Raw genomic sequence first — 72089 nt, 5'->3', positions numbered from 1 at the left:
AATTTTCACATAATCTAATTAACTAGAAATTAAAGAGTAATTTATCAAATTAATTATGTGTAACGGCCCGACCGATCGTTTTGAGCTTCTGCACTTCGCTCGCCAGTTCTCGGGTAGGACTTTCCCCCTGTGGTGTATTATGACTTATGTAAATCATTGGTGTTGGGTTTCATGTTAATCAGAATGAATTTGGAAGAACAGTCTCAGTTGAAAGCTGAAAATTTGAAAGGCTTGACCAAGATTTGATTTGTGTGTATTTGATCTCAGATTGGAATTTTATGGTTTGGTTAGCTCCGTTAGGTAATTTGGGACTTAAGAGCGTGATCGGAATGCATTATGGAAGTCCGTGGAAGGTTTAGGCTTGAATTGGCGAAATTGAGATTTCGGCGTTTTCCGATTGATAGGCGAGATTTTGATATAGGGGTCAGAATAGAATTCCGAGAGTTGCAGTAGCTTCGTTGTGTCATTTGGACTGTGTGTACAAAATTTCAGGTCATTCGCACGAGATTTGATAGGCTTTTTGATCGAAAGCATAATTTAAGAGTTCTTGGAGTTCTTAGGCTTGAATCCTATGTTAAATTGGTGATTTGATGTTGTTATGAGTGTTCTGAAGTTTTGAACAAGTTTGGACAATGTCATGGGATGTGTTGGTACAATTGGTTTGAAGTTCCGGGAGTTCAAGGTAGGTTCTGGGATGTTTTAGGCCGAAAATAATAGCTGTAGCAGGTCCAGAAGGGTTGCAGGCCTCGGAACCCACCCGTGCGGTCCGCACAAAAAGAAGTGAGGCCATGGTATGTGCTGCGTTGACTGCACAAAATGAAGTGTGGCCGCGGTAGGTGCTGTGCGGACCGCACAAAATGCAGTGAGGCCGCGATGGGGGACATTTCATTGGTCCTACTTCGGAAGCTCATATCTTTTGATCTACAAGGAACTTTGAGATGATTCAAAAACGAAATTTGTAGCCCTTTGTGTCTTGTGTTTGGAAAGTTAAAGATAACTCAATTTGGATATTTATAGCAAATGTTATGGCCAAAATACTAAATCCTGTCACTATAGAGGAAAGCATGTGCGGCCGCGGTCTTTTTTGTGCGGACCGCACTGGTTTTGTGCGGACCACGGTCGATTTTGTGTGGTCCGTGGAGGTGTAAATCTGTGGGGTACTCTATAAATACGAGGTTTTGGGTTTTATTTGATATTTTGACCTAGAGAGCTCGGAGTTTGGTGATTTTTCGAAGTTTTTTCAAGAAATTCATCGGGGTAAGTGATTCTAACTCAGATTTGGCTAGAGTACATGAATCTATCACTAAATTCATCATTTAACTTGTGATTTGGGATGGAATTTGGGAAGAAAATTGTGAAATCTTTCAAAAATGTAAAATGATGAATTGAAGAACCAAATGCTATCGGAATTGGATAATTTCCGTATGGTTAGACTCGTGGGGGTATAAGGATTCTAGTTTTGTGAATTTTGTCAAATTCTGAGATGTGGGTTCGGGGGTCGGGTTTGACTAATTTCTAAAATTTTGTGGTAATTCGATTGTTTTCGCTTGGGCTTTGTTCCCTTAGCATATTGTGACGTATTCGTTCTGATTTTGGATAGATTCAACGCGCGTGGAGGCCAATTCGAGAGGCAAAGGCGTCACGAGCTAGAGAATTAGCCGGTTCGAGGTGAGTAATGATTGTAAATGATGCTCTGATGGTTTGAAATCCCGAATTGCACATTGTAGTGCTATATTGAGGTGAGGCACACGCTTGTTGATGAGCGTGGGGTCGTGCATTATTGGGGATTGTGACTTGGTCTGTCTCGATTGATGATTTTACCGCATATTTGACTGAAACTTATTTGTTACCATCATAATTTGGGTTGATTGCCATATTTGGGCTTCGTGCCAACTATTTGAACCCTTCGGGGGTTTTTATTACTATTTCCTCACTGCTTTGACTTATTAATTGAACTCAGTCATGTTATTTTCCACTGTTTTATCACTCACCCATTTTTACTCTGTTTTGAGACTTAAATGATATTGTAAATGATATTTTGGGCTGAGAAATACTGGTTTACTAATGCCCGAGGGGCTTCTGAGCATTTTTTACTGAGTAAGGCCGAGGGCCTAGTTGTGAGTAAACGCTGATACTAATTGAGGCTGAGGGCCTGAGATATGTATGCCACGAGGTGGCTTGTTGATATTGTTTATGAGGCCGAGGACCTGAGATATATACGCCACGAGGTGGCTTGACTGATATGAGGCCGAGGACCTAGATTTGATGCCACGAGATGGCTTGATATTGCGCTTGGGTCGTAAGGGGCCCCTCCGGAGTCTGTACACCCCCAGTGAGCGCAGGTACCTATTGTGATGTGAGAGATAGCCCGAGGGGCTGATATTGTTCTATGTGATAGCTAGAGGGGTTCGTATTGTTCTATGTGATTGTCCGAAGGGCTGGTACCATTCTATGTGATTGCCCGAGGGGCTGGTACCGTTCTATGTGATTGCCCGAGGGGCTGGTATTGTTCTGAGATATTGCCCGAGGGGCGGAGTTGTTGACATTGTGCCCGAGAGGAGAACCTTTATTTGTTTATCTTTCATATTTACTTGTCATTTTACCTATTAAAGTATGGTATTTGTGCCCGAGGGGCAAATTTTTGTGCTTCTCTGCACTAACTATTTTGCATTCATTTGCGTAACCATTGAAAAAGCCATTTTCAAAGAAGTTTAAACTGAACTAAGATATTTTAAGAGATTTTTTACAGCTTCACTGCTTTCTTACTGGTTTTGGACTGCTTCTATATAGCATCTTGATATGTTTTACGTGACTTCTTGCCTTTAATCTTTATTTATTATTATTAGTCACTGAGTCGGAGTACTCACATTACTCCCTGCACCTTGTGTGCATATTCAGGTATGTTTTGGTTGATCGGAGGCAGAGTCATCAAAGTTTAGCAAGGTAGTTGTCGGTGTTTGCAGCACTGTTTTTCTCTCTCTTCATTTCACTAGACTGTATTTGTACACTCCAGGCTTTCAGTTGTATTTATACCCTAGTAGATGCTCGTGACTTGTGACGCCCCGGTTAGGGCTGTGTTGGGTTGTATAGCCGCTACTTATTATCATTAAATCATGTTTAGACTATTTTTATATTGTTTAACTATTTTAAAAAGTGAATTGGGTTTAATTGGTTGGCCTTGTCTTCACGAGAGGCGCCATCACGACGGGATTCGGGGTTAGGGTCATGACATTATGGAACCTATATAACGTATGCATTAAAAAATCTTAAAAATAGTTAATATGTTTGTAATTACAAAATGTTAATACTGTTTGATTAATTTTAAAACTAATGCTTGGTTAATTTGTGAAAAAATAGATATTTATTACTAAAAACACTTTGAAAACATTTATTGTAAATTATTAAAATATAAATAAATTAATTTAAAAGGGGAGGGTCAAAATTAGTCATCAACAGTCGAGTTTTTATATTCTCCCACACTTAAATATATGTTCGTCCTTGAGTGTGCCAAGAGTCTTTTCAAAGCCATCAATTCACTGTATAAATCAATCAAACAAATACACATAGGTGATCTCATATCACCACAATCAATATAAACCCGAAAACACAACCTAACTGAAAATCTTAACTTCAATCTTAGTCCACAAACATTAGAACCTAATTCTCAAACATCAGAAATTCATCATAAGATCTGATTCTCACATCTATACACTGTCTAAGTTTGAACAAGCTGAATCAAGACATAATGTTAGCTCAATATGTAATCACATGGTATACCATTTAACTCAAATACTCATAGCAATAACTTCTAACCACAATAGCTTCCCAATAACAAATCTGGTACCGGTAACAAACCTCCTATCAAATAAAACCTTGTTCTGAACCTTCGCATACTGCCAATGATGAAAGAAACACATAGATACTCATAATCACTCATCATATCAACAAGTCGTGGGGTTCCCTCACCTGCCAAGAACCATAACCAAATTCTAAGTTGACAAGTGACATCACCTAATCTCCAAATATGCCTTAATCATTTTTGACAGTACTTATTCCAGGGCCAATAACCTCATCTCATCCACTACAAGTTACTCGACCGACATGCCACACCAATACCACCTAGAGATGCATACTATACAATCTGTGCACCAAACAAAAAATAAATCGAATGTAGCCATCACACAAAGGAGAACCAAAAAATACAAAATCAATACAAAGGATCATGTCCTAGCATAACTTTGCTGCGATGCGTGACCCAATCCAAACATCGGTCCACATGGAATACTTCAAGCCATGATGCTCACAATCAACAACCATATGTATAAATAACAAACACGCGAAATACATTGCCATAACTATGGAAAAATGGATAGCATAATATACCATTAATAGTAAAGACCATAACTAGAGCGCAATCAATCATTCAGCACCCACGAACCATCTCGCTTGAATTCAGCTACAAGGTCCAAACAAAATCATATTATGTGTGCAAATAGTCAATGTAATGAACCGAATGATCGTTTTACTTTATAGATATTTGTTTCCCTATTTAAGACTTCCTATATGTTCTTGTAGTATTTTATTACTTTCGGGGATGATTGGTTTGGTTTTGGAAGCATTCGGGTTGAATTCGGAACACTTAGTTCAATAATTGTGGCCTAAAGTAGCCAAGTTTGACTTGAGTCAATATTTAAAGTAAACAATCTCGGAATCGGAATTTTATAGTTAAAATAGGTTCTTATGATAATTTTGGACTTAGGCGTGTGTTCAGATCGAGTTTCGAGTGATCCGGGAGCATTTTAGCGCGTAGTGTTGAAAGTTGGCGCCTTAAAGGTTTTAGAGTTTCTTAAATTTTGATTGAAGTAGACTTTGGTGTTATCGATGTACGTTTGGAATTTCGAGCATGGAATAGGTTTTTATGGTAATTTGTGATATGTGCATAAAATTTGGCGTTATTCCGAGTGGTCTAAGTATGATTTGTCACATTCGAGGCTAGTTTAAGAAGCTTGAAGTTCAGATGTTAATTAATTTAGTTTTAGGGTATGATTCTTGGTTTCAATATTTCTTGACATGTTTCGAGACTTCAAGTAGGTCCGTATTATGTTTATGAACTTGTTGGTGCAATTAGACAGGGTCCCAGGTGGTTCGGGTGTGTTTCGGACCACCCGGAGTTAAGTCCAAGTTGTAGAAATTGCTGATGTTGGTTTTATTCTTTGCAAACACAGAAGGTTCCTCACGTTTGCGATGAAGGATTTGGGGGTTGGTTCATATTGTTCTTTTCGTTCACAAAGTATGGGTCACATTCGTGAAGGTTGGGGACCGGTGGACTTCGCGTTCGGATGGGAATCCCGCGTTCACGTAGAAGGGACTAGGTTTGGGGGCCAGAAGGCCTTTGCCCTTTGCGTTCATGAAGGGCTGGTTATAATCGGGTAGTGTTGGATGGGCTCGACTTCGAAATCGCGAGGTGCTGATTACATTCATGAAGAAGTCCTTTGAGACGAGGAGCAGTTTTGCCTTCGCGATCGCGAGGCTTCTTTCGTGGTCGCAGGAAGGGTTCATTGGACAGAAACTCTTAAAAATCGGGATTTAGGTTATTTCCTTCATTTCTCACATTTCTTGGCCGATTCTAGAGTTCCTTGGAGAGTAATTTTCACCTAGCAATTAAATGTAAGTGATTTCTATGTAATGTGAGTTTAATATATAGACTTTGAGTAGATTTTAACATAGAAATTGTGGAAACTATGGGGTTATGTTGAAAAATATAGGGTTTGGTAAAAATGGGATTTGACCATGTAAATGATTATGAAATTGAGTAGAAATTCTATATTTGAGATCATAAGTTCATGAGTAACATTATTCTACCAAAGTTTTCGGAATCCGGGCTCGAGGGTTACTTTTAGGAACTTTCCGATTTGGGTTGGGTAAGTACTCTAATAGATAAATTATGAACTCTTGGGTATGTGTTGATTAGTTTGTAAGACCTTTGGCTAGTTTTAGATTGCTCGACGTCGATTTGGGCAATTAGTGATGTTGAAGGGCCGAGTAGTGGACTTGGAAACGAGATAAGTCTCTCGCCTAATCTTGTAAGAGGGAATTTATCCCCGTAAGTGCTTAAATTGTTATGTGCTACTAATTTTGGGTGTCACGTATGCACAAGGTGATGAGAGTCTGTACGTAACTAAAAACATGTTTATGTTCGGGTAAATTTAGGACTTTATCATGCGATATTTGTACTATTTGACCTCAATTTCTTAGTTTAATTACTTGAATTCATAATTGAAATTGGTTTGAGATTTTGTTAGACCGAGCTTCATTATCTTGAGTTTTGGAGGAATACTTGATTATTGATGGAAATTATGCCTTCTTTGAGCACCATTCTTGTGTTGTCGTCGCTGGCCGTAGTTCATAGAGTTTTCCCTATTATTTGAGATGTATCTATCGTTCGCGCTGGTCAACCCTCAGAAGTGTACAAAATTATTCTGGATTGGATCGTACAACCTTGGCATAACTCATGCTTAATATTCCTAGGAGTCTGATTATACTTGATATTTTTCTTTCATGACTTGAGAATTGATAATTACTTGATGGCTCTTATTTGTTGAAATTGGCATGTGATAATTGGAGATTTTAAATTGATATTTTGTTAAACGATAAATATATTTTTATTTTCTCATTCCATTGTTACTGTGTGTTTTCATGACTATTTAGAGTTCTTGCACTTTATTTATTGACCACTAGTAAGTGTTGATGTCGATACCTCGTCACTACTTCTTCACGATTAGACTAGATACTTACTGGGTACATATTGTTTTACGTACTCATGCTACACTTCTACACAAATTTTGAAGGTACTAAGGCATGTACATCTGGTTTCCGTTCGGGCGCGCATCCACATTATTTGGAGACCTAGCAGTGAGTTGCTTCCCATGCTCTGATCTACAGCACCCGGAGTCACCTTCTTATTGTATTTACTATTTCTATCTATTTCAGACAGTAGTTATAGAGATTTGTATATTCTACTAAATTTCTCATGCACTTGTGACACTAGCCTTTGGGAATCTCTAGTAGATATTTATGATTTTTGTCTATTAACATAGCCATTTCACTCTTATGTTTTACTTATGCTTTATATCACTATGATTTTCTATACTTAGTCTCTTTATTAATAATATCCATTATTTTAAATGTAATAAAAATGGATAATTAAATACAAAGATCATTATTGTCTTGCCTAACGGCGACGTTGGGGCCCATCATGGCCTATAGTGGAAATTGGATCGTGACAGCTTGATATCAGAGCACTAGGTTCACATAGGTCTGACAAGTCATGAGTAGGCCTAGTAGAGTCTTACGGATTGGTGCAGAGGCATCCGTACTTATCTTTGAGAACCTATATGGTGTTAGCAAACTTCCCTTTCTTCATCTTCCATCGTGCAATGATGTTGTGCTAAGTATCTTTCTCTTATTCTCTCACAGATGGTGAGAATGTGCGTCGCGACTGTACCTGGTGGAAGAGGGGTTTCTCCCCCCATTATTAGAGGTCGAGGCAGAGACCGAGGGAGGGCCACAGCTCCTTCTAGAGGATGGGGGCATCCTAGAGTTTTTCTTGTCGTACCACCAGTGGATCTAGTGAAGGATCCTGTTATTGAGGAGCAGGATGAGGCACCTGTAGCTAAGCCGGCCCTGATAGATTTTATGACTGCACCAGGATTTTAGGAGGCCATGGGTTGTATGCACTGGTTCATGGATTCAATGACTCAGGCATGGCTATTTCCAGCAGACCCAACCACATCTTAGGCAGTAGGGGGAACACGGATCCCTACCGCTCAAGCTCTAGGGCATGCTGCTATAGTATATTAGACCCCAGGCGAACTACTTGTGGGCGGGCCTCAGCCAGTCACAGTGGTTTTACTAGAGCCTAAACCAGTTGTGACTGTTGAGTAGGAGAAGCGATTAGACGGGTGGACCAGGCTACATCCTCCTGTCTTTGGTGGTGAGAGACACAAGGAACCAAAGGACCTTATTGATCGTTGCAGTAACAGCCTATATAACATGGGAGTATTAGAGTCCAACGGGGTAGATTTCACCACATTTCAGTTGGAGGGCAAGGCTTGTAGATAATGGAAGTCATATCTCTATAACAGGCCAGCAGGTTCACCTCCCTTGACCTGGGACCAGTTCACACGTCTCTTTTTAGAGAGGTATATTCCACCCTCTTAGAGGGAAGAGTTACGGGGTCAGTTTAAGCGGCTCCAATAGGGTCAGATGTATGTGACCAATTATGAGGCGAGATTCTCTAAGTTGTCTCGCCACGCACTTATGATACATCCCACAGATATAGGGAGAGTGCATAGGTTTATTGCGAGCTTGCATTACAGTATCCAGGTTATTATGGCCCGAGACAATGAGATGGGGACTTCTTATAAGCAAGTTGTGGAGATAGCTCGGAGGATCGAGGGAATCCGCCAGCAAAGCCAATAGCATAAATCGAAGGACAAATAGCCTTAATATTTGGGAGGATTCAGTGGTGCTCCGTCTAGGGGAAGAGGTCAGTTCATGAGGGGCCAGTCTAGCAAGCCCATGTATTCCGCACCACCGCATTCTCGTTGTACTCCAGCGCGGCTCTACTTCAGCACCACTCCAGAAAGCACCTACCATCTACCAGTTATTCAGGGTTCTTCCAGTGGGTATCCAGGTCACCAAGGTCAGTCATCTTCTGCACTGAGAGGTTTCTATGAGTGTGGGGAGCTTTGTAATATAAGGAGGTTTTGCCCCAAGCTTCGAGGCAAGGTAGTAGAGCAGGGTCATCAACCCATTACACTACACCAATTACCGCACCGCATGTTCGGCCGGGAAGAGGTAGAGGGTAGGTGGGTAGGGGTTGCCCTAGAGGTAGAGTCCAGCCAGGTGGCACTCCAACTAGATTCTATGCCTTTCCAGCTAGACTAGATGCAGCAGCCTCAGACACTGTGATCACATGTATTATTTCTGTCTGCAGTCGGGATGCTTCAGTACTATTCAACCTAGGGTCTATTATTCTTATGTGTCTTCTTTATTTTCTCCATATCTGGATGTCTCTTATGATCCCTTGGATGTTCTTGTATATGTGTCCACGATAGTGGATGATTCTATATTGCAGATCGGGTTTACCGATTCGGTGTAGTGACTTTCTGTGGATATGAAACTAGAGCGGATCTTCTGTTTCTTGATATGACTGACTTTGCAGTCATCTTGGGCATGGACTGGTTGTCTCCGTAGCATGTCGTTTTTGATTGCCATGTCAAGACTGTTACCTTGGCGATTCCAGAGTTTCCTAGATTGGAGTGGAGGGGTTCATCTATCAGTACATCTAGTCGGGTTATTGCCTTCTTGAAGGCTAAACATATGGTCGAGAATGGTTGTTTGGCCTATCTGGCTTATGTTTGGGATACTACCATGTAGACTCCCATGATTTATTCAGTGCCTGTGGTGCGGGAGGTCTCCGATGTCTTTCCTTCTGATCTGCCAGGCATGCCACCAAATTGTGATATCTATTTCATTATTAATTTGGCACCAGGCACCCAACCAATATCTATTCCACTGTATCGCATGGCTCCGAAGGAATTGAAGGAACAACTTGAGGAGTTGCTTGCGAAGGGGTTCATTAGGCTGAGTGTGTCACCTTGCGGTGAACCGGTATTGTTTGTGAAGAAGAAGGATGGGAGTATGCAGATGTGTGTTGATTACTGCCAGTTGCATAAAGTTACCATTAAGAATAAGTACCTATTGCCATGCATTGATGATTTGTTTGATCAGTTGTATGGTGCTAGAGTGTTCTCTAAGATCGACCTGAGGACAGGGTATCATCAGTTGAGGATTCGTGCTTCGGATGTTCCGAAGGTGGCTTTTTGGACTAGATATGTGCACTATGAGTTTTTAGTGATGTCCTTCATCTTGAATAATGCCCTAATGGCATTTATGTATTTGATGAATCAGGTGTTCAGGCCATATCTTGACTCATTTGTCATTGTCTTCATTGATGACATATTGATCTACTCACATAGTATGGAGGAGCACGAGCAGCATTTGAGGATTGTGCTTTACGGGAATAAAAGTAATATGCTAAGTTCTCCAAGTGTGAGTTCTATTTAGATTCTGTGGCTTTCTTGGGGCATGTTGTATCAGATGAGGGTATCAAGGTGGATCCTAGGAAGATCGAGGTAGTTCATAGTTGGCCTCATCCTACCACAGCGATCGAGATAAGTAGTTTCTTGGGGTTAGCAGGTTATTATTGTCGGTTTGTGGAGGACTTCTCATTTATTGCAGCTCATTTGACTAGATTGACCTAGACGGGTGCTCCGTTCAAATGGTCCGATGATTTCAAGGCAAGCTTCAGAAGCTCAAGACCGTATTGACTACTTCACTAATGTTAGTGTTGCCCTACGGATCAAGGATGTATACTGTGTATTGCAACTCTTCACGCATTAGTTTGGATTATGTATTAATGAAGGAAGAGAGAGTTATTGCATATGCTTCACGTCAGTTGAAGCCCCACTAGAAGAATTACCATGTGAATGATTTGGAGTTGGCTGCGATAGTTCATGCTTTCATATCTGCAGGCATTATCTTTATGAGACGTCATGTGAGGTCTATACTGATCACCCTAGTTTGTAGCATTTGTTTAAGTAGATTGATCTTAATTTGAGGCAGTGCATGTGACTTGAGTTACTGAAGGATTATGATGTTACTATCCTCTATCATCCAGGAAAGGCGAATGTGGTTTTGGATGCCTTGACTAGAAAGGTTGAGCGTATGGGTAGTTTGGCATTCATTTCAGTAGAGGAGAGACCATTGGCTTTGGACATTCAATCCTTAGCTAACAAACTTGTGAGGTTGGATATTTCAGAGCCAGTCGAGTTCTTGCATGTGTTGTAGCTCAGTTTTCTTTATTCAAGCGGATCAAGGCTCGTCAGTACGATGATCTGCACTTGTTGGTGCTTAGAGATACGGTGCTACGGGGTGGTGGTTACTATCAGGGATGATAGTGTTTTGCAACTCTAGGATCGCCTATGTGTTCCTAATATTGATGGCCTGAGGGAGATGATTCTAGAGGAAGTTCACAATTCAGAGTATTCTATTTATCCAGATGCTACGAAGATGTATCATGACCTGAGGCAGCATTACTGGTAGCGGTGAATGAAAAAAGACATCGTAGAGTATGTGGCAAGATGTCTAAATTTCTAGCAGGTTAAGTATGAGCACCGGCAGCCAGTTGGCCTACTTCAGCATATGGTTATACCGGAGTGGAAGTGGGAATGCATCACTACAGACTTCGTAGGTAGGTTACCGTGGACGTTGAGGAAATTTGATGTCACTTGAGTTATTGTCGACATACTGACCAAGTCTGTACACTTTATTCCCGTAGTGACTACATACTCTTTAAAAAGGTTGGCCTAGATTTATATTCAAGAGATTCTCGGGTTGCATGGTGTGCCTATTTCCATCATTTCAAATAGAGGCCCTCAGTTCACTTCACATTTTTTTAGGGTAGTTGGATTGGGTTGGGTACCCGGTTAGAACTCAGTACGGCCTTTCATCTGTAGACCGACGAGTAGACGGAGCAGATAGTTCAGATCCTAGAGGATATGCTCAAAAAATGTGTGATTAACTTCGGAGGGTAGTGGGATCGATTCTTACCTTTGGCCGAGTTTGCTTATAACAACAGTTATCAGTCCAGTATCGAGATTCCTCCATTTGAGGCTTTATATGGTTGGAGATATGTCTTTCCCCCATCGGTTGGTTTGAGTTTGGCGAGGCTAGGTTATATGGTACTGATTTGGTAAAGGATACCTTGGATAAGGTAAAGTTGATTCAACAGCAACTTCACACAACTTAGTCCAGGTAAAAGAGTTACGCGAATCAGAAAGTGCGTGATTTATCATTTATGGTGGGCAAGAAGGTTCTCTTAAGAGTCTCACCGATGAAGGGTATCATGAGTTTTGGAAAGAAGGGCAAGTTGAGTCAGAGGTTCATTGGTCTATTTGAGGTGTTGGAGCAAATTGGAGAGGTTTCTTACATGCTTGCTTTGCCTCCCAGTCTATCAGGAGTTCATCCAGTTTTCCACGTATCTATGCTACGGAAGTACTATGCCAACAGGTCATATGTGTTAGATTACAGTATAGTTCAGCTAGATGAGAGCTTGGTTTATGAAGATGAGCCAGTTGCTACTGTAGATAGGCAGGTCCGCCAGTTGAGGTCTAAGAATATTTCAGTGGTAAAGGTCTAGTGAAGTGTTCAACCAATCGAGGAGGCGACTTGGGAGAATGAGGAGGACATGCGGAGTAGATATCCACACTTAATCAGCACTCTAGCTATGATTTTAGACTCGTTCGAGGATGAACATTTGTTTTAGAGGTGGAAAATTTAATGAACCGATTGGTTAGTTTGCTTTCTAGATCCCTGTTTCCCTATTTAAGACTTCCCATATATGATTTTACTATTTTATGACTTGCAGGGATGATTAGTTTGGTTTTGGAAGAGTTCGGTTGAATTCGAAACACTTGGTTCACAATAGTGGCCTAAGGTGGCCAAGTTTGATTTGAGTCAACATTTTGAGTAAACAGTCTCGAAACTAGGATTTGATGGTTGTAATAGGTTTATATGATAACTTTGGACTTGGGCGTGTATTTGGATCGAGTTTCGGATGATCCGAGAGCGTTTCGGCACTTTATGATGAAAGTTGGCAACTTGAAGGTTTTAGAGTTTCATAAATTTAGTTTGAAGTAGACTTTGGTATTATCAAAGTCTGTTTCTAATTTCGAGCCGAAGAATAGGTTTTTATGGGACCTTTGGGTAAAATTTGGCGTCATTCCAAATTTTTGAAGTATGATTCATCACGTTCGGAGCTAGTTAAGAAGTTTGAATTTCAATATTGATTAATTTGGTTTTAGGTGCGATTCTCCATTTCGATATTGTTTTATGTGTTTAGAGACTTTGAGTAGGCCCGTATTATATTTACGAACTTTTTGGTGCAGTTGGACGGGGTCCCAGGTGTGTTTCGGACCACCTGGAGTAAAGTCCAAATTGCAGAAATTGCTAGTTCTGGTTTTCGTCTTTGCGAACGCGAAAGGTTCCTCGTGTTCAATGATGAAGGATTTGGGGGATGGGTCATCTTCTTCTTTGCGTTCACAAATTATGGGTCGAGTTCGCGAAGACTGGGGACCAGTATCCTTTGCGTTTGGGATAGTCGTCCCGCGTTCGCGTAGAAGGGACTTAGTCTTGGGGCCAGAATGCCTTTGCCATTCGCGTTTGCGAAGGGCTGGTCGCATTCGCGTAGTGTTGGCTGGGCTAGACTTCGCGATCGCAAGGTGCTGACTGCTTTCATGAAGAAGGCCTTTGAGGCGAGGAGCATTTTTGCCTTCGTGATCGCGAAAAAGGTTCACTGGGCAAAAACTCTTTAAAACGAGATTTAGCTTTCCTACATTTCTCACATTTCTCGGCTGATTCTAGAGCTCCTTGGAGAGGGATTTTCACCTAGCAATTGAAGGTAAGTGGTTTCTATATAATGTGAGTTTAATACATAGATTACAGGTAGATTTTGACATAAAAATTGTGAAAATTATGCAGTTATGTTGAAAAATCTAGAATTTGGTAAAAATGGGATCTTATAGTTAAATTATGAACTTTTTGATTTGGGTTGGGTAATTACTCTAATAGTTAAATTATGAACTTTTGGGTATGGATTGATTAGTTTGTACGACCTTTTGCTAGTTTTAGATGGCTCGGCAAAGATTTAGGGCAATTAGTAAGGTTGAAGGGCTGAGTAGTGGACTTGGAAGCAAGGTAAGTCTCTTGCCTAATCTTGTAAGAGGGATTTTATTCCCATAGGTTCTTAAATTGTTATGTTCTACTAATTGTGGGTGTAATGTATGTATGAGGTGATGAGAGTTTGTATGTAACTAAAAGCATGTTTATGTCCGAAAAGACTTAGGACTTTATCATGCAATATTTGTACTATTTGAACTCAATTTATTAGTTTAATTTCTTGAATTTATAATTGGAATTGGATTTTGAATTTTATGAGAGCGAGCTTCATTATCTTGAGTTTTGGCGGAATACTTAGTATTGGTGGAAATTATGCCTTGTTTGAGCATCATTCTTGTGTTGTAGACGTTGACTGTAGTTCATAAAGTTTTCCCTATTCGTAAGAATCGGGCCGAATGCCTCGGCGGTATATTTGTGATACATCTATGGTTTGTGCTGGTCGACCTCGGAAGTGTACACGATTATTCTGGATCGGGCTGTACAAACTCAGCATAACTCATGCGTAATATCGCTCGGAGTCCGATTATACTTGATATTTCCTTTATGACTTGAGAATTGATAATTACGTGATGGCTATTATTTGTTGAAATTGGCGTGTGATAATTGGAGATTTTAAATTAATATTTTATTAAAGGATCATTTATTTACTGTTTCTCATTCCATTGTTACTATGGTATTTCATGCCTATTTATAATTCATGCACTTTATTTATTGACCACTAGTAAGTGTCGATGTCGACCCATCGTCACTACTTCTTCGAGATTAGACTAGATACTTACTAGGTACACATTATTTTACGTACTCGTGCTACACTTCTACACAAATTGTGCAGGTACTGAGGCAGGTACATCTGGTTTCCGTTCGGGCGTGCATCCAGATTATTCGGAGACCTAGTGGTGAGTTGCTTCCTATGCTCCGATCTACAGCACCCGGAGTCTGCTTCTTATTGTATTTACTATTTCTATCTAATTTATTTCAGACAGTAGTTATAGAGATTTTGTATATTCAACTAGATTGCTCGTGCACTTGTAACACCAGATTTTGAAAATTTCTAGTAGATATTTATGATTTTTGTCTATTAATATCACCATTTCACTCTTATGTTTTACTTATGCTTTGTATCACCATAGTTTTCTATACTTAGTCTCTTTATTAATAAAATTCATAATTTTAAAAATAATAAAAGTGGATAATTAAATGGAAAGATCACCGCTGGGTTGCCTAAGAGCAACATTGGGCTCCATCACAGCCTATAGTGAGAATTGGGTCGTTACAGTCAATAGTCTCACAACTCATCGTAGCATAGAAGAGCAACACCCGGAACATATCAGAACACAAATAAGATCAACTCTGACTGATGACACACCCTTCAACAATAGTTGTGCTCAGTAAACGAATCCGACCCAATGTAAAATACGCATCCCCATTTGGCCTACCAATGGCCTCTATATCAATTCTGATCCTCCCGAAATAGGTATATAATCTCTTAAAAGTCCACAATACACTATACATATCATATACCCTCAGCCTTCAACCTCTTAGCACACATTCACTGTCTGCAACCAAGGAACAATCTGCCTCTAAAAACTCTTCTAGTCTTCAAATCCCTAGAATACAAGAATCTCTAAGTCTAATCCCAAATTCACCACTTAAATAACTGACACATCCCTCATAAACCATCCTCTCATGAGAAATACTTCCATAATTCTTCTATGCCACATAGAAAACTCTGAATATCAGCAATCGATCAACTAGGAAATTACAATAATAATAGTTAGGTATCCACAAGTCAAAACACAGCGTGCCTTCTGAAATGTGCACCCTTCTTAGGTGATACTAGATTGTGCTAGCATTCTTCTAAATATCTAAAATCATCCATGCTGTCTAGAACTCATTACCTTCCTTTTGAATGGAATCGTAACCTTGTACATACAAACCTCATTCACATACGTCGCTCCACATATATCATGCCATCATATGAAACACAATAATCCCATTATCAACCCTAAATCACAAGCAGGATACACATTTCGTCAGTCAGAAATCTTCCACTTAACCCCCATCCAAGAGAAAATCACAACACACAACAAACTCCATATGCTTGTAGAAAACATCCATCATCGAAACACATTAGCATATAACCAAGTCATCAGAATTGAATCCCTCTAACTCAACCAAGTTACGCAGATTGCCATGTCTAAGAGAATTGCCATAACATATCTACAAAGCCTCGCCATACCAAAAGAACCAATCATTTCTATTACCATGCTGACTCAAGCAACTACCAAGCTGACCAATTTCTTTGAGCCTCTGACGACTTGCCTTCAAGATAACACTTCTCCATGCCAGTAACACTACGGTCCCCAATCAAAGATCACCCCAAGATATCCTAGCATGAAACCATGTCATTTTGAAGCCTATAAACCACTGTATTCCCACTTAAGAACACAGTAGTACCGCAACCAAAATGAACACTTTAAAGAAACCTTTCGCAAATCTGAAGTTTTTTTTTAAGCTCTTCGATACTGAAGTATAGAATGCACAATGATACACAAGTACCACCAGTCTCAACACCACCCAATGCAAATCTCAGATCTTTGCCATATAAAAAAATTGGGGAAAATCCTCAAATACCACATATAAATCTATAACTTACTAGAACCTTCTTGAGAGTCATCCACTCTACTTGTATCTCCAATACATCGCCAAACGACTTGTGCCCTATTAGCACACAAACACCTAAACGAGTAACCCCCTACCTTAATGCTCCTAGATGAATCCTTTTTCTTAGCACACTACACCCACCACAATGGCAAACCCAAAATCGCTCCAAGATTTTCGTATATCCATAAAGTGTAAAACATCATACATCCAAAAAATTCCTTACTCGAGCCATCCCGAAATCAACCTCTTCAAGTCATAACCGATCCACAAGTATGCTTTAGACCAAAACTATAATAGCACATGACCATGCAATCTGATCATCAATAGCAGACTCCCCTACTCAGCCCGAAGCCATAGTACACATCATCTGGTTACCACATCATTCTTCCTTTATAACTTCCATGGTCTCGCATTGTAATTCATCTGAATCCTTCATAAACTCATGTAGAACTAGTCATATAATACCTCAAAGCTTATGCTAAGTGCATATCCATCCCCATGACAGTCATGCAACCTTCCTCACGTGATCCGAACTCAAATTGCATAATATTCACACCCCACATGTAGAAAGGAAATCCCTTTATAGAAACATCTTATGGATCACACAATCTCAAGACATCCCATAAGAGATCACCCACATGCCTAGCCTCAAACTAGCATTTCTCTATGCCCTAACATGGTCACAACCACTTTGCAATTGCTAAATTCTCACAAGTATGAACCCATCGACAAGACATAAGAATCTACTTCATTCCACCATTAAACAACTAAGAAAGATCCTTAACATACTTATAACTCAAGATGGCACAATATATCAATACAGAAATCAAGCATCCGTAGTCCTTTGTGCCCTATGCAAATTCTTTTCACTCACATCCAAAGCATCTAAGCATACTTCTCAATTATGTAATACTCGTCATATAGCTATCCAACCACTCACTGAGCCATTAATCACACTCATAGGGACACTACCAGACATATAAGTCCAGAGGCAGATAATCACACAATCGAAACCATCAAACCCAAGCTGCGGTCTGAACCTGGTCTCAAGTCCTCCAGACTGGCATATTCCCATAACACAATGAACACCTCGCGCACCTTATCCATGACATCACGGGATGTTGATGCACACTGATACCGAGTGCTCAAAATAACATATGAGAGGATGGAAAGAAATCAAAGATACACGCTTCAAGTTGGATCAAAGCCACACGACAAGAAAGAAAGATGGGAAGTTTTCCTAAATGCTCTGTATCCTCTCAAAAACATATATGGACGTCATCATATCGATATGTAAGATTCTACTTGACACTTTCTCATAACTTGTAGAACCTATAAACCTAGAGATCTGATACCAACTTGTCACGACCTAAAATCTAACTAGTCATGATGGCACCTAACCCAATACACTAGGTAAGCCAACTAACAGGCAATATAATTCAAATGAGAATAATAAGAAATCAATAATGAATTAACTAAAAAAATTATACAATAACCCAAGGACTGGTAGTACAAGTCATGAGCCGCTAAGACTTTGATTTACAAAGCTTGTGTGAAATAAATAAAACATCTATTTAACATATACATAAATAGATTTCAAATATAAAGCTACCAAGAACAAGTGGTAGCGATATCCGGAAAGCAGGTACATCCTCAATGCCAGCTCTCGCTAGACACAACAGTGCATCAGCTCCAAGATCTTCACACTAGGTGCAGAAGTGTTGTACGAGTACAACCGACCCCATATACTCAATACTAATAATCAATACAATACATGATATAATAATATCAGTAAAAGTAAATAACTCAAAGGTATCATATTCAGCTCGATCACAAATACAGAAAATTAGACATGCTTCACAAGTATAACAGTTAAGCCCAAATCTTTCATTGAAATCACCAAAATATGAGTTTATTAGAGAAATGTTATTTATCCCAAACCTTCAACAATAGATAAGACACTTCATTAACAAGTTAAAATAAGAAAAATACATCTCTATGCCTACATGTTAAGTATACATGTCAAGTCAATAACACCATGATATCATCTAGCATGAGGAGAATACATTTGTATGCCTACATGTCAAGTCAAGAACATTACAGTGAAATCATCAAGTACACTCACTCTCAGCACACTCAAGGTGCCTAGCTCAAATGCCCATTACCATCACACAGTTACTCAGTATTGTACATATGCCTGACTCAAATACCCCTCAGCAAAGCACACACACACACACACACACACACACATATATATATATATATATATATATATATATATATATATATATATATATATATATCATTGTGCCTCCGCTCAGTGTAATATCAGACTTTGGAAGGGCAGATAATGGCCCAAGCGCTAATCAATATCACATAGCCCAATCATGGGGCCCAGTGCACGCGTCGCCCCTAATCAGTATTACTTAGCCCAATATGGTTCTGGCGTATGCATCACCTCACAATTAATAATTAATATACCCTATGGCGTGCAACCCGATCTAACATAACTCACAACATGGCTCTATGGCCCATATCGATCATCAACCGCTCAAGTATCTATATGCCAACATCTCTAGAAACATAATCCAATTATACAACACATAATATCATAATGTGCCACATTTTCAACTCTAACTCGTGTAACGTACAAGGACACCAATGACGTATGTGATAGCATATCAAGAATGCACTGAGACAGAAAGTTGACATGCAAATGTAACTATCATGACTGAACAGTATGACTACGGCTAAGGCAAATAGCTCAACATGGCAAAATAGTCATATCATGTCTCAAACAATAAAGCAGATAGTCTAGACATGATTTCGAGCATGAATAATAACTCGCATAGTCATATAAATGGAGGAAACATGATGTCAAAGAAGCATGATGGCAAAACAAAACATATGATATCTTAAGAACTACCTAGATCATGAATACCCCGATGCATGCATACACGCCCGTCACCTAGCGTGTGCGTCACCCCCAACACATCTTAAATATTATAGTTTTTAGGGATAAATACCCTCAATTCCAAGTTCAGATATGTTACTTACTGAAAGTAAATGTATCAAACTAGAGTCTAACTCTTTGTAGAATAATAAAGTTAGTTAGGAGTCGTATAGGTTCTAGCTTTACAAAGTTGTGTATATTTAGGAAAAGGTTTATGTGTTATACTACTGCAAATAGGAGTCCAAATAATCCGGTCGTGTATTATTATTTATACCAAGACATAAACCATGTAAACCATAACAGAAAAACCTCAGAAACAAAGCTTATTCTTGTTCTTTGTTTTCCTGGTTTGCTTATTTCTTCATGGTATCAGAGCTTGGTTCTAACCAAAATTAATCCTGACGTCTATCTTTATGTTGCTATGGCTGCTGGAACGTCTGCTAGCCTTTCTTTATCTCCTGCCTCCCTTCATAAACTCATAGCCATATGTCCCATAAAATTGAAAGCCCCTAACTATTTAGTTTAGAAAACCCAAATAACTCAGTTAATACAAACACTGAAAGTTAGAGATATTATCAGCAAAGTCACCTCCTATTGTCCAGGCAAACGAAAAAGGGTAAAAAATCCCTAATCCAAAATTCCTTGAATGGGAAGAAAACGATGTTTTTGTTAGAAGTTGGCTCACGAGAACAATGACCGAGGAGTCAATTTTCCTCACCATTGTCTGTACCTCGGCCAAACAAATTTGGCAAAGTCTTGAGGATAATTACCTACAAGCTAGCAAGGATAAAGAGTTCCAATTGAAGCAACAACTCCAAAGTATCAAGATGGGTTCAAAGACGGTGGATGATTATGTAAAAGAATTCAAGGGAATTTGTGATAGTCTTAATGCTATACACAAACCTTTGAATGAGGATAATAAAGTTATATACTTTGCAAAGGGTCTGGGAAATAAATACAAGACTCTGAGGACTGTAATGTTGGGTAAACCTCCATATCCAATATTCACACAATTTGTTAATGCCCTAAGAGGTTTCTAGATGAGAGAAGAAGATGGTAAAAAAGATATTGTAGATCAAGCAATGGCTTTTCAAGTTCAAAAAATACGGGGATCTTTTGGTAGAGGCAGAGGAAATTCATATAGAAGAAGAGGACAAGCTAGAGGAAGAGGAGGCTTTGGTCCTAGATTCAACAATTACTCAAATCCCAAACAACTTGGTGGTGCAAGAAATAATCAGAAGGGACACCAATCACAATTAAATCCATGTCAGATCTGTGGAAGAAATAATCATACTGTTATTTCATGTTTATATAGGTGGGATTATTCATATCAAGCTCAACAAGAAACGCCACAAGCTCTTTAACATCAACTATCAATGAGCAAACAGATAATAACCTCTACATGGACTCTGGAGCAAGTCATCATATGGTACAGTCAACAGGTAATCTGAATAATTCTGTTCTATTCCATGGCTCAAACTCGGTTATGATAGGTGATGGAAAATGACTCAAAATTACACATGTTGGGAATAAAGAAATTAATAAAAATCTACAATTAAAGAACGTTCTAGTTGTACCTAAGTTAAAGAAAAACCTACTATCTGTGAGCAAACTTGCAAGCGATAATGAATGTTTATTGGAATTTGCTAACTATGATTGTTGTTAAGGACAAGAAAACACGGAGTTTACTGGCAAAGGAGAGTAGAAGAGGAGATTTATATGTCTTAGATCCAAAAGATGCCGATGGAAAGGTGCATCAAGCTTTGGCAGCCATATGTTTAAGTAAAGCATCAGATCAAGTTTGGCATCAAAGGCTCGGGCATCCTAACTCTAGGACCATGCAATTTTTATACTCAAATAGATTAGTTAGAATTAGTAGTTGGAATATGAGTTTTTCATTTTGTGTTGCATGTCAAATCGGAAAAAGTTGTAAACAACCTTTTGGGAGTTCCAATAAAATTGAGACTGATCCTCTTATCAAAATTCATTGTGATCTATGGGGTCACTCGCCATTTACTTCACCACAAGGCATGAAATATTATGTGATTTTTTGTAGATGAACATAAAAAATATACTTGGCTATATCCATTGAGAAAGAAATCAGATTTTTTCACTACTTTTGTTAATTTTCAAAGGCTAGTGGAAAATCAGTTTAATAAGAAAATTAAAATATATCAATGTGATGGAGGTGGAGAGTTCAGTAGTCAAGTCTTTATTGATCATCTTGCCCAATTTGGAATTCAAAGGCAAATTTCATGCCCACATACACCTGAGCAAAATGGCGTCGCGGAAAGAAAGCATAGACATTTAGTTGAAACTGGATTAACATTGCTTTTCAATGCTAGTGTACCGCTCTACTTGTGGGTTGAAGCCTTCATGACTGCCGTATATCTTATCAATAGATTACCTACACCGGTTTTAAGGATGCAGGCTCCCCTTCAGAAAATTGTATGGAAAAAGACCAGATTATAGTACTCTAAAAAATTTTGGTTGTAGATGTTTTCCACATCTAAAAGGATACAATGACAATAAGTTTCAACCGAAGACCTTTCCTTGTATATTTATCAGATATAGTCCCTTGCACAAGGGATATAGATGCTATCATCCTCAAACAAAGAAAGTTTATATATCCAGAGATGTTATTTTTGATGAGCAATGTTTACCTTTTGTTCCTAGTATTGTACAGGATGCTTCAGGTACAAATTTTTCAATGTCAACATATAAAAAATTCATTGATCCAAAGGAGGTTACAACTGAAGAGTACACAGATGCAACTCATGCACAAACAGATCAATTTTCTCTTCCTAACATGGACGTTAAGTTTGAAGTGCAGCAGCAACAAGAACATGTCAACAGTTTGTTACCAAACGCACCAGTTCATAGCTCGACATCACCCAGTTCTCCCATCAGCAACCAACGATCACTCTCCTCATATGAGCAGTCATCCTCTTCAGTACAAATTACATCCTCAATAGTACCCTGTAGCTCGTGCAAATCAGACATCCCCGGTATCGATTTGTACATCGATTTCACTAGATATCACGATGATTCAGTGGCTGCAACTTCACAGGACAATACTCATAACATGATAACTAGGAATAAATCCAAAGGTATGTCACAACCACCAGAGTTTCTAACCTTAATGGCTAACACCTCAAGTGATATGAGTGAACCCAGGAACATCAAGGAGGCTCTCTCTCAACCTCACTAATTTAAGGCAATGGAAGACGAAATGCAGGCTCTTCATCAGAATGGAACCTGGAAACTTTGCCTCGCAATCTGTACATGAATGTAGTTGGCTCAAGGTGGGTGTTTAAAACCAAGTTAAAGGCAGACGGATGGATTGACAGGTTTAAAGCTCGTTTAGTCGCAAAGGGGTACAATCAAATTGAAGGTCTAGATTTTGAAGATACATTCAGCCCTGTGGTTAAAGAAACTGACTGTTTTAACATTAGCAACAGTTCGGAAGTGGCTGCTTCGACAACTTGATGTGAATAAAGGTTTCCTCCATGGACGACTCAAAGAAACGGTGTATATGGAATAACCACCGGGTTTCAAGGATCATACTGATCCTAACCATGTTTGTTTGCTACAATGCGCTATTTATGGATTAAAACAAGCTCCAAAGGCTTGGTTTCAACGATTTAGTGAAGCTCTTCTTCATTTGGGGTTTAAAGGAAGTCATGCCGACTCCTCCCTCTTTGTTCTTCGCAACAACACTGGTATAGTGATTCTACTACTATATGTTGATGATATAGTTGTTACAGGAGATAATCCTAACCTCCTAAACTCACTTGTTTCCCAGCTAAGTAATCACTTTGCTTTAAAAGATATGGGAGCTCTCCATTTCTTCCTAGGGATTGAAGTAATTCCATACACAGTGGTCTTTATCTAACTCAAACAAAATATGCAAAAGAAGTAATTCAAAAGACCATGATGGTGTGTGCTCGATCCCTTCATACACCACTCTCACAGAAGAATGATTTCCATTCAGCTGCAGGCTCATCACCGGTTGATCCATATGATTATAGGAGTACTGTTGGAGCTTTATAGTACTTGACATTGACGAGGCCAGATCTCACTCATGCGGTTAATCAGGTTTGTCTATTCATGCAAGCGCCAACAACAATCCATTGGCAAGGAGTGAAGAGAATACTTTATTATCTAGCTGGGACAATTAATTATGGACTGCGTATTGCATCCAGATCCACACTGAAAGTCGTTGGCTTTTCCGACGCGGTTTGGGCAGGATGTGCTCTTACTCGTAGATCAACAATTGGATTATGTGTTTTCTTGGGCTCAAATTGTATCTCCTCGGCGTCGAAGAAGCAGCACACAGTAGCGAGATCTAGCGCCGAAGCTGAGTATCGCGCATCACATCTCTTGCTGCTGAAGTCACATGGATAGTCCATCTTTTGCGTCACATTGGAGTTTTCTAAGACTCTCCTCCAATTCTATACTCTGACAATATCAGTGCATTGCATTTAACTTGCAATCCAATTCTTCATGCTCGAACAAAGCATGTTGAGTTAGATTACCATTTCGTTTGAGAGAAGGTTGCCCAAGGTGCCATGGTCACTCGATATGTTCCGTCTTTGCATCAAGTAGCTGACATTTTCACAAAGCTTTAACTAAGCGAAAATATCAGTTTCTTCGTAGCAAGCTTGGAGTTGTGTCAATCCCAACCTCCAGCTTGGGGGGGGGGGGGGAGGGATAAAAGTAAGTGTATCAAACTAGAGTCCAACTCTTTGTAGAATAATGAAGTTAGTTAGGAGTCGTACAGGTTTTAGCTTTACAAAGTTGTGTGTGTTTAGGAAAAGGTTTATGTATTATACTATTGCAAATAGGAGTCCAAATAATTCGGTCGTGTATTATTATTTATACCAAGACATCAACCGTGTAAACCATAACAGGAAAACCTCAGAAACAAAGCTCATTCTTGTTCTCTGTTTCCCTGGTTTGCTTATTTCTTCACTTACCTCGAACAAGCCAAGACAATACTGAACAAGCCAAAATAATACTCTAGAAACCCCATCTCGCATGAATCGACCTCCGAACGGCTCAAAACAAGCCAAAAGCAACTCAAAAATTATCAAATAATGCCATAGAAAACAAGCTCAATCGATAAAAGTCGAATCTTTAATCAAATACTCAAAGTCAACCCGGGCTTGCACCTTAAAACCCGATAAAACTCACAAATTCCAACAACCTATTCGAATGTGATTCCAACCATACTAATTTAATTGAAATCCGAATCCGAATCGATGTTCAAATCTCAAATATTTACTTTAGAAAAGTTTCAACAAAAACCCCCAATTTCTCTTTAAGATGCATCAAATTAAATGCCAAAATCAAAGATGAAATCATGTAAAATAGTCAAATCCGTGTAAGAAATACTTACTCTAGTCCATGTGTGAAAATCCTCTCCAAAATCGCCCAAATCCAAGCTCCCAAACTCTAACTGCGATCGCGGCATATCCCTTGCGATCGCTTAGAAGAAAAAATCGCTCTGCCCAAAATACAAAACACATTCACAACACAGGCCATGCGAGCGCGATGACCACATGAACAGAACTACGTGAACACGCCCAACTCCACACGAACACGAAGATAATTCGCCTTGCACCCACGCTGCCTCGCAATCGTGAACTCTCTTCTGCCACTGTGATAGTCAAACCACTCAAGCTCCGCGAATGCGATCTTCTAATCGTGAATGCGTAGAGTAAAAGTACTCAGCTCCAACTTTACTCATCACGGTCGCGGTCTCCCTCTCGTGATCGCAAAGAAGGAAAAATGACACCAGTAATTTAGAGCAAACCAACAATCAAACGTGAAGGAAGAATGGTCTGATACCACCCCAAAACTCACCCGAGCCCCTTGGGGCCTCGTCCAAACATACCAACAAGTACCAAAATGTAACACAAACCTACTCGAGCCCTCAAATCACCCAAAAAGATATCAAAACCTCGAAGCGCATTTTAAATCAAGATTAATAAACTATTTCAAATTTCCAAATTCCAAACTTATGCTGAACATGTCTAAACAACTTGGAACCACCTCAAATTTTGAACACATGTTTAAAATGACATAACGAACCTATTCCAACTTCCTGAACCAAAATCTGAACCTAATAAAATCAAAGTCAACTCACGGTCAAACTTGTGAACTTTCCAAACCTTCAAATTGTCAACTTTTGCCTATTAGCACCAAAACCTTCTAGAAATATCCAAATGCAAATCCAGGCATAAGCCCAAGTCCAAAATCACCATGAGGACCAAACAAAACCATAAAATCTGATTCGAGGTTAAATACACAACAGTCAAACTCGTTAAACTCTTCCAACTTAAAGCTTTTTATTTAAGAATCATTCTTCCAAATCAATTCTGAACAACTCGAAAACCAAAACCGACCATACACGCAAGTCATAATACACTATATGAAGCTACTCGTGACCTCGAACTACCAAAATAAATGTGAATACTCAAAATAACTGGTCAGGTTGTTACATTCTCCCCCATTTAAACATACATTTGTCCTCGAACAAGCCAAGAGTCGTTCCAAAGCCATCAACTCACTGTATAAATCCACCATACACATACCCATTTGTGATACCACGTCATCACTATCCATATAAGCCCGACAATACAACCGAATTGAAAATCCTTACTTCAACCTTAGTACACAAACCTTAGAACCCAATCTCTAACATCCAAAATTTATCATAAGACCCGATTCTCACATCTATACACTATCTAAGTCTGAACAAGCTGAATCAAGCCATAACCATATCCCTAGATGCAATCACGTGGTATACCACCTAACTTAGATACTTAGAGCAATAACTTCCGCCCATAATCGTTGCTTAATAATAAATCTGGTACCGATAACAAACCCCCTATCAAATAAAACCATATTCTGAACCTTTGTACACTGCCAACGATGAAAGAAACACGTAGATACTTATAACCACTCATCATATCAACAAGTCATGGGGCTCCCTCGCCTGCCAAGAACTATAACCAAATTCTAAGATAACTAGTGACATTACCTCATCTCCAAACATACCTTAATCAATTTCGATAGTACTCATTCTAGGTTCAATAATCTCATCTCATCCAGTACATGTTGCTCAAAAGAGATGCCACACCAATACCACCTAAAGCCACATACTATGCAATCCGTGAACCAAACAAGCAATAACTCGAATGTACCTAGTGATGAAAAGAGGATCAAATGAGAGAACCATCCTGCAAGCTAGACAGATATCACCATAAAGCACAATGCTATGAACCCATCACACAAATGAGAACAAAAATACACGAAATCAACACAAAGGATCATATCCCAACATAACTCTACTGCGATGTGTGACCCAATCCAAATACCGGTCCACATGGAATACTTCAAGCCATGATGCTCATAATCAAAAATCATATGCATATCAACAACAAACAAGGTGCTGAAAAATTAAACATCGCGAACGTGATGCATGCCTCGCAAACGTGAAGTTTTGCCTGTCGTGCCCTATGCGAATGCGAGGGTCTCTTCATGAACGCAAAGGCCAATGGTCTTCCCCTTCCCCAGCTTGCCTTACCCTATGCAAACGAAGACCATCTAACACGAACGCGAAGACCAGTGGCTTAGAGCTTCACGATCGCGAGCTCCTTAACGCGAAGAACAAATTTCTCAAACCCAATTTCCTTCATCATGAACACAAGGACTTCTCCGCATTCATGAAGAAGGAAACCAAAACAGCAAAAATCAGAATTTTGGATTCAACTCTGGGGTGGTCCGAAACTCACTCGAGCCACCTGGGACCTCGTCTAGCTGCAACAACAAGTCCATAAATATAATACAGACCTGCTTAAACCCTTGAAATGCATAAAACAATATCAAAACTAAGAATCGCACCCTAAAACCAAATTTATCAACCTATGAACTTCAAACTTCTTCAACTAACTCTAAACACGTCGAATCATACTCAAACAACTCGGATTGACACCAAAATTTTTATACAAGTCATAATTACCATACCGACCTATTCTCAGGCTCGAAAGCCCAAACGAATCTCGATAACACTATAGTCTACTCCGAATCAAAATTAAAGAAATAGAAAACCTTCAATGTTCCAACTTTCAATATTAAGTGCCAAAACACTCCCGGATCACCAAAAAATTGATTGGAACACATGCCCAAGTCCAAAATCATCATAAGAACCTGTTAAAACCATCAAATCCTAGTTCTGAGGTCGTTTACTCAAAATATTGAATCAAGTCAATCTTGGCCATCTTGGGCCACTATTAAGGAACTAAGTATTCCGATTTCAACTCGAACCCTTCCAAACCTAAACCAACCATTTTCGTAAGTCATAAAATAGTAAAAGTACATATGGGGAGTTTTATTTAGGGGAACGGGGACCTAAAAAGCTAAACAATTGGTCGGTTCATTACAGGGTACATCCGGTATTTCATGTTTCCATGCTTCGGAAGTACTATGAGGACAGATCACATGTTGTGGACTTCAGCACGGTGCAGCTTTATGAAAATGTTACCTATGAGGAAGAGTCGATGGCTATTCTAGACCGACAAGTTCGTAAGTTAAGATCCAAGAGTTTTCTTTCTTTGAAAGTGCAATGGAGGGGTCATCTGATCGAGAAGGCTATGTGGGAGTCCGAGTCTGATATGCGAAATAGTTACCCCCACATTTTTAGTCCAGATACTTTTCTATGTCCGTTCGAGGATGAACGTTTTTTTTAAAGGTGGAGAATGTGACGTCCCGATAGGTCATTTTGAGTACTAGCATTTATTTCCGTGTTTCGAGACCTCTCTTAGCTCCATTTGATGTTTCTTGATTTGCGTGCATGATCCGTGTTGTTTTTTCATAAAGTTTTTACATAAACATTTGAAGAAAAAGTGATTTTTGGCTTAAAATAGAACTTGAGCTAACCACGGTTAACATTCTTGGTTTGTATGGTATTTTTGGAATTGTACGCACTTTTGATTGGGGTCTAGGGTGACTCCAAGATGAAAATCATGAGTTTTGATGATCTATTCTTGTGATTTGATGTTATTTTAACGATTTGAGGAAGCGATCAAGTTTGTAGGATGTTGTCACACCCTTTTTTTAACCACACTTCACTAACCTTCTTAAATTAATAAAAAGATTTGTAAAGCTTGAAAAGGGCTTTCCAATTAGAACGTGACAAAAATTGTGTTCAAAAGAAAATAACTCAGAGTCGCCACTGACATTTGATTTCGGTGTGTCAGGTCACCGTTTTTTTTTAAAAATAATTTTTTCCTCTTAAAACACTTTGGACTCTAAAACTAAGTCTGCACCAGAGATTCGGGTAAGGGGGTTCATTTGACTTGGGGAGAAGGTGTTAGGCACTCCCCAAGTCCCGTAACTAGTACGGTTGCATACTTGATCTAGTTGGCTTTTAAAATATTTAAGTTGAGGTAAAATTATGGAAAAAGCAAAATAAACACACACGAGGCTCAAGGTCGTCCCCACCAAATAAAAAGAAAAATAAAAATAAAAATAAAAGTACTACGAGTTCTACTATCGACCTCCAAGTACAAATACTTCGGGGCATACCCCGGAATAAAATATATACAATTCCTTCAGGGCATTCTCCGGATAAATTTAATTAAGGGAATGGCCTCTCGCCTCGAAACCAACAAAAATTCTAAGGCTTGCCTACCCAAATGTGGTCGGCCTAAGCATACTCCTACCGATCAAAGTAACAAAGCAAAAGTAAAGAACAAAAATAATCCAAAGCTCAAATTACTATTAAAAAAAATCCAATCGGCTATTTAGATCAAATTTTGAAGCCCAATATTATTTGTTCTATTAATCCAATCCCGCGGCGTCTCGAACAATTCAGTTTTCTTTATTTATCAATAAAACAAATTCAGAACCTATCTAACTACAATCTCAATCCAGCAACATCATCAAGAGAACAATTCAATGTCAAATCATGAAAATGCAGCAAACATGAGCAGTTAAACCCAAATAACTAGGAAAAAGTAACGCAGGCATGATATAGTCCATAAAAGTATAAAGCAAATCTTCACAAGTAATTAAAACAATAACATTAAGGGGAAAGAAGAGATGGACCTTCAACAGCCTTTAACGATTCTCTGTTCGGAAATACAAGCAAAAGCCAATGCGAGGACTCGAGCAAAATCGGAATAAGCCAACAGGAATCCGCAGACCAACTCGAACAAACTGGGAACCTTGACTCCTCGAATGCGCACCACATCTCAAGCATAACCCATTTTCATTTCATTTGCTTATCCAAATCTAATTTTTGAAAAAAAAAAAAACTAACGCAGTTTTTGTGTGATTATTTTTTATCTGAATGGCTAAAGATCTGTTGGATTTCAATGGAGAAAAATGAAGTTTAGCTATGATGGAAAGCTCATTTCTAAACTCAGGTGATGCGGCGCAAGGAATTTTCTCGTCTTTCCTCTGGCTCTCTCGTCCTCTCTGTCACTTTATGTGCGTTATCCTTCAGATCTGTGTCCTCCACTCTCTTTTCTCTCACTGCTTTTTTTCGTTGTTTCTGTTTTTTTCCCTCTTTTTAGAGGAAGGTCCCCCAATTGAATTAGTGGCTTGGGGAAGGAGCCAGACCCCAAAACGTGTGGGCCCCATTATTTTTGTGTATAAAAAAAGTCCTTGAAATTAACGTGGGGTCTAATTGGCAAGGGTAGTGTGTTGTGCATTTATCTGATATGTGTGTATTTGTCATGGAGTGCATATGAAAATTGTTGGATTTGTGAGATGAAACTATAAAGGACGGTGAGGTGTCAAGATTTTATTGGTTAAATGAGGACATGAAACATGTGGGAAATTTAAAAGAAATGGCAAGTGAGTATAGGAGTGAAAAGGGGTTACGGACAGTTTAAATTTTCTCTTCTCCTTTTTGGCATGTGCATTTTCGTTCTTTTCCTTCTTTCTTCTTCTTTTTGATTTTTTGATTTTTTTTTTTTGAATTTCCTTTAGCTAAATCAAAAGTAAGTACATAAAAATACTACTCCTAAATGAAAAAAGAAATATTAAGGAAAACAAAATAGCTATATTCTTAAGGTAGTATAAAATCTATCAATCTACTTTTAAAAACTTAATTTAAGACTTACACTACATCAAATAGACACAAATAAAAATACATATATTTTGAATTTTTCTTTTTATATTTTGCAAAAGAAAAATATGATTCTTTTTTTTTAGTTTTATGAAAAGTAAGAAAAACTAAAAGTTACTTGTCAAAATAACAATTAGCTAGCGTAAAGGAAAATAATTTTGTAATTTTTATTTTAAAGATAAACTAAAGCAAAAAAGTAAAAAATAATAATCAAAATAGCAATACTAAACTTAAAATAAATATCTAAATACTAAAATCAGTAAAATTTCGGGGAGGGTCAAAAATTACATGTCTACAGCTGCCCTCTTTGACTGGAAACGCGAAAAGTTTTCAGACAAAGAACGACTAGATAAGTTTTTTGACCCGACCCTTATTTACAAGAGAATAGAACTAAAAGAAAGGAGAATGTGACTGAGCCCTGGTATCTGAGCTGCCTACATATCCTTGGCTATAAAGGAATCAGGCCACGTGTAGTTAAAAATGAGAAGGATGATGGAGTACCGAGGTGGAGAGTCGAGTGAAGTGCCGTCGAGGTTCCAGCCCGCGGTTCCTGCCATTACATCAAAATAAAAGAAAAATTACAGCGAAGTGAAAGAAAAATACAAGATCCTATCTACTCTTTGTATTGAATCTTCCTTGAGTCTCTATTTGATCTTCAATATGCAACTGAAAAATGGACCATGTTCTTCAGGTGGGCTCCTGATGCTTCTTGAATTTGCGACTTGATGTAGCTCTGAAATGAATTCCCTTGTTATCCAGGTGGGTGCCTAATTACTAAAACTTGAATTGTATTCCCTCGTTGTCCAGGTGGGCGCCTGATTACCAACAACTTAAATTGTATTCCCTCGTTATCCAGGTGGGCGCCTAATTACCGACAACTTGAATTGTATTCCCTCATTATCCAGGTGGGCGCCTGATTACCATAAACTTGAATTGTATTCCCTCGTTATCCAGGTGGGCGCCTGATATTGCAACAAAACAGACAAAACAAAAGCAATTTTTCTGCCCCAATTTGGGATCTGGGCATATTTGTGAGTGTTGATCGGATCATGTTACCTATAGAGCTCTAAGAATTCAAAAGCTAAATCTCATTATCCAGGAGGGCCCTGAAAACTTCGAATTAAACCTCCTCTAAAACTTAAAACTAAATCCCATTATCCAAGAGGGTCCTGAAAGCTTTAAAAACTAAGTTCATTATCCAAGAGGGTCCTGAAAAATTTAAAAACTAAATCCCATTATCCATGAGGGTCCTGAAGATTTAAAATTAAATCCCATTATCCATGAGGGTCCTGAGAACTTTTTAAAATTAAATCCCATTATCCAGGAGGGTCCTGAAAGCTTTCGAATTAAATCCTATTATCCAGGAGGGTCCTGAGAATTTAAAAACTAAATCCCATTGTCCAGGAGGGTCATGAAGATTTAAAATTAAATCCCATTATCCAGGAGGGTCCTGAAGATTTAAAATTAAATCCCATTATCCATGAGGGTCCTGAGAACTTTTTAAAATTAAATCCCATTATCCAAGAGGGTCCTGAAAGCTTTCGAATTAAATCTCATTATCCAGGAGGGTCCTGAGAATTTAAAAACTAAATCCCATTGTCCAGGAGGGTCCTGAAGATTTAAAATTAAATCTAATTATCCAGGAGGGTCCTGAGAACTTTTTAAAATTAAATCTCATTATCCAGGAGGGTCCTGAAAGCTTTCGAATTAAATCACATTATCCAGGAGAGACCTGAGAATTTAAAAACAAAATCTCATTGTCCATGAGGGTCCTGAAAGTTTAAAAACTAAATCCCATTGTCCAAGAGGGTCCTGAAAATTTAAAAACTAAATCTCATTATCCAGGAGGGTCCTGAGAACTTTTTAAAATTAAATCCCATTATCCAGGAGGGTCCTGAAAGCTTTCGAATTAAATCCCATTATTCAGGAGGGTCCTGAGAATTTAAAAACAAAATCCCTTTGTCCAGGAGAGTCCTGAAAATTTAAAAACTAAATCCCATTGTACAGGAGGGTCCTGAAAATTTAAAAACTAAATCCCATTATCAAGGAGGGTCCTGAAAGCTTAAAAACTAAATCCCATTATCCAGGAGGGTCCTGAAAATTTAAAAATTAAATCCCATTATCCAGGAGGGTCCTGAAAATTTAAAAATTAAATCCCATTATTGAGGAGGGTCCCGAAAGCTTTCGAATTAAATCCCATTATCCAGGAGGGTCCTGAGAATTTAAAAACTAAATCCCATTGTCCATGAGGGTCCTGAAGATTTAAAATTAAATTCCATTATCCAGGAGGGTCCTGAGAACTTTTTAAAATTAAATTCCATTATCCAGAAGGGTCCTGAAAGCTTTCAAATTAAATCCCATTATCCAGGAGGGTCTTGAGAATTTAAAAACTAAATCTCATTGTCTAGGAGAGTCCAGAAAATTTAAAAACTAAATCCCATTGTCCAGGAGGGTCCTGAAAATTTAAAAACTAAATCCCATTATCTAGGAGGGTCCTGAAAGCTTAAAAACTAAATCCCATTATCCAGGATGGTCCTGAAAATTAAAAACTAAATCCTATTATCCAGAAGGGTCCTGAAAATTTAAAAACTAAATCCCATTATCCAAGAGGGTCCTGAGAACTTTTTAAAATTAAATCCCATTATCCAGGAGGGTCCTGAAAATTTAAAAATTAAATCCCATTATCCAGGAGGGTCCTGAAAATTTAAAAACTAAATCCCATTATCCAGGAGGGTCCTGAAAGATTTAAATTAAATCCCATTATCCAGGAGGGTCCTGAAAATTTAAATTAAATTCCATTATCCAGGAGGGTCCTGAAAATTTAAAAATTAAATCCCATTATCCATGTGGGTCCTGAGAACTTTTTAAAATTAATTCCCATTATCCAGGAGGGTCCTGCGAATTTAAAAACTAAATCCCATTATCCAGGAGGGTCCTGAAGATTTAAAATTAAATCCCATTATCCATGAGGGTCCTGAGAACTGAGAATGAACTTACCTGAGCCATGCTCTCATCTTGGAGAAATCTGAACAGAATTTCTTGCTCCACGAACCATGCCTTTTTTCATGGGAGGTTCCTGTGGATTAACAAATTTTCTTGCCCCTGTTTGAGACAAATAATATCTTGTTAGTTTGAAAATGTGGTGGTTAGTTTGTGGCATCCTTGCTGAGTGTCTGCTTTCGCCACTGGCATGCTTCATTCTGATTAGCTGCTTTGGGCTAGCAAGAAGTTGTTTGACCTTTTGATTGTAACTGGACCACAAAACCTCTACATGACCTGAATCTCTCACACTCACTTGTTGCATTGTGTTTTCATTTTGAAAGTTGTTGAACCCTTGTATTTTCTCAAAATTCAAAATTCACTTGATTGCTTGAACCTCAGTTATCACCATACTGCTTACTCTAAATCAAGTCAATTGTGATTAGCCTAGCCGGACTCCGCTTTGTGCAATTTAGAAGCTGGTAGTAGGCTTTGAAATCCTTTCCTGCTTGTTCAACAAGGGCTGACTCAAAAGAGACCCATAAAGATAGACTCAAAGAGTAAAGTAAAATAATTTTTGACAAAAGGAACAAAGGAAATTTTTTAGCACAGATGACTATATGAAGAAGAATGAGAAAAGAAGACTTATCTGAGGGAAGCAGCCTGCTTCAATGATCATGACATGCATTTCGGATCGATCAGCCTAATCCATCCAACCAATCATATTTTCAATTCATGTCCCGTCTTCATACTTCAAAACCGGGCTTTCACCGATCCAAATTCCCTGTAAAGTCATGAGCCTCATTCGACTTGTAGTGCCCCAAAGGGTTTTCACCAACAAGCCTCTTTTATTTGTTCATCTCTCAACTCACCATCGCCTTATGGTGCCCGCCAGGGTTTTTACCAATAAGACTCTCTCATTTTAAATTTTCTCTCAGCTCACCATCGCCTTACGGTGCCCGTGAGGGTTTTCACCAATAAGACTCTCTCATTTTAAATTTTCTTTCTTGCGCCCGTGAACAAAGTGTTCCCCATGATGTAAATCATACATCTATCTCGCTTGACCTGGCATCCTCAAAGATTGATCGGAAGGTCTTTCTTTGGACCGTAATATAGGCTTTTGGACAGGGTTAAAAAGAAAGGGTGGCATGAAGGCTCAAACTAATTTAAGATGAAAAAGGGTTAAAATTACAACTTTTGGAATCAAATCTTTTCGGAAACCCAAACTTCTGTCCCAGTTTCTTTGAGTCTGGGGAATTTTTATTTTTATTTTGATGGGACCGAACCGTGAGGCTGCCTACGTATCCTTAAAAGGAATCAGGTCGAACGTAGTTCAAAAGGATGTTGTTTGTTTTTGTTGCTTTTCTTTTATTTTCTTCTTTCTTCTTTCTTTCTTTTTCTTTTTTCCTTTTCTCTTTCTTTCTTTCTTTCTTTCTTTTTCTTTCTTTTTTTTTTCTTTTTCTTTTTCTTTCTTTTTCATTCTTCTTATTTTCATTCATTCATTCATTTTTTCGCTCTCTAACTCTGTTACTGATTCCGAAAGAGGGGTATGAAGGAAAATAAATAAAGCTCAAAAGGGGTAACAAAGGGTGAAAGTGTTTGGGTAGCGGAACAAAATGCCCTCGTCATTTCAACTTTGAGCATGCCAAGTACAAAATACAACTGAAAGTAAGCGGAGAAATCATATGTAGTACCTCTTATCTGCATCAGAATTGATATCCATATCTACATATTTGCCTTCTATGTCTGTTAAATACAAAGCACCATTGGGCAACACTCTTGTCACGATGAATGGCCCCTGCCAGTTTGGGGCGAGCTTGTATTTAGCTTCAACCTGATGAGGAAGGATGCATTTCAATACCATCTGCCCACTTCGAATTTCCGAGGATGCACCTTTTTGTTGTATGCTCTTGTCATTCTCTTATGATACAATTGACCATGACATACTGGAGCCAACATTTTCTCATCAATCAAACTCAACTGCTCTAGCCGGGTTTTGACCCACTCATCATCATTAATTTCAGCTTCTGCAATGATCCGAAGGGATGGAATCTCAACTTCTGCAGGTATAACTGCCTCAGTTCCATATACCAGCAGATAAGGAGTTGCACCTACTGAAGTGCGAACAGTAGTGCGATAACCCAGTAAGGCGAAAGGCAACCTTTCATGCCACTGCCTAGAACCTTGAACCATTTTACGAAGTATCTTCTTTATGTTCTTGTTAGCAGCCTCAACAGCTCCATTTGCCTTGGGGAGATACGGAGTGGAGTTTCGATGCATGATCCTGAATTGTTGCCATACCTCTTTCATCAAATGACTGTTGAGATTAGCAGCATTGTCTGTGATGATCACCTTGGGAATTCTAACCGACAAATGATATTTGAATGAACAAAGTCCACCACCGCCTTCTTGGTCACGGACATGAAAGTTACAGCTTCGACCCACTTGGTAAAGTAATCAATGGCTACCAAAATAAACCTATGCCCGTTTGACGCTGCCGGCTCAACTAGTCCAATAACATCCATCCCTCAGGCAATAAAGGGCCAAGGTGCAGACATTGTGTGTAACTCAGATGAGGGAGAATGAATCAAATCACCATGTACCTGGCATTGATGACACTTGCGAACAAAACTGATACAGTCCCGTTCCATGGTGAGCCAATAATAACCTGCTCGAAGTATCTTCTTTGCCAAGACATACCTGTTCATATGCGGTCTGCAAACTCCAGAATGCACTTCAGCCATGATAGTTGAAGCTTCCTTAGCATCTATGCACCTCAGCAATCCTAAATCCGGAGTCCTCTTGTACAAGATTCCTCCACTCAAGAAAAATCCACTAGCCAGACGTCGAATGGTTCTCTTTTGTTCACCTGTAGCATGTACTGGATATACCCCTGACCTGATGTATTCCTTGACATCGTGGAACCAAGGTTCGCCATCTATTTCTTCTTCCACCATATTACAATAAGCATGTTGATCACGAACTTGGATATGCACGGGGTCGACATAAGCCTTGTCCGGATGATGTAACATTGATGCCAGAGTAGCCAAGGCATCAACAATCTCATTATGAATCCTAGGAATATGTTTAAATTCAATCGACCTGAATCGTTGACAAAGATCATGCAGACACTGTCGGTACGGTATGAGCTTCAAATCTCGAGTCTCCTATTCTCCTTGAATCTGATGAACCAACAAATCTGAATCTCCCCGAACCAGTATTTCCTGGACTCCCATGTCTACAGCTAGCCTCAAACCTAGGATGCATGCTTCGTACTCGGCCATATTATTGGTGCAATGAAATCGAAGCTGGGCTATTACAGGGTAGTGTTGCCCTGTTTCAGATATAAGTACAGCCCCTACTCCGACACCCTTCATGTTAGCAGCTCCCTCAAAGAAGAGTTTCCAACCTGGCTTTTCATGTCGGTCAACCTCGTCAACACATATGACCTCTTCATCAGGAAAATAAGTCTTCAGTGGCTCATATTCAGCATTCACCGGATTCTCGGCCAAGTGGTCGGCCAAGTCTTGGGCCTTCATCGCGGTCCGAGTCACATAGATGATGTCAAACTCAGTAAGTAAAATTTGCCACTTCGCCAGTCTTCCCGTGGGCATAGGATTCTGAAAGATATACTTTAGAGGATCCATGCGGGAAATGAGGTAAGTAGTGTAGGACGACAGATAATGCTTCAACTTTTGTGCAACCCAAGTCAGGGCGCAGCATGTCCTCTCAAGTAGAGTGTACTTAACCTCATAGGGAGTGAACTTCTTACTGAGATAATAGATCGCTTGCTCCTTCTTTCCCGTGATGTCATATTGACCCAATACACAACCAAAAGAATTATCCAAGACTGTCAAATAGAGAATTAAAGGTCTTCCAGGCTCTGGTGGGACCAACACAGGTGGATTCGACAGGTACATTTTAATCTTATCAAATGCTTCTTGACATTCGGCAGTCCACTTGACCGCAGCATTCTTCTTCAACAGCTTAAAGATGGGCTCACAGGTTGTCGTGAGCTAAGCAATGAACCTGCTGATGTAATTTAACCTTCCAAGCAAACTCATCACCTCTGTTTTGTTCTTTGGCAGCGGTAACTCTTGAATGGCTTTAATCTTTGACGGATCTAACTCAATGTTGCATCTACTAACCACGAATCCCAGCAGTTTCCCAGACGGGACACCAAATGCACATTTCGCTGGATTAAGCTTGAGGTTGTAGCTGCGGAGCCTTTGAAAAAACTTTCTCAAGTCCTTGACATGGTCAGACTGCTTCTTTGACTTTATGATCACATCATCTACATAAACCTCGATCTCCCTGTGTATCATGTCATGAAATATAGTGGTTATCGCCCTCATGTAAGTTGCCCCAGCATTCTTCAAACCAAATGGCATTACCTGATAACAATATGTTTCCCATGGCGTGATGAACGCTGCCTTTTCTGCATCTTCCTCATCTATCAAGATCTGGTGATATCCCGCATAATAGTCCACAAAAGACCCAATCTCATGCTTGGCACAATTATCGATCAGAATGTGAATGTTCGGCAATGGAAAATCATCCTTTGGGCTTTCTTTGTTAAGATCACGGTAATCAACACAGACCCTGGTCTTACCATCCTTCTTTGGTACTGGCACAACATTGGCTAACCAAGTGGGATATCGAGTGACCCGAATGACCTTTGTAGTAAGCTACTTTGTGATTTCTTCTTTGATCTTCACACTCATATCAGTCTTGAACTTTTGCAACTTTTGCTTGATAGGAGGGAATGCTGGATCAGTTGGCAATTTATGAACTACCAGATCAGTGCTCAGGCCCGGCATATCATCATATGACCATGCAAAGACATCTTTGTACTCAAACAATATTTTGATTATTTCCTCCTTAATTCGCGGTTCTAAATTCACACTTATCTTGATTTCCCTAACATCATCCTGGTCCCCAAAATTGATTGCTTCGGTCTCACTTAAATTAGGCTTTGGTTTTTCTTCAAATTGTTTTAGCTCTTTACTGATTTCCTCAAATGTTGCTTCTTCATCATATTCTATTTCATCATCATATTCTACTTCTTAGATTGTTATTTCAGAATTAGATTGGCTTTTAAGACTCGGCTGAAAACTCTTCATGCATGTCATGTCACTACAACTAGCATAAAAAGAACTGTACAAAATAAAAAAGAACAAAATAAAACACTATTAAGAATAACGGAAAACGGAAAATTGCATTTCATTGAAAATAAAAGGATAGAATGGTTTGAACATCAAAACAAGCAAAACTAAAAATCTGGATTACAACCCTGGAATAACCCAGATAACAGAAAGGAAAACAAAGCAAACTATCAAAACTCCTTCCTGGTGGGGAGAGAAGTAGCTTCCCAATTGCTAAGCTTCACGTTTGGGCCAACGAGTTGCATATCTGCTTTACTAGAGCTTTCACCAACTTCTACCATATTGACCTCTTCGAACAGACTTTGGAACCTCTTGATCAGCTTTTTATCAACATCGACCACAGGTTTTGGGATTGAGGAGGTTGGAGGCTTTTCGACCCCTGGCTTGACAAAAGACTTAGAGATGTGTGGGACGGGCTTGGGGAGCGACCATACCTTCTGTTTCAGATTTTTAACCCTTTTCACATCCTTCTCTGTGGGCATGAATCCCAAACCAAATGTACCAAGATTCCCACCGGGGCACACTGGATGCACAATACCCTGCAGAGATGAGCCTAGACCCTTGCCGGGCACAAAACCATTCTTTAACATTTCATTCGCAACCATGACAGACGTGGAGGATAGCTTAGGACCCGGAATGCATTTTCCTTCAGGGATTTTCTCAATAGAAACTGTTTCGAAAGTCTGATAGATCCAAGGTCCCTTATCATCTTCAGCTTCGATGAATGGAACAATTGTATCAATATAGGCTGACAAGTCTTCATCACCGTGCACAACTATTTCCTGCGTGTCCCATTCAAACTTCACCATTTGGTGCAGAGAATATGGGACTGCCTTAGCAGCATGTATACGGGGCCTGCCTAACAACGGGTTGTAGGAGACAGCCACATCTAACACTTGGAATTCCATAGTAAACTCAACAGGCCCTATCGACAATTCGAGCATTATATCTCCAACAGAATATTTACCGCCCCCATCAAAGCCTCGAACACACACACTGTTCAAGTGGATTCTTTCGGTGCCAATCTTCAGTTTTTGCAGAGTAGACAAGGGACAAATATTCGCACTAGAGCCATTATCAACCAAAACCCTTGAGACAATAGAATCTTCACACTTCACCGTGAGATAAAGAGCTCGGTTGTGTTCTGTACCCTCCATAGGAAGTTCATCGTCTGAAAAAGTGATCCTATTTGCTTCGAAGATCTTGCCAGCTATCTTTTCCAAGTGGTTCACTATGATCTTATCAGGAACATGTGCCTCATTCAAAATCTTCATCAAGACCCTGCGATGTTCATCTGAATGTATCAACAAAGACAAAAGAGAAATCTGAGCTGGTGTTTTCCTTAACTACTCCACAATGGAATAATCCTGCACTTTCATCTTTTTCAGGAACTCCTCAGCCTCTTCCTCAGTGATCGATTTCTTTACTGGCATTGGGCTATCCTTGAATGGCTTGGCTTTCCTTAATTCTTCTGGGGTGAAACATCTCCCAGAACGAGTCAATCCTCCAGTTTCATTAACTTCTTCCTCTATTTCTTCTCCTTTGTATGTCACTATCACTTGTTTATAATTCCACGGATCAGCCTTGGCATCCACCACTGGAAGCTGGGTTACTAGTTTAATGATGATAGGGGTAGTAGGAGCCCTCTTCACAACTATGACAGGCTTACTTGAAATCCCTGGTACTACCACTTTTGAACTTTCCGGCCTTGCCCCGATATCTCTCGACAGCCCTTTCACGACCAACACTGGTGGTTTCGAGTTGAGTGAGCTCGGCTTTTCTGTCATCCCTTCAACTGTCAAGGGCGTTTCTTTGGTAGAGTCTGGAGCTTTAACCAAATTGCTTTCACTGGCCCGAATCATCATGATGGACTTAGAAGACTTTTTGGGCTCCCGTCCTTGTGAACTATTTCAATCATGTGCGTCTCTGCATGGGCTAGCAAAGGGTTTTGGTTGATGTTTGGCGCATCTGGGCTTTGGACTACAATTTGGTTCATATCAATGAGCTCCTGGATTGCCCGTTTCAAATGCCAACACTTCTCTATATCATGCCCTGGAGCATCAGAACAATAGGCGCATCTTAGGGAATAATCGAGGTTCTTTGGAGGGGGATTCGGTATCTTTGACTCAATCGGCCTCAAGACGTCCAACTGCCTTAACCTTTGAAATAGACTAGCATAGGACTCTCCAAGCGGGGTAAAAGTTTGTTTTCGCTGCTGCCTCTCTCTCTTATACTCTGGCCTTGATCGAAAATTTGAACCAGTGGGGTTTTGACAAGGTTGTGGGGATGGATAGGTATTTTGTGGAACTGGGTAGATATTCTGCGGAGCCGGAGCACACCATTGCGGGTAAGGAGGGGTTGAGCATATGACTGTGCGTGGTGAACAAGGTATTGGGATGGCGTGGCTGAGTATTGGGGGTCTTGCGGGGAAAAGTAATGTTGAGGTGGATTATATGGAGCTTGGGCGTAGGTTTGGGGTCGGGGTCGAGGATGGATGTACTAATGAGGTGAACTCCTCTGGCCATGCCATGATCCGGAGACAAATATAGCAACATCTTCCTTCTTCTTCTTGCCTGGCAAACTTCCGGTGCCACTCTGGATTGCCTGGGTGGTTGCTTTTATAGCAGAATAGCTCACGATCTTACTCGATTTGAGCCCCTATGAACCATTTCTCCCATCTTCACCACATCATTGAAAGACTTACCAATGGCTGAGATCAAGTGGCCATAGTAAGTGGGCTCTAGGGCTTGAAGAAAGTATTTAACCATCTCATCTTCTTCCATCGGAGGATTGACTCGTGCAGCTTGCTCTCTCCATCGGAACCCATATTCTCTAAAGCTTTCATTGAGTTTCTTCTCCACCTTGGTCAGAGATAGGCGGTCTGGAACAATGTCTATATTGTACTGAAAGTGTCGGGCAAAGGCCTGAGCTATATCGTACCAAGTGTACCACCTGCTAGCGTCCTGGCGGTGTACCATTCTAAAGCTGCCCCACTCAGACTTTGGCTGAAGTATGCCATTAGTAATTCATCTTTTCCCCCGGCGCCTCTCATTTTACTGCAATAACCTCTCAGATGAGCTACAGGATCCCCATGTCCGTCATACAAGTCAAACTTGGGCATCTTGAACCCGGCAGGCAATTGGACATCGGGGAACAGACACAAATCCTTATAGGCCACACTCACTTGGTTTCCCAACCCTTGCATATTTTTCAATGATTGATCCAGACTCTGTACCTTCCTAAACATCTCTTCTTGCTCTGCGTTCTTGGGTGGTTTGTCAGTTTCAACATGAGGCTCAAATTGGGGAGTGTAAGAGTAAGGATCTGGGACTTTGAAGGTGGGCTCCGGTGCATAGTAGTGGGCATCTGTAGTGGGGAATGCAGGCTCACTAGAGGATCGGTGGAGGGTAGCTTGTGGAGGGGGTACAAAAATAGGAGCAGATGTCGGAGCAGGGTATGAGGTTGTTTTGGCTGGCGGAGCATGAACGGTTTGGGCTGAAGTGCTGGGGTAGTTGTGGTAAGGGGTAAAGCCAGGTGCGTGTTGTGGGGAAATATCAATGGTATTGGGCATCTGGGATTGAGACACTGGTGGAATAGAAGCTGGATTTTCTATGTAGTTGGTAGGGAACGAGGGTGGAGGGTGTCCCTTAATCCAGGCTTGATACATTTCTGCCATCTGATGCCTCAACCTCCGGACCTCCTTTTGCAGTTCTGATTCCGACTCAACAATCTCCCTTGGTGGGTCTACAACTCCAGTGTCTGTTTCCTTGCTAGCCATGACTGTTTGACACTTTGACTGGGTATTGTATGGATGACTTGCCAGGATGCCGACAAACTAACCACCTTCCTGAAACTTAATAGAGATAATAGAGGACAACAACACAAAACCACCATGTTAGCGTTAGAGCATTTATCAAATAATAATATCACATTACGTGCAATGCACCTAGCAACAATCAACGGTTCTAAAATGGCTTTGAGGATCGCAGGGTCATATGGCATCATCCCAATTTGCTCATTTCAATCCTTTCTTCTCTTTCTTTTCCAACACCTCTTATCACTCTTTTCTTTTTCTTTCTCTTTTTATTTTGAACCAAAAATGATTTGATCGGACTCGATGTAGGTTTCCTACGTATCATGTCCCTTATGAATCAGACCAAGCGTAGTTATGGAGAAGTGGTGGAAAATAAATTAAAAACAAAATCTTTTTGGGATTTTTCATTTAAAACTTTTTGATATTAAAATATAGAGGGAAATACGATAATGAAAGACATGACAGACTCAACTACACTACGACAGACTTTGACATTACCTAAAGGACTCGGTACTTCTAGACAAGACACGAAAGTAAAAGACAACATAAGACAATCTCAAAACACCAAAATAGAATAACTCCTCAAGCTTCTCCTGAATGCGACTGTCCTGACCGGGATGGTCCTGGGCTGTCCGTCATGCTCAAACTCTGTAACATGCCTCGTAAAGAAACACCGATGCTGGGAATAAAGGCCCTAGCGTGTGCCCCCGCATCCTGAAGGCTGACCCTAAACAAATACTGGCTATGCTGCTCCACGTTTGCTGCTAATCCCACTAACTAAGACTTTATCAACTCAAGCTTATCCAGGGATCTTGGTCCGATGCCTCCCCAAAATCATCTGTCTGAACTGCCCGACCCCTGAGTTGGGCTGGCAATGGGATGCTGACCCCTGGCGGGACAGACTGTAACCAAATCAAGTACTCCTGAGTACACTCGGGCCTGTCGACGTCCTCTACTAATGTATTTTTCTTCATCCTCTTTGCATTGTTCCAGTATTGCACATACTTGATTTCATCAACCGCCTTTTTGCTAAAATTTATGATGTGCCTCCGAAGATTCAAAGTTGGAGGCTCCTCTTGTCTTCTGCCCAATTGCCGCATTACCCTATCGGGAGTGTACGGTCTGACACACTTGAGTCCTATCAGCATCAGGAAAGGCTGCATGAGGCACCCTACCAAGATATCATCCAAAGGTAGCCAAAGGTAAGCCCACAAAACATTCCCATTTGTCCTCAAACCGAGGAACTCAATCCAAGCCGTGATGCCTACTGGGTACGTAAACTTCGGAGATTTCATCCTGCGTTCGATGCATACCACCCGATCCCTCAAGGCACGGTCGATGGGACAAAGTAAGGAAGCGGTGTGCAAATGCTCCATCATCCACAGTTGTAGCAAAAGGTTACTTCCCTCAAAATATCTGACACCTCCCCTAACCTCACTCAGGGCTCGGTACAACTCTGCTAAGATCATCGGCACAACGGTAACGGTTTTGCGTTGTTTCTCATGAAATAGTGCCATTACCACTGACTGTAGACGGGTACTAATGTGCCTCTCATCTAATGGAAAAACCAATAATCCCAACAAAGCAAGGCTGAAAGCTTCGAGGCGACGTCTTTTCCATTTTGCCTTGGTTGTGCAGAACTCATCCCAAAAGACATCAAAACTATCCTGTGGTCCAAATCTAGCAAACAAATAATCCAAGGATATCCAGGACTGCTCGAGACATTTTAAATGCTTATTATCTTTCAGGCCCAGGTCGCTGAGGAATCTTGTCTTAGAGTGGTCTCGGGGAAGTATCATGTCCTTGCCTATATAGCTTAAACGAGTGAGACAAGACATTTCTGCCAAGGTAGGAGTCATCTCACACTCTCCAAATCTGAAAATCAAATTTTACGGATCCCAATAAGTCAGCATCGCCTCCACTAAATCTGGGCAGGGTGTGATATCAAGAAGGGAAGTTAGGGTGCCCAATTTCTGCATTAACTCATGCTGCTCTAACGATGAAAACATTGTCCACCACTTGATCAACTTCCTAGGAATCTTTACTACCATCAGCACTTTAGATCGAATCAGCGGGTCCATACCTGAATGAAGCAAACATGGTTAGCGACTCAGGACACTACGTGACCCTACCACATTTCCTAGTGGACAAATGCAGGACACAACTTGGCTATATTTGCAAAATGGCCTAAGTGGCTGAAAGTGGCTATTTACGCAAACTTGAGAAAGTTGACCCCTAATGCATGAGAGATACTCCATTTAAAGCTTACATGACTCTAATATCCTGACAATCATGGTCTTAAATATTACTTTGCGGAAATGGACCTTTTTTGCAAAAATGGCCGATGCGGCCAAATGTGGCTAGGGACGCAAACACGACATGGATGGACACCGAGTTATAAACTCAAGACCCTAAGACATGAGTAATTGAACCACTTTTGCGAAAATGACCCCATTTTGCAACAATGGCCGATATGGCCAAAAGTGGCTAGACATGCAAGATTTGGCTAAGACCCCGCAAAGCCAAGAACCTAAGACTAACTAGGAAGACTGGACCCTATATGGGTTGCCTACGTATCCCGCCCCGAGAGACGATAATCAGGTATGCGTAGTTCGGGAAGATTGGACATGGGAAGAAGCCCTTTTTTTTAAAAAAAAATGTAACTAATTTGGAAAATCATACTTTTTTTTTGTCTTTTTGAGAAATGATGGAAAATGTAAATCTTTTTGGATCTTCTTTTTCATTTTTTTGAATTTTTGGAAAATTATGGAAAATGCAAAATCTTTTTGGATCTTCTTTTTCTCTTTTTTTTTGAATTTTTTTTTAAAAAAATAATGAAAAAGTGTAAAATCTTTTTGGATTTTCTTTTTCTTTCTTTTTTTTTTTTGATTTTTGGAAAACTATGAAAGAAAAATGTGAGTGGGCCCTACTAGCTTCACTTTTCACCCTTCTTTCCAAGACATCGGTCCGCCAAATGACCCTTTTACCCTCACAGATGCAACATTTAGCACATAGGATGATTAACTGTCATTTTGGGCCACGAGCCCATTTTGACAAAATTTGAACAGGTTTCCTACAAAGGGACACGGTACCTGGGACCGAGCCCTGCTAGGTCTAAATGACATGATGCAAATAAAAATGACCTAAAGGCTGACCTAAATTTGGGATTCACTAACAAGGCAATTCGGGGAAGGGTATGGTCGATGGTGGCTGCTCAAGCTTTCCACCCACTCCATACGTTCGACGCCCCCCCCCCCTCTTAAATCAAGGGTGACTCAACAAAGAGTTCGTGCACGCGACGCGTGCTCCGAGACTTGTTGCAGAAAGAATTGACTGGGTAATGCATATGATGACAGTTTATAAAGTAGTAACACATAAAGGAAAAACTGTAAACAAATAAGCAACTAGCAAATAATAAAATGACATAAACAAAATAAAAATTAAAAAAACAAACAAAACACATAAAAACCTCAACCGAATATCCTAAAAAGCCAGCAAGATCAAGTACTAGCTCAAACCTGCAACTCCCCAGTGGAGTCGCCAGAGATGTCACACCCCTTTTTTAACCACACTTCACTAACCCTCTTAAATTAATAAAAAGATTTGTAAAGCTTGAAAAGGGCTTTCCAATTAGAACGTGACAAAAATTGTGTTCAAAAGGAAATAACTCAGAGTCGCCACTGACATTTGATTTCGGTGTGTCAGGTCACCGTTTTTTTTTTAAAATAATTTTTTCCTCTTAAAACACTTTGGACTCCAAAACTAAGTCTGCACCAGAGATTCGGGTAAGGGGGTTCATTAGACTTGGGGAGAAGGTGTTAGGCACTCCCCAAGTCCTGTAACTAGTACGGTTGCATACTTGATATAGTCGGCTTTTAAAATATTTAAGTTGAGGTAAAATTACGAAAAAAGCAAAATAAACACACACGAGGCTCAAGGTCGTCCCCACCTAATAAAAAGAAAAATGAAAATAAAAATAAAAATAAAAGTATTACGAGTTCTACTATCGACCTCCAAGTACAAATACTTCGGGGCATACCCCGGAATAAAATATATACAATTCCTTCAGGGCATTCCCCGGATAAATTTAATTAAGGGAACGGCCTCTCGCCTCGAAACCAAAAAAAATCCTAAGTCTTGCCTACCCAAATGTGGTCGGCCTAAGCATACTCCTACCGATCAAAGTAACAAAGCAAAAGTAAAGAACAAAAATAATCCAAAGCTCAAATTACTACTAAAAAAATCCAATCGGCTATTTAGATCAAATTTTGAAGCCCAATATTATTTGTTCTATTAATCCAATCCCGCGGCGTCTCGAACAATTCAGTTTTCTTTATTTATCAATAAAACAAATTCAGAACCTATCTAACTACAATCTCAATCCAGCAACATCATCAAGAGAACAATTCAATGTCAAATCATGAAAATGCAGCAAACATGAGCAGTTAAACCCAAATAACTAAGAAAAAGTAACGCAAGCATGATATAGTCCATAAAAGTATAAAACAAATCTTCACAAGTAATTAAAACAATAACATTAGGGGAAAGAAGAGATGGACCTTCAACAGCCTTTAACGATTCTCTCTTCGGAAATACAAGCAAAAGCCAATGCGAGGACTCGAGCAAAATCGGAATAAGCCAACAGGAATCCGCAGACCAACTCGAACAAACTGGGAACCTTGACTCCTCGAACGCGCACCAGATCTCAAGCATAACCCATTTTCATTTCACTTGCTTATCCAAATTTAATTTTTGAAAGAAAAAAAAAGAAACTAACGCAGTTTTTGTGTGATTTTTTTTTATCTGAATGGCTAAAGATCTGTTGGATTTCAATGGAGAAAAATGAAGTTTAGCTATGATGGAAAGCTCATTTCTGAACTCAGGTGATGCGGCGCAAAGAATTTTCTCGCCTTTCCTCTGGCTCTCTCGTCCTCTCTGTCACTCTATGTGCGTTATCCTTCATATCTGTGTCCTCCATTCTCTTTTCTCTCACTGCTTTTTTTTCGTTGTTTCTGTTTTTTTTTTCCTCTTTTTAGAGGAAGGCCCCCCAATTGAATTAGTGGCTTGGGGAAGGAGCCAGACCCCCAAACGTGTGGGCCCCATTATTTTTGTGTATAAAAAATGTCCTTGAAATTAACGTGGGGTCTAATTGGCAAGGGTAGTGTGTTATGCATTTATCTGATATGTGTGTATTTGTCATGGAGTGCACATGAAAATTGTTGGATTTGTGAGATAGTTTCAAAGGACGGTGAGGTGTCAAGATTTTATTGGTTAAATGAGGACATGAAACATGTGAGAAATTTAAAAGAAATGGCAAGTGAGTATAGGAGTGAAAAGGGGTTACGGACAGTTTTAAATTTTCTCTTCTCCTTTTTGGCATGTGTATTTTCGTTCTTTTCCTTCTTTCTTCTTCTTTTTGATTTTTTGATTTTTTTTTTTTTGATTTTCCTTTAGCTAAATCAAAAGTAAGTACATAAAAATACTACTCCTAAATAAAAAAAGAAATATTAAGGAAAACAAAATAACTATATTCTTAAGGTAGTATAAAATCTTTCAATCTACTTTTAAAAATTTAATTTAAGACTTACACTACATCAAATAGACACAAATAAAAATACATATATTTTGAATTTTTCTTTTTATATTTTGCAAAACAAAAATATGATTCTTTTTTTTTTGTTTTATGAAAAGTAAGAAAAACTAAAAGTTACTTGCCAAAATAACAATTAGCTAGCGTAAAGGAAAATAATTTTGTAATTTTTATTTTAAAGATAAACTAAAGCAAAAAAGTAAAAAATAATAATCAAAATAGCAATACTAGACTTAAAATAAATATCTAAATACTAAAATCAGTAAAATTTTGGGGAGGGTCAAAAATTACATGTCTACAGATGTTATTACACTTGTGTGCATGTTTGGTTTGGAGTCCGAGGGGTTCGGGCGAGTTTCGGATGAGTTTGGATTCTTTGAGGATTGTTGGTATATCTCTTGTTACTTCTATTGAAGATCTCGCAATTTGCAAACATGTTGGTCGCATTTGCGACCATTGGTAGCAAAGGTCAACTTCGCATTTGCAAAGCTTTTGGACGCAATTGCGAAGAGGGAACCTATGCTTTTGTGAACAAATGTCGCATTTGCGACTTCTGGGAATCTGATGCGATATGCGATCAGTGTTTCGCATTTGCGGTATTCGCAATTGCGAACTAGAGTTCCCAACTACGATACCTGCAGCTGGGTAAAGAGGGGGGGAAACAGGTCTTTTCTCATTTTACATCATTTCTCAAACCTAAACACTCTAGAGGCGATTTTCTTGAGAGATTTTCTTCTTAAAATCATTGGTAAGTAACTGTAATCCACTTTCTTTCAGTTTCTTGTTACTTTTGATGAGTTTTAACATCACATCTAAGATTTTTATGGTAAAAATTAGGATTTTGGGTATAATTTGGGGATTTTGTAAAATTAGATTTAGACATCAAATTGAGGTTGAATTCCGAAACAAATCACATAACTAGGCTCGGGGTAAACGGGTAATTGGATTTTGATCCGAATCTCGAATTTTGACCAAGCGGGCTCGGGTTGACTTTTATTGACTTTTTCAATTTCATTAAAGAGTGAACATTTTTCCTTCGTAGGTAGTTTCTAAAGCTTATTTTGAATTGTGCGATCGACAATTGGCTAGATTCGATTGGTTTAAAGGCTTGTTTGAAAGGTAAGGCCGTGGTTGGTTGATTCATTTAGTTGCGGAATGAGGTAAGTGTTGTGGCTAACTTTGATTTTAGGAAACTAGGACTTGTTGGATTATTTATTATGTAAAATTATGTGGGAAAATATGTATATATAACGTGATGAGTGTATATGTGCCATCATGGGTTAAAGTATGTGGGTTGAAGTATTTATTTATTACTTTCAGTCACTTCATGCCTTCATTTAATCCATGTTATTACATATTAAATGTCTTAATTATTTCTTGCCTTTGCTTGTTAAATTTATGCATTTGTTTGTTACATGTCTTATTTGTTAATTATTTCTATGTATCCATGGCTCGACTGTCTTTACTTGCTTACTGAACTTGTGTGTTATTAGATAGTTACTTTTATCAGCTTTATGTCCTTAACTACATAATTCTTTTATTGTATTTTATTCAAATTACATCGTATTGTTGTGAACGTTCATTATATTAATATTGATTGGGATGGGGTTACACGCCATAGTTTTTGTTGTTATTATTATTATTATTATTATTATTATTATTATTATTATTATTATTATTATTATTATTATTATTAACTGGGATCGAGTTGCACGCCGCAGCGTTTATTGATATAATTGAGTGAATATCGGGTTGCAAGTCGCAACGGTTATTGGTATTATTATGTTGGATCGGATTACATGTTGCAACGGATATCGGGTTGCACGCCGCATTGGTATTTATAAATATATTTGTGGATGGGGTTGTGCACCGCAACGGAGGAGACTTGTTATTGATATATAAATGTGGATCGAGTTGTGCGCCGCAACATGGTATGATGTGTTTTAGCTGTCAGAGGTTGTAGAGTTAATTCTGATACTATGATATGAGATTTGAGAACATGTTATTCTAGGACCCTCTGGTAGTTGGCTTTCGGGTCAGTTTATATGAGTTTACTGCTTTATCCATATTTTTGTATTTTGTTGTTTTTATTAGTACATGTTTATTGTGAGTGTCTTGTCATAGTCTCGTCACTACTTCGTCGAGATTAGGCTCGACACTTACAGAGTACATGGGGTCAGTTGTACTCATGCTACACTTCTGCACTTCTTGTGCAAATCCTGATGTTGGTCCCAACAGCACGTAGAGGAGTTTTGCCCGGATCAACTTACTGAGGAGACTTGAGGTAGAGCTGCTGGCATTTGCAGTCCCAGAAGTCCCTCTCTATTCTCTCTTTACTGTTACTTATATTTCAAACAGTTGTATTTCGTTCAGACTTTGTTTGTAGAACTCTAGTATGCCCATGTATTCGTAACTCCGAATTTCTAGGATATGTTTAGATTGCACTACGTTTGTATTTATCACATCTAATTAAGTTTATTTCACTTTTGTATTATTAAGGTTCTGGTTTAAAATTGCTAAAAGTGATTAATTAATTTGCTAATTTTGGCTTGCCTAGCAAGTGGATGTTAGGCGCCATCACGACCGCACGGTTGGGATTTCGATGTGACATATAAATACACAAAAAATATGATTTTTAGAGGATTTTTAACCTAGGGAGCTTTGGAGAGCATTGGATACTTCAAGATACAAGATTTCATCATCTTTCCACCAATTCAATACCGGAGTTTGGATTGTAACGATGAATTGATGTTTTCTTATTCTTTAACTATATTTGTAATGACTTCCTTTATGATTATGGAGTAGTTTACCTTAGGATTTGACATCATTTGGTGAATTCGTTGTTATCTATGGATTTGATTATTGTTTGATTACTTCAATTTGTTGGAGGAGTTTTAACTCTAGTTATGATTTTATTCATTATCATGTTTAATCGGAAGAGGAGCATAATATTAAATATTATTGCAGCACATTCCGTCATTTATTTTTATACTTCTTTGAAGTAATTGAAAGAGCTTTGTGATCTACCATTTGAATTGAGATTGAGAAATACTCGTGAGAAGTTTCTCTTAGATTATTCCTATCAATAGACTCGTACAAGTTTCACCACACTTCATATTAGTTTATTTGAATGGTTTAGGTTTAGTCGAGAGGGGAACTTGAATTAAAATAATAGGATAATAACCTGTTGAATTTGTGGGAATCAATAGAACATTAAGAGTGAAATTTAATAGTATCAATTTCAGGATAACAATCTTGCACCTATCATGTCATGTCCTTATTTCTCATACTGATAACAAACTAACGATGCTAATCTCTAGTTTCTCACGATCAATTGTCATTTGCTTTATTTTTGTAGTTAATTATGATTCATAATCATTCCCAATCAAAGTGTTAATCATCCTGGACAGCATTTAACTAGAAGTTACATGAACATTATTTAGTCCAATCCCTATGGAGACGCTACTTTCTATACTATCTTTGACGCAGTACGAGCTTATTTTTTATAGTGTGCTTTACGCACGTCATCCTATTACCTTATTCATGAATCATGCACCTTATTGTTGACATCCGATGTTATTTGATCATTCCTTTGATATTTTTCTATTATTATACATGTTATAGAGCTGCATGTTATATATAAAGTGAGTATTTGTTGACTTAAAATTATGTCACTAATTCACTGAGGTTAGTCAAGATACTTACTAAGTATATGGGGTCGGTTGTACTCATACTACACTTATGCATATTGCGGTGCAGATTTTAGAGCTGAGTTGTTGTGGATAATGAATGCTAGTATTGAAGATGTACCGGCGTTCCAGATAAAAGTTGTCACTTGTTCATGGTAGTTTAGGACTTGTAATTCTGTTACGTATATTCCAAACAAATGATGTAATCCTTCTTCATTTCTGTGTTGTATACCAATCTCAGACGTCCATGACTAAACGTACTATCTGTCTTTGGGATAGTTGTATTGATTCCTCATTCTTATCTTATTATTATTTGATGATTTCTGGTTTGGCTTGTGTTATATATTAGTTAATTTACCTAACAAGTTGGGTTAGGTTGTCTCATGACTGACTTGGTGGGATTTTGGGATGTGACATATAATGTGGTCGATACTTCAGCAAACAATTAAGACATGGACCAACAAGTTCTGCCTTAATAATTAAGGTAACTAACTAACCACACAACAGAAGACAACATTTATAGCTTCATATCTGGTTTCAGAACTGATCTGTACAATACATTCTTACTCATTGATACACTCATTACCTGCCAACGTAAATAAGTTCTTGTACGATATAAGCTCTGCTTTCATTGCTGGCAAATGAAAAGAGAATTTCTCATTATGAACAATCAAAAACTTTAAGACAGAAGATGAAAACAAGTTGCATCTGATGCCTCCTCCTCAACACACCAAAAAAGTCATTTAATAGCATTGATAATTAGATTATTCGACTAAATTGCCTTATTTTGTGAAAGACTTTATACTATCATTTATTAGAACAAGAGTCCAATAATAATAACTATGCTTCAATTTCAAACAAGTTAGGGATTAATTATATGATTTTTCACCAACCATGTCGTACCATTAAAGTACTCAGACCAATATAAAGGTCTATGAGTGAAGGTGGATGTGAAAAATAGTAATTAATGCCTTCTTGGTTTCAAATACAACACTTACTTTGGATTAAATTGGTTTGACTAAATTAAGCAACGCTTATTTCTGCCCGGAGGAAGTACATATTATTCCACTTGTTACAAACTTCCCTTGTAAGTTTCCAGTGCACGCCAATAGAAACAAAGTTGATGCATGCATGATCTTAGATGTAATTCTTGCGCTCGGAGGTCTAAATTTTACCAACTAATTAATTATAAATCATGACACCTTATAATCCGATGTTAGATGAATTTTGAGCCAAACAAACTTTGAACGAGTTAATATCATCACTCGTTTATTGACTTACATTCAACGCAATTCGAACCGTACGTTCAAACTTGATATCAACTCACTCATTTAAACCGTTCAAACATGAGATGATTGGCAAAGGCAGGACTGACGAGATTTGGCATGGAAATGTTTAGGCATTTTTATTGAGAAAATGATCGTTCAACTAAATAGCGTTCTTTGTGGGTTGTGTGGCATGTGAGCTTTAAGTAGCTAAGGATGTGTGGGTCATTTCATGTGTGCCAGTTTCAATAACTACTGAAGTTGACATTATGGAGAAATAGTTTTAGGTAGCGTTTGTATATAGATTTGATTGAAACTTAAAAAAATGAGTTTTTGAAGTTGTATTGAAGAATAACTTTTGAAAGTTGAAATTGTGTTTGAACATGCATTTTATTCGAAGAAAAGTTTGAAGTTTTGTGAGTGGAAGAAAAATCATCACCCAAAAACTACCCTAAATCAGTTTTTGGGGATTTGAAAATTTTTGAAATTTTTATTTCCCAAAACATGATCATATTTTATAAAAAATAATATTTTCAAAAAAAAATTAATTGAAAAAATGAAGCCAAAAATCTAATGATATGAACTATAGACACCTAACTCCTTCAACAACTAGGAAGGAGGATAACAAAACTAAAACTTTGAAAAATTGTTTTTGTGGCTTTAATATGAGAAATAATGGATACTCCATGTTTCATTATGACATGAACTATAGACACCTAACTCCATCAACAACTTTCCTAATAGTTATTCTGCAAAGGAAAAGTGAATCAATGGAACACACATAAAATAAACTTGTAATTTCTCTGAATAACCATAAATTTAACTGGGTCATACTTTTCACTTTGGTACACAGCTTGGATTATAATTATCAATAGTGATAAATCGTACATTTATCACAAATTGGAATTCTATTGTTGCGCATCTGTTCCTTGTGGATTGAAAGTTTTATTTGCTGTAATATGACAATTGACAAGCAACTGGTAGTGGAGGAAAAAAGAACATAATGATAGAAATACACAGATATATTCTGTGATGCATATAGAAAAAGAAAAAAGAACTAGAGGCAAATTAAAGGGCAAAAAGGTTTATAAAGGTGGTTGCTTTAAATGCAAAACAGCTTTGATTTTGAACTTTTTCTGTTGGCAATAGCATATATATATACATACAATAAAAGATGGATAATGATGAGACTTTAAGAGTTGTTATAATAAGCCAAGGAAAATTCCATTCTTCTGGGCATGTTTTGTCTCATACACCGTCCTCCTTTTTGACCTTTGGATCGCAAGGGAAAAAAAAATGTGGTTGAATTTTGTAATATGTTATTTAGGCATCACCGAAAATATTGAGACGGACAATTCTTGAATTAAGAATCTCTTAAATATTTATATGGGAAGAGAAAATAGTTGTGAGGAAGATTAGTAACACATGCTTTGATACTATTTAATACTCTAAAAAATTCTGTTTAAAATTTTCAGAAAAAAAAAAAAAAACTCACGTCCTAAATAGTAATGATTATTTTGTGTATGATATATTTTTGACTTACTGCCCCAGGAACATTTTTACAGACGGCAGGAATGGGGACTCTTTTTCTAATACTTTCAGAATATTTTTCGTAGAATGTAAATTTGTCAGCCATGCTCATGCGTAGTGAAGTTGCTATGGTCAATTTTTCATTATGAAGTTTATGCATGCTGCAAAGTGCTCCATGACCACTGAATAAAGGGCAAATACATATATTCTTTTTTGTCTTATTGCCTTTTTCCTCCGAGTGAGCCTCGTATAGGGTAGCAGGTAAAATTTAGCTTACACCTAATAAATAAATAAATATATAATACACGTATGTTAGAGATTCAAAACCCCATATTAATTTGGACATTAATGGAGGAATGAAGTCTGAACCAGGAAGAAGAGAAAAGGAGAAGACGACTGACCAAACTAGTGTTGTTTTCGATATAACCTAGGATATATGTCGGGTTCTTCTATTTTGAATCACAGCCACACATCATACTTTGGAGTGGCTAATCATAGCCACATATCTTTTCTGATGGATTAGATCTGGACCCTTGATTTGATTAATTGATAGAAGGTTCTTCTTAGGTGAAGCTCACATGAGAGAATATTATTTGGTTAGGATAGAATTTTTCTCTTATGAATAGACAAATACAAATAGGACAAGTGTACATAGTAATTTTTTTTTCTCTTTATTTTATTCAATATTCAATTGTATATATATACATGTACAAACAAGTGAATGCATACACAGAAAATTTTTCTATCTCTTTACTCGTCCAAATCATAACTTCTGCGTAGCTTAGCCTTCAATTTTCTTCATGGTATCAGAGCATTGAGCTCGATCCAATATCAATTATCAATCCCCAAGTCTATTCTTCAGCTCCTAGTGAAAGAAGATGAGTGTAACTGGAGAAACCACAGTTATAGTTGCAGAAATTGCAAACACTCCTAAGGCAGGAGGATATGACATCAACCATCCATATCATCTTAATCATTTAGATTCACCTGGAATGACCTTGGTTAACACTGTGTTTGATGGAAGAGGTTACCCAATATGGAAGAGATCCATTCTTCTGTCCCTATCAGCCAAGAAGAAGCTTGGATTCATCAATGGGGCTTGCAAGGCTCTAGATCTGAACTCTACTGATTATGAGCAGTGGAGCTGTGTCAATGATATGGTCACATTTTGGATTCTAAATGCACTGTCAAAAGACATTGCTGACAGTGTGATTTATTCAAAAATAGCAAAGGAACTCTAGGACAGCTTGGAATAGAGATTTGGCAAGTCCAATGGTGCCAAACTCTTCCACCTGCAAAAAGAGCTGTCAAGTTAACACAAGGTAACAGTGATATTGCTGGATATTTCACCAAACTGAAGAGACTGTGGGATGAATTAGATACTCTAAATGTGATCATAACTTGTTTCATGTGAGGGAAAAGCCAAACTAAGTCTTTGGAGGATCAAAGGTTAATTCAATTTTTGATGGGATTGAATGATGTATATGCACAAGCTAGAGGAAACATTCTTATGATGAGTCATTTGCCTAGCATAGATATTGCATACTCACTACTTTTACAGGATGAGAATCAAAGAGAAATATATGCAAATGCACACTTCTCTTCAGATTCTGCATCTTTCATGGTGGCTGGACATGGAAAACAATCAAATGCACAAGTTTTTCCTCATTTTGCAGCATTCATGGCAGCAGGACAAGGAAGAAATAGTCAAAAGTTTAGAAATCAAGGCCCTAAAGGAATAGTGGATGGTCAGAAATTCAACAATGTAGCTCAAAAGGTTCCAAGAGCACAGCAGAAATTCAGAGGGAAGAAAAAATACAATCCTAATCTCTCTTGTACCTATTGTGGAAAAACAGGACATACTCAAGAAGATTGTTACAGACTGATTGGGTTCCCAGATGATTTTGAATTTACTAACCCAAAGACTTATCAAAATCATGTCAAGGCAAATGTGGCAGCAACTCATAAAGAAGATAATGGAACACGGCAGAGCAATGAGGCCAACAGCAGCAGTTTTGGACACCATTTCAGCAAGGAACAAATTGTAGAGATGATGGATATGTACAAACAAGCAAAATCAACACAGAGTGGAGGATCAAGAATTAATACAAATGTTGTGGCTGGTACTATTCTCAAATACTCAGGATCAGTATTTACTAGTTTAAAAACAGATTCCTGGATAATTGATTCTAGAGCATCAGAACATATGTGTTTTGACCCCAATTCTTTTCTGTTTCTAATTCCACTCCCAATACCTTTGAACATTAATTTACCTAATTCTTTCAAGGTAGGTGTTACTCATATTGGGAGTATATCAATTCTGCCAGGTCATGTCTTAACTAGTGTCCTTCATATGCCAAATTTTAAATATAATTTACTATCTGTTCATAAGTTCTGTGTGCAATTCAAGTATAATCTTCTACTTACATCTAGTGGGTGTCTGTTACAGGGCCTTTCAATGAGGAGTCCTCGAGTTTTTGGTGAAGTTAGAGAAGGTCTCTATTTACTAGATCCCAGTAATTTCAAATCTAGTAGTATGCTTAGTAGTAATGTAATTTCATTTTCAAAAGGAAGGAATTCCAGTTCTAAGTCTGTTTTAGGTTCAGAATTAGTTCATGTCAATGTGATACCTGATGTAAAGCTTTGGCATGAAAGATTGGGTCATGTTCCAATTTCAGCAATGAAACATTTACATTTCTTTCATTGTGCTTCAAATTCTGGTTTCATTGATATCTTCCCTAAAGCTAAACAGACTAGAAATCCTTTTCCCATCAGTAACATAAAAACCAAGCATGTTTTTGATCTTATACATATTGATACTTGGGGACCTTATAAATCTAGCACTTACAATGGTTTCAAATATTTCCTCACTATTGTTGATGACTACAATAGTACTTGTACATTTTTGTTGAGTGCTAAAAGCAATACTTTTCCCATGCTTAAAAGTTTCCTATCTATGGTAGAGAGACAATTCAATGTCAAAGTTAAGATGATAAGATCTGATAATGCTTTGGAACTGGGAAAGGGGACACTGGAAGCAGATTTTCTTGCATCAGAAGGCATACTGCATCAGTTAAGCTATGTTGGTACTCCTCAACAAAATAGAATTGTTGAGAGGAAGCACAGGCATCTCCTAGAAGTGGCAAGGGGTTTAATGTTCTAGTCTAGATTGCCCATATCATATTGGGGAGAGTCTATTCTGACTGCAACACACATTATAAATAGGTTGCCTTCTAGAATACTGAATGGTAAAACTCCTTTTGAAGTCATTTTCAAGCAAAAGCCTAAATATGATTATTTAAGAAACTTTGGATGTTTATGCTATGCTTCTACCTTAACACAAGGAAGAAGCAAATTTGATGAGAGAGCAACTGCTTGTGTGTTGATTGGACATCCTTTGAATCAGAAAGGATATAAGCTATTGGAACTGAAAACTAAGAAGATCTTTGTTTCTAGAGATGTTAAATTCTTTGAGTCACATTTTCCTTTTGCGAAGCTTAAACCTATCCATAGTCCCATTTTTTCAGATTCACCCCTTTCTTTGGATTTCAACTCCTATCAACATGAAGAAGAAGAAGAAATGTCCTGTACAGAAGATATGGACCTTAACAATCCAATTTCTCCATCCTCACCTTATTTTCAACCCCAGTCTTCTGATTCATCCACCACACCCACTCCTCATCATCCTGATTAACATGTCCCTCACACTAGTCCTAGTATATACCCAACAAAATCTCCTATTCCTGCACCTAGATAGGAAGTTTCTTTGAGGAAGTCTAATAGAGTGACACAACAACCAGTGTATTTTAAGGACTATGTGTGTAATAGCATCATGTTTGCTGATCTAGATAGGGCATATTTCTCTCAACCTAGTAGCCCTAGTGCCTATTCTTTTTCCTCCCTCACCATCAGTAATCAGCATCTGATCCAGTCCCTATCCAATTTAAATGAGCCTAATAGTTATGAACAGGCTTCTCAATATCCAGGTTGGAGACAAGCTATGGAATCAGAAATTCAAGTTTTACAAGATAATCAAACTTGGGAAGTGGTTAAGCTGCCTAAAGGGAAGAAGCCATTACATTACAAATGGGTTTATAAGGTCAAGCACTTATCTGATGGAACCATTGAAAGGCTAAAGTCAAGACTTGTAGTAGGGGGGGATATTCAAAGAGAGGAGATAGACTATAGTGAGACTTTCTCTCCGGTAGTCAAGATGACAACTATAAGATGTCTTCTTGCTGTTTCAGCAAAGAGGGGTTGGATTGTGTCCCAGTTAGATGTGAATAATACATTTTTACATGGAGATTTACAAGAAGAAGTGTACATAAAATTTCCAACAGGACTCATCCCTCCTAGTCCTTCTCATGTTTGTCTGCTAAAAAAGTCTTTATATGGTTTAAAGCAAGCTTCACGGCAGTGTGATAGTAGGCTATATAGTCGATATTTAAACCTTAATAGGACCATACTTTGTTGTTGTTTTATAGATAATTTGCCAACAAAATGCTCTAAATAGTGTTCTTTTGTTTAGCAGGGAATATTATATGAGAGGAAGCAACATGGAGTATTTTAGAGGCGATAATGTGAAGAAAAACACCCACTCGAGAAGTTCCCGAACACAAAGAAGCATAAATGGCCTGGGCAAGAAGGCCACCGCGGTGGCACCGCGGTGAATCGCGGCATATTAATGAAGTGAGGCAGAAAGGTTGGCGTTCACCGCGGTCGACCGCGGTGCACTGTTCACGCAGCTGGAAGCTTGAGCACCAAAGTGTAATTTGGGGAAACTTTTGTAAAACCCTTATAAGCTTTAGAAACTCGCCCAACTAGAAAAAAAAAAGAAGAAGCTAATTTTAGACTACTTTTAGAGGAAGAACGAGTGTGAGAAGATCAACCAAACATTAGAGTTTTTCTATCTCCTTTTAATTCTTGCAATTTTACATTATGAACAATTTAGTAGTTATTTCTTATTTTGTTATGAGTAGCTAAACACTTATCTAGGGTTGATGGAACCAACTGTTGATTGAAGTTTTGACTCAAGTTGTTATAATCGAGCCGGATTTATGATATGATTGTTCAACTACGCTTTGTATGGTGATTAATTGAATGGGCCCTTGATTAATCGTGTCTAATTACCTTATATTGCTTGAAAAAGAATATTAGGTTAGATAGCTGTTGAACAACACCACTTTTGGGTAATTGAAGAGATTCATTACTTGAACTTAAAAGTGGGTTTAGAGATAACAAAACTTTGGTGGGATAATTTAGAGTTGCATACCCATTGTCAGCTAGAGTAGTTCGAGAGAATGCTCTAGTAAATTATTGTAGTTGATTGAGAGATAATTACGATAGCCCATAACTCTTAATCCTCATAGAGTATTACGGCGAGATTATAGCGGAAGAGTCAAGACCTAAACTAACAATTGGGGAAATCACTGCCCTAGACCACTTTACCATTGAATTCTCTTTGTTTTAACTTACTGTTGTTTTTAATAGTAGTTGAAGTAGTTAAACAAAAAAAACAATCTTTATTGATCAAAAATCTTGCATCTAGAGATTGATTGAGTTAATAATAATATTACCGAAGAGTGTAATACATAGGTTAGTTCTTTGAGGATTCGATTCCGGACTTAAAACCGGATTATATTTGCAGCGATCGCTTTGTCCTTTGAAAGGCATAGTTGGGCGTTATCAAATTTTGGAGTCGTTGTCGGGGAGCTAACGGTGTTATTTATTACAACTTAGAAGTAGTGTTAAAAATTATTAGTTCAAATCAATTTTCAAAGGTGTTAAACAATTTTCATTGAAATTCTAACGTTTGAACTCTTGTGGAATTCAGGTGTATGCCTAGAAATTCTTCGAGGACTGGAGAACTGTTTGAAGGACTTTCAGACCCGGAGAAAACATTTAGGGCATTGAACTGTGCCAACAAGAGGATCCAACAATCACAATAACCACACCAGCTTGAATTTGACAAGGGTGACGTAGAGAACGTCAATGGAAACATCAGGGATGAGCCAGCTGACCCAAACGTTAGAGTGGTGGCACCTCTTGTGCCAGAAGCTGCACTTTATGATTGGGCTCAACCCACAGCTGACAACCTGGCAACTGCCATAGCTGAGCCCGCAATTCAAGCGGAGACATTCTAGATCACCAACAACATGCTACATCTGCTACAGAATAAAGGATTGTTTTCCGGGTCACACATTGAAGACCCTCAGCAACATTTGAAATATTTTCTGTCAATTTGTGTGACTCAAAGGCAGCCAAATGTGACCCCAGAAGCTATCAAGCTATTACTACTCCCGTTCTCTGTGACTGGGGAAGCTCAGACTTGGCTGAATTCGCTCCAAATCAATTCCATTGTCACCTGGGAGGAATTAGTAAAGCAGTTTTTGAATAAGTTCTACCCACCCAACAAGACTGCAAGGCAGATTGATGAAATATTGCAGTATAAGCAGCAACCGACTGAGATCTTGCAAGAAACTTTGAAAAGATTTAAAGGGATACTGGTTAAGTGTCCTCACCATATCATTCCAGACCAGATGCTGGACCAGAGATTCTACATGGGATTGGCGGACAATCTAAAAGCCAATGTGGATACTTCAGCTGGAGGTACATTTTTGAGTAAGACATTCACCGAGTGCAAAGTCCTTCTGGACAAGATGTCCCAGAACTCGGGGTGGATGACTAGAGGTACAACATTGGCACCCATAGTGCATTCGGTGCCTCTTGACCCAAATAATTCGCAGACAGAGAACATGGCCACACTCCTAACTCAGATGAGTATTTTGACAAAGAAGATAGATGAGATGGGTACCAAACAGGTGCATATTGTTGACACGACAAATGGAGGACTGTGTACACCCTATGTTAATCAGTCTTATGTGTGTTCATGGAGCGGAGAAGGTGAAAATCAAGGAGCAAGGGAAGATATGAATTATGTTAACAACTTTGGAGGTTAGAGACAAGGAGGACAACAGTGGAGACCGGCACCAAATTAGCAATACAGACCCAACATACCTCAGCCTGGGGGCATGCAAGCTCAAGGCCAAATGGTGCCATACCACCAGAGACAACAGGGCTACCCACAGCAGAACCAGTAACAGTTGACATATCAGCCACCTCCTCAGTAGCAAGATAACAACATGGTAGAGATCAGAGGGATGCTCCAGCAACTCATTGGGACAAATGGTAAGATGCAAGAAAAGTTGGCAATACATGAGTCAGTTATAAAGAACATTGAAACTCAGTTGGGGCAGTTGTCTATGGCTTTAAACAATCGCCCCCAGGGAACATTGCCAGCGGATACAAATATTAACCCCAAGGAGCAAAACCCGAATCAGCTGATGGCAGTAAGTCTTCGAAATGGGAGAGATTTAGACAAAGAGCAGGAGGTTGCACAAGCCAGCAAAGAGACTACCCCAGCCACTCCAATTCCACTAGAGGTAGATGAACCAACAAATCTGACCGAAGTGGTAGTTTAACAGGGTCAAGATGAAAAGGGTAAGGCTAAGGTAAATGAACAAGCTGCAGAACAGGTGGTGCCACTTGTGCCACAGAACCCCAACAGAGAGAATCCAGCAAGCAGTGAACAAAGGGTGATACCTGTACCATTCCCTCATAGACTGGTAAAACAAAAGAAGGAAGATCAATACAAGAAATTTATGGAGATGCTGCGTCAAATTCAGCTGAATATTCCTTTGATGGATGCCTTGAGGGAGATGCCAGGTTATGCGAAGATGATGAAAGACCTAATGTCACAGAAGTTTGATTTTCAGGACCTATCCACAGTGACTCTGACGCAGACCTGTAGCGCAATAGTGACCAGACCGATGGCTCAAAAGATGTCCGACCTAGGTAGCTTCACTATTCCATGCACGATTGGGAGTTACGCCTTTGCAAAGGCATTATGTGATTTGGGAGCCAGCATAAATTTGATGCCTCTGGTTGTATACACTAAACTGGGCATTGGCAGAGCTAGAACAACTTCGATGTTGCTGCAACTGGCTAACCGCACGGTAAAAAAGCCTACTGGGATTTTTGATGATGTGTTGGTGCAAGTGGGGAAGTTCGTATTCCCTGCGGACTTTGTTATTATGGATTGTCAGGTAGATAAGGAGATACCTATCATTTTAGGTAGGCCATTTTTAGCCACTGGGAGAGCCCTGATCGATTGTGAGACTGGGGAATTAAAAATGAGACTGAACGATGAAGAAGTCATATTCAATGTTCAGCAATCTATGAGGAGACCCAGTGAATATGCTAATTGCTCTCTAGTGGAGGCAGTGGATGTGATCCTGCAAGAAGATGATGTGACCCTGACTGTTAAAGATCCATTGGAGGCATGTCTGACAAATTTAGAAGGATGGTGAAGGGTTAGCTGAGTGGGTCATGTCACTTGAAGGCCAAGGATTCTGGAAAAGGGAACCTCAGTTTGAGTCCCTTAAGTTAGAAAAAAGGGTTGCACCTCCAGCAAAGCCATCGGTAGAGGAACCACCTAAGTTGGAGCTGAAGCCGCTTCCAGCTCACCTCAGGTACGTTTTCTTAGGCCCTGATTCTACTTTGCATGTTATTATATCATCCGGTTTGTTAGATGTGCATGTAGAACAGTTCTTACAGGTACTGCAGGAAAGCAAGACTGCCATTGGCTAGACCATGGCAGACATAAAGGGTATCAGCCCAGCGTTCTGTATGCATAAGATTCTCTTGGAAGAAGGGCACAAACCTTCCAGAGAACATCAACGAAGGATGAACCCAAACATGAAAGAGGTAATAAAGAAGGAAGTGATCAAATGGTTAGATGTGGGAATCATCTTCCCCATCTCTGATAGCAATTGGGTTAGCCCTGTCCAATGTATGCCGAAAAAGGGGGGAATGACTATTGTGCAAAATGAGAACAATGAGTTGATCTTAACTCGTACAGTTATGGGATGCAGATTTGCATGGATTACCGAAAATTGAACACAACCACCCGGAAGGATCACTTCCCCTTATCTTTCATTGACCAAATGTTGGACAGGCTGGCCAGGCGCTCACACTTCTGTTTCTTGGATGGATATTTGGGGTACAATCAGATATCAATAGCCCCAGAAGATAGAGAGAAAACATCCTTCACTTGTCCATATGGCATCTTCTCCTTTCGGAGAATGCCTTTTGGGCTTTGCAATGCACCGGCGACATTTTAACGGTGCATGTTAGCCATTTTCACAGACATGGTGGAGGATATTATGGAGGTCTTTATGGATGATTTCTCCGTGGTGGGAGATTCATTCGAGGATTGTCTTCACAACTTAAGAAGAGTGCTCAAAGATGTGTGGAGACAAATTTAGTGTTGAACTGGGAGAAGTGCCATTTTATGGTACAGGAAGGGATAGTCCTGGGACATCGAGTGTCCAGTAAAGGAATGAGGTCGACCATGCTAAGGTTGACGTGATTGAAAAACTACCATCGCCTACTTCAGTCAAGGCGGTGAGAAGCTTCCTTGGGCACGCCGGGTTCTACAGGCGATTCATAAAAGATTTTTCAAAAATTGCTAACCCATTATGCAAACTCCTTGAAAAGGATCACCCCTTTGTGTTTTCTAATAATTGCAGGTTGGCATTTGAGGAGCTGAAGAAGAGATTGGTGACTGCACCCATCATTGCTGCACCCAACTGGGAGCAACCATTTGAGCCCATGTGCGACGCAAGTGACTACGCCATAGGAGCAGTCTTGGGGCAGCGACAGGGTAAACTGATGCACACGATTTATTATGCAAGTAGAATGTTGAGCGGTGCACAACTCAATTACACTGTGATGGAAAAGGAGATGTTGGCTATTGTTTTTGCATTCGAAAAATTCAAGCCATACTTGATTGGCTCGAAAGTTATTGTTTACACTGACCATGCAGCAATTAGGTACCTGATAGAAAAGAAGGAGTCAAAGCCACGCTTGATTCACTGGGTTCTTCTGTTACAAGAATTCGATCTGGAAATACGTGACCAAAAAGGGACAAAGAACCAAGTAGCTGACCACCTTTCAAGGTTGGAAGGATCTGAAAAGAAGGTAGAGGTTGAGGATATAACAGAGACATTCCTGGATGAACAGTTACTGGCAATGACAATGGAGGAGACACCTTGGTATGCTGATATTGCTAATTATTTAGCAAGTGGTATTGTACCTTATGAACTCTCCTCAATTCAAAAGAAAAAGTTCTTTCGTGATTGTCGGTATTATTATTGGGATGAACCTCTATTGTTTAAAATATGTGTAGATAACATGATCCGGCGGTGTATCCCCGAGAAAGATCAACATTCTGTTTTGCAGGCTTGCCATGCTTCACCATATGGTGGACACTTTGGAGGAATTCGGACAGCAGCTAAGGTATTGGAGTCAGTCTTGTACTGGCCTACTCTGTTCAAGGATGCCCATGCTTGGGTTAGAAGCTGCGATGAATGCCAAAGAACTAGCAACATATCTCGTAGACACGAGATGCCAATGACCACAATTCAAGAGGTGGAGATTTTTGACATGTGGGGGATTGACTTCATGGGGCCATTCGTCAGCTCGTATGGTAACAAGTTCATATTGGTAGCAGTTGACTATGTCTCCAAGTGGGTCGAAGCAGTGGCTCTCCCGACCAATGATGCTAAGAGGGTACTAGGCTTTCTAAAGAAGAACATTTTCACGTGTTTTGGTACCCCAAGAGCTATACTCAGTGATGGCGGAACCCATTTCTGCAATAGAGCATTCGCACGGCTGTTGGAAAAATATGGAGTTCGTCATAAAGTGACCACCCTGTACCACCCACAATCGAGCGGGCAAGTTGAAGTGTCCAACAGGGAGATTAAAAGTGTCCTCACAAAAACAGTGAATGCAACAAGGACTGACTGGGCAAAGAAATTGGATGATGCATTGTGGGCATACCGCACAGCCTTCAAAACCCCAATTGGGATGTCACCGTACAAGTTGGTGTTTGGTAAGGCATGCCACCTCCCAGTTGAGTTATAGTATAAAGAACTTTGGGCATTGCGGCAGTTGAACTTAGACATGGAGACATCAGGCGCTAACAGAGTCACGGGATTACATGAGCTCAAGGAATTCAGATTCTAGGCCTTTGAGAGTGCTAGATTATACAAAGGATGAAATTAATGCATGCTAAGCACATCTTGGATCGAAACTTCAAACCCGGAGATCTAGTGTTGTTATACAACTCGAGATTGAGATTGTTCCCAGGTAAGTTAAAGTCCCGATGGTCAGGACCCTTCAGAGTGGTGCAATTGTTCTTGAGTGGAGCTGTAGAGATTGAATCAGAAGTTGGGACAAACAAGTTCACAGTAAATGGGCAAAGGTTGAAACATTACCTTGGCATGTTTGATGAAAAAGGGGATAGAGTGGTAATCACTTTGGAAGAGCCCCAGTACGCGGATAAGGAGTGATGATCAAATGCTTGCGTCGTGCCATGACGATAAATCAGGCGCTGCGTGGGAGGCAACCCACGAGTGTGTTGATTATATGTTCATGTAACTTAAAAAAAAACTTAGCACCGCGATCGCGGTGAGCCGCGCAAACCGCGGTGGAAGGCAAACATTCTACCTCAAATTTTCCATCCCACCGTGACCGCGGTGAGGCGTAAACTTTCTGCCTCAGATTTTGAAATCCACCGTGACCGCGGTCGGGCCCAGGTAATTTTTTTTCCATTTTTCCTAATTCTTTTCCTCCTCTTTTAATTTTACAACCCAAACCTCCCCTCTTAAACCCAAAACACGACCCCCTCCCCCATATTCCTAATTTCTCTCTCTCTCTAAACCCTAACCTCCCCAATTCCCCTCCTCCTCTTCTTCTTCTCCTTCAATCACACCACCCCCATCTCCAATTCTTTTCTTCCTTCCCCCCTTAAGGTAAGATTCTAACTCTTTTCTCTCTTTTCTTTGACATTGTGTTGTATTGTGTTGTAATTGTAATAATTGACTGTTTGATTTTGCTTGTTTTGTCTTGCTTTGATTGTTTTTGATGTAGAGTAATAGTCATTAGGAAAGCTAAAATAGTAAGTGACTTGTCCCGACGACGGATCTCTCTCGACGGGGTTCTTGAGGGACTAAGTCGAAAAAAAAATGTGGAATATGGAGACTCTTCCTAATGACGGATCTGTTAGATAATTTTCTTGAGGGAAGTAGTCTAGAGAAAAGACCAACAAAAATTTATTTTATTTTTAAGTAGTGTAGTAACTCCCCCTTGGTTTTTCTTTGGGCCACAGTTCTTTTCCAAGAGTTTAGCTTGAATCGGGTATAGGTAGTTTTTGTTTTTGATCTTTTTAGTTTTACGTTAGGATTAATGGGCCACGAGCAAAAATCGATTTTTTACACCTGAACACGATAGACACTAGAGTTCAACACCTAGTTTCATTGGTTAAATCCAGTTAGAGTGCCTTAAAATTGTATGTTTGTATCTAACTTGAACACTCAAAAGAGAATGTCTTGATAACCCAATCCGGAGTGGGTCACGTGCCATGTGTGTGTGAGTTTTACTGTGTTCCATGTTTCATATTTGATGCCTAGAACTTGCCTTGCGTGTTTGCAAAGCGAAATAGTAGTTTCTTTCAGTTTTAGAAGTGATATAGGTATTCTTTGTTGAGCCAGATATATAAAGTAACCCACCTGGATGCAATACATCGTAGTTAACCTCGTTGAGCCTATAAGCCTATTTCTTTGGCAACCACATTACGAACCTTACCCAATTGTTTGAATAGCTGGCCGTTTGAACCCTTTTACCTCCCAATAAGCACTTAAACGGTAATGGAAATATGCATAAGTAAAAGTGTGAGGTGGTGGTTTGGTTTTTGAGTGGAACCATTGAGATAGAGAAAAGATGTGGAATTTGAAGCATAAAAGAAAAAGCACCATGAAAAAAAAAGGAAAATATGGGTTATAAACATTCATAATGGTTGAGAAGTGGTGGCTTGTACAAATTGTACCTAATGGAAGTGGATACTTTAAACAAATGAGGTGGAGTGTTGGTTGGCACAACTATGATCTTTAAGTTAATGTAATTGTATTAAAAAATGCTTAGGGAGGTTCGTCACTATATCTAAATATATCCTACCTTTCCCTTAGCCTACATTACAACCAAGTAAAGTCCTATTGATCTTAGACTGAATGAGCTCAATTAGTAAAGTATTACACTACGGGCAAGCCTATGGTGCATCTTTGTGGCATGTGAACGTTCTTTCTGAGAGTGAGCGAATTCTGTCTATCTCAGTTCCTACTTATTTTAATTATCGTTATATGTAGAACTACTCTCTTGTGTGATGTGAGGGCATATGATTCACAAAGGAACGGTAAGTCTTGACTCTTGTATAAAGTAGTTTGAGTAAGTGCGGATGTGCATGGTACAAAAGGTTTGACTCTTGAGGTAATGGTTGTTCACTACTAGGTGCAAATTTTTGAAATTGTTCATGGTGTTAGTTGTTAAAGGAAAAGCTTAGGGAAGAAATTTTGATGGAGTGATGGATTGCTAGAGGACTAGTAATGATTTAAGTATGGGGTGTTGATAGTAGGCTATATAGTCGATATTTACACCTTAATAGGACCATACTTTGTTGTTGTTTTATAGATAATTTGCCAACAAAATGCTCTAAATAGTGTTCTTTTATTTAGCAGAGAATATTATATAAGAGGAAGCAATATGGAGTATTTTGGAGGCGATAATGTGAAGAAAAACACCCACTCGAGAAGTACCCGAACACAAAGAAGCATAAATGACCTGGGCAAGAAGGCCACCGCGGTGAACCGCGTCATATTAATGAAGTGAGGCAGAAAGGTTGGCGTTCACCGCGGTGCACTGTTCACGTAGCTGGAAGTTTGAGGACCAAAGTGTAATTTCGGGAAAACTTTTGCAAAACCCTTATAAGCTTTAGAAACTCGCCCAACTGGAAAAAAAAGAAGCTAATTTTAGACTACTTTTGGAGGAAGAACAAGTGTGAGAAGATCAACCAAACATTAGAATTTTTCTATCTCCTTTTAATTCTTGCAATTTTACATTATGAACAATTTAGTAGTTATTTCTTATTTTGTTATGAGTAGCTAAACACTTATCTAGGGTTGATGGAACCAATTGTTGGTTGAAGTTTTGATTCAAGTTGTTATAATCGAGTCGGATTTATGATATGATTGTTCAACTACGCTTTGTATGGTGATTAATTGAATGGGCCCTTGATTAATCGTGTCTAATTACCTTATATTGCTTGAAAAAGAATATTAGGTTAGATAGTTGTTGAACAACACCACTTTTGGGTGATTGAAGAGATTCATTACTTGAACTTAAAAGTGGGTTTAGAGATAACAAAACTTTGGTAGGATAATTTAGAGTTGCATACCCATTGTCAGCTAGAGTAGTTCGAGAGAATACTCTAGTAAATTATTGTAGTTGATTGAGAGATAATTACGATAGCCCATAACTCTTAATCCTCATAGAGTATTACAGCGAGATTATAGCGGAAGAGTCAAGACCTAAACTAACAATTGGGGAAATCACTGCCCTAGACCTCTTTACCATTGAATTCTCTTTGTTTTAGCTTACTGTTGTTTTTAATAGTAGTTGAAGTAGTTAAACAAAAAAGAACCCAATCTTTATTGATCAAAAATCTTGAATCTAGAGATTGATTGAGTTGATAATAACATTACCGAAGAGTGTAATAGATAGGTTAGTTCCCTGAGGATTCGATTCCAGACTTAAAACCGAATTATATTTGCAGCGACCGCTTTGTCCTTTGAAAGGCATAGTTGGGCATTATCACAGTGGTATGCTCGGCTTGCAGGGGCACTGAGTTTCAAAGGATACTCATCATCATTGAATGATTATTCTTTGTTTTTTAAAAAAAGAGATGGTCTCATATCCATTTTAGCAGTTTATGTTGATGACATATTATTGATAGGGGACGACACACAAGAGATTCAAAACATCAAAGAATTCCTCAATTCTCAGTTCAAGGTAAAGGATTTAGGAGACATACACTATTTTCTTGGACTAGAAGTTTTACGAGAAAGTAATGGTTTTATCATCGGTCACCAAAAATTTACCTTGGATATGCTCAAGGAGTTTGATGTCTCTCATTTGCCTCGTGCAACTTCTCCTCTGGATCCCTGCTCCAAGCTTCAAGCAGACGCTGGTCCTCTCATGGACAATCCTACTCTATTCCGGTACTTGGTTGGCAAACTGAATTATCTTACCAACACACGCCCAGATATCTCCTTTGTTGTTCTCACTTTGAGTCAATACATGCAACGTCCTTGCCAGTCACACTTCTTTGCCGCTTTAAGGGTCCTTAAATATCTGAGTACTGATCCTGGCCAAGGAATCCTGTTATCCTCTACACCAGATTTTTCTCTTCTTTCCTTTTGTGATGCGGACTGGGCCTCTTGAAAAGACACTCGAAGATCGGTGAGTGGTTTCTTCATTACTTTGGGGAGATCTCCTATTTCATGGAAATCGAAGAAACAAGTATCCATTTCTCTTTCTTCTGCGGAAGCAGAATACCGATCCATGCGAAGAGTCACCACTGAATTAACTTGGCTTGTATGCCTTTTTGCTGACCTCTCCGCCCCTATTACCCTTCCAATTCCCCTTTACTCAGACAACAAAGCAGCTATCCATATTGCCAGGAACCCTGTTTTCCATGAATGCACAAAGCATGTTGAACTTGACTGCCACTTTGTGCGTCAGCAATTTCTTTCTGGTCTAATTACTCTCTTGTTCGTTCCATCTAAAGATCAGTTGGCCGATCTATTTACTAAGTCTCTTTCTGGGGTTTCTCATCAAGGAATTCTGAGCAAGTTGGGGGTCACTACACTCCCCTCCAACTTGAGGAGGGATGTTAGAGATTCAAAACCCCAGATTAATTTGGACATTGATGGAGGAATGAAGTCTGAACCAGGAAGAAGAGGAAAGGAGAAGACGACCGACCAAACTACTGTTGCTTTCGATATAACCTAAGATATATGTTGGGTTCTTCTATTTTGAATCACAGCCACACATCATACTTTGGAGTGGCTAATCATAGCCACATATCTTTTCTGATGGATTAGATCTGGACCCTTGATTTGATTAATTGATAGAAGGTTCTTTTCAGTTGAAGCTCACGTAAGAGAATATTATTTGGTTAGGATAGAATTTTTCTGTTATGAATAGACAAATACAAATAGGACAAGTGTACATAGTAATTTTCTTTTCTTTTTATTTTATTCAATATTCAATTGTATATATATACATGTACAAACAAGTGAATGCATACACAGAAAATTTCTCTATCTCTTTACTCGTCCAAATCATAACTTCTGCGTAGCTTAGCCTTCAATTTCCTTCACTTCACATATATAATTATTATTAAATGATAATTAATTAATTAATATATATTTTTCTCTCAATTCGTCACTAAACCATGATATATATATAATGGTAAGGTGGGAGGAGGAGTTGAATGGCTAAAATATAAAAATACCTTTTCTTTTCCTCTTTTTTTTTCTAATTTACTTATTGGCTTATCTACTGTATTGGGATTAAGTCGTGAATAACGAGAGAAAGACAAGTAAAAAAAAACAGAGAAATTTTTTGTGAGACTAGAAATTTGTAGATGTATGATAAAGTCATAATTATCACGACTGCAACTCTAATATTGAGTCTTGATGAATACAAAAGAAACAAATTAAAGAATGAAGAGCAAGTGCAGAAACACCTTGGCTTCTTCTTGCTTTCTTTTGATAAATCTTTCTTGTGTTTCTGCTCGTTAAATAACCCTAATCTCTGTCGGAATACATTTTCAATAAGTTAAATAATCCTAAAAAAAGCAGCCTGGTGCACTAAGCTCTCGCTACGCGCGGGATCCAGGGAAGGGCCGGACCACAAGGGTCTATAGTACGCAGTCTTACCCTGCATTTCTGCAAGAGACTATTTCCAGAGCTCGAACCCGTGATCTCCTAATCACATGGTAGCAACTTTACCAATTACGCCAAGGCTCCCCTTCGGAATTCATTTTCAATAATTTTAGTCTTTTTTCCTCCAATAGATTGATGAAGCACAACAAGCTGTTTCTGCTTTTCATTATTTTGTGTATGGGAAAGCCAAACAAACTTCTTTCTTAATCTTTTGTCTCTTGAAGTCTCTTTGAATAATGTTTGACAACTAATTATGGGCATTACTTGAGAAATAAGCTACCTCAATAGATAAGTTGTCTCCAATGATTAGGTTTCCATCTTTTCTTAGGTCTTTTTTCATCAACCTGATATACAACTATATATCCAGTTACCTAAGTGCAGATATGGTTTTTTAAGCAATTTAAGGCCAGCAATATATAGAGCATTAACGACCTCAGCTATTAGAAATTTCATTATTTTGTCATTCTTAATATTTACCATCAATGTGTTTGATAGATCAGAATAGACTTGAACTCAGTATCTCTATACGTTTTTGTATCATGTTGAATAGTGTGAATATCTCATTTAAAACTTTTAAGTTTATAGTGAAT

General features: G+C 38.9%; 3 protein-coding genes and 1 long non-coding RNA gene across 4 annotated transcripts; 3 read left to right on the top strand and 1 right to left on the bottom strand.

Annotated features, from left to right (window-relative positions):
• The first annotated feature begins 11959 nt into the window (after window positions 1-11959).
• Window positions 11960-12265, top strand: LOC138871357 (uncharacterized). Its single transcript, XM_070149231.1, has one exon. The coding sequence runs from the start codon at window positions 11960-11962 to the stop codon at window positions 12263-12265; it is 306 nt and encodes a 101-aa protein (XP_070005332.1).
• A 7472-nt stretch (window positions 12266-19737) lies between these two features.
• On the top strand, window positions 19738-21403 carry LOC138880071 (uncharacterized). The gene is made up of 2 exons (XR_011402732.1): window positions 19738-20862; window positions 21088-21403. It is a non-coding gene; the product is annotated as an uncharacterized lncRNA (long non-coding RNA).
• A 16827-nt stretch (window positions 21404-38230) lies between these two features.
• Window positions 38231-40572, bottom strand: LOC138871349 (uncharacterized). Its single transcript, XM_070149222.1, has 3 exons — window positions 40058-40572; window positions 38964-39796; window positions 38231-38583 (listed from the first exon to the last, which is right to left on the bottom strand). Exons 1-3 carry the CDS (start codon window positions 40570-40572, stop codon window positions 38231-38233), a joined length of 1701 nt encoding a protein of 566 aa, XP_070005323.1.
• Window positions 40573-61737: 21165 nt separating this feature from the next.
• LOC138871338 (uncharacterized) lies at window positions 61738-62964 on the top strand. Its single transcript, XM_070149213.1, has 2 exons — window positions 61738-62037; window positions 62080-62964. The coding sequence occupies exons 1-2, from the start codon at window positions 61738-61740 to the stop codon at window positions 62962-62964; spliced, it is 1185 nt and encodes a 394-aa protein (XP_070005314.1).
• Window positions 62965-72089: the final 9125 nt, after the last annotated feature.

The sequence above is a fragment of the Nicotiana sylvestris genome, chromosome 1, assembly GCF_000393655.2.
Source record: "Nicotiana sylvestris chromosome 1, ASM39365v2, whole genome shotgun sequence".
Classification (NCBI taxonomy): domain Eukaryota; kingdom Viridiplantae; phylum Streptophyta; class Magnoliopsida; order Solanales; family Solanaceae; genus Nicotiana; species Nicotiana sylvestris.
This window is presented reverse-complemented; position numbering and strand designations above follow the sequence as displayed.

Bases quoted from the DNA above. Each gene is read 5' to 3' on its own strand.
- LOC138871338 (XM_070149213.1), top strand. From the start codon at position 61,738: ATGGTAGAGATCAGAGGGATGCTCCAGCAACTCATTGGGACAAATGGT. The intron at 62,038-62,079 runs GTAGATGAACCA...GTAGTTTAACAG, and splicing joins CCACTCCAATTCCACTAGAG to GGTCAAGATGAAAAGGGTAA.
- LOC138871357 (XM_070149231.1), top strand. From the start codon at position 11,960: ATGAAGGGTATCATGAGTTTTGGAAAGAAGGGCAAGTTGAGTCAGAGG.
- LOC138871349 (XM_070149222.1), bottom strand. From the start codon at position 40,572: ATGATGATTCGGGCCAGTGAAAGCAATTTGGTTAAAGCTCCAGACTCT. The intron at 39,797-40,057 runs GTAGTTAAGGAA...TATTGTCTCAAG, and splicing joins CAGGATTATTCCATTGTGGA to GGTTTTGGTTGATAATGGCT. The intron at 38,584-38,963 runs GTAAAGCAGATA...ATGATGAAATAG, and splicing joins AGAAGTTGGTGAAAGCTCTA to AATATGATGAAGAAGCAACA.